This window comes from Capsicum annuum, chromosome 7, assembly GCF_002878395.1.
Source record: "Capsicum annuum cultivar UCD-10X-F1 chromosome 7, UCD10Xv1.1, whole genome shotgun sequence".
Classification (NCBI taxonomy): Eukaryota; Viridiplantae; Streptophyta; class Magnoliopsida; order Solanales; family Solanaceae; genus Capsicum; species Capsicum annuum.
Window position 1 is genome coordinate 217,340,351 of NC_061117.1, and position 72,089 is coordinate 217,412,439.

The 72,089-nt window shown below is 31.3% G+C and overlaps 3 protein-coding genes across 7 annotated transcripts; 2 read left to right on the forward strand and 1 right to left on the reverse strand.

The window, feature by feature from the left end:
- Nucleotides 1–7,702: 7,702 nt before the first annotated feature.
- On the forward strand, nucleotides 7,703–11,514 carry LOC107852022 (interactor of constitutive active ROPs 4). 5 transcript variants are annotated; one of them, XM_016697067.2, is made up of 3 exons: nucleotides 7,703–7,915; nucleotides 9,391–9,461; nucleotides 10,162–11,514. In XM_016697067.2, the coding sequence occupies exons 2-3, from the start codon at nucleotides 9,448–9,450 to the stop codon at nucleotides 11,261–11,263; spliced, it is 1,116 nt and encodes a 371-aa protein (XP_016552553.1). In that variant the 5' UTR covers nucleotides 7,703–7,915; nucleotides 9,391–9,447; the 3' UTR covers nucleotides 11,264–11,514. The 5 variants fall into 5 exon arrangements, with proteins under 5 accessions (XP_016552553.1, XP_016552554.1, XP_016552556.1 ...); XM_016697068.2 differs by lacking the exon at nucleotides 7,703–7,915 and adding an exon at nucleotides 7,923–8,066; XM_016697070.2 differs by lacking the exon at nucleotides 7,703–7,915 and adding an exon at nucleotides 8,081–8,323.
- Nucleotides 11,515–13,797: 2,283 nt separating this feature from the next.
- On the forward strand, nucleotides 13,798–26,950 carry LOC107852023 (vacuolar sorting protein 39). Its single transcript, XM_016697072.2, has 12 exons — nucleotides 13,798–14,399; nucleotides 16,320–16,531; nucleotides 17,509–17,640; nucleotides 17,754–17,897; nucleotides 20,446–20,558; nucleotides 21,269–21,695; nucleotides 22,343–22,660; nucleotides 23,257–23,478; nucleotides 23,805–24,047; nucleotides 24,487–24,936; nucleotides 25,775–25,873; nucleotides 26,166–26,950. The coding sequence occupies exons 1-12, from the start codon at nucleotides 13,958–13,960 to the stop codon at nucleotides 26,364–26,366; spliced, it is 3,003 nt and encodes a 1,000-aa protein (XP_016552558.2). The 5' UTR covers nucleotides 13,798–13,957; the 3' UTR covers nucleotides 26,367–26,950.
- A 23,050-nt stretch (nucleotides 26,951–50,000) lies between these two features.
- LOC107852040 (gibberellin 2-beta-dioxygenase 1) lies at nucleotides 50,001–51,966 on the reverse strand. The gene is made up of 3 exons (XM_016697092.2): nucleotides 51,532–51,966; nucleotides 51,098–51,446; nucleotides 50,001–50,439 (listed from the first exon to the last, which is right to left on the reverse strand). The coding sequence occupies exons 1-3, from the start codon at nucleotides 51,891–51,893 to the stop codon at nucleotides 50,188–50,190; spliced, it is 963 nt and encodes a 320-aa protein (XP_016552578.2). The 5' UTR covers nucleotides 51,894–51,966; the 3' UTR covers nucleotides 50,001–50,187.
- Between the last annotated feature and the right edge of the window lie 20,123 nt (nucleotides 51,967–72,089).

Below are 72,089 nucleotides of genomic sequence, written 5' to 3' on the forward strand. Positions count from 1 at the left end.
TATCTTATGTACATATGAGTCTTTGAATAAATTTTTTCCTTGACTATAGCCTGGCATGCCTAGCAGTAAGATCTGCTCTACTGGTCAAGCAAGGGTGACAAGATCAGCTGATATAACTGGTAACATTGGTTATACACCAACTTCTACCAGTAAAATGAAATGGAATGGCAACGCAACAATATCAACAAAAAAAACTACAAGAGATTAAAGAGAAGAAAAGAAAGAAGAATGTGGGAAGCAGTTCAAATAATCCAAGTAAAAAAAATACTTATTCAAAGTCCAAGATGCCCTGAAAATTGTAGTGATGTTGATTATTTTAAGCACTGTTTTAAGTTAGATCAGTTGACATGAAAATAATTTTATTTTGGTGTTGGAAAATAATTAAAGCGCTGTATATATATTTTGTTGATGAATGTTGCCTAATGGTTGGTATGAATGATGATGTTGTGTGAAGTTAGAATATTTTGTTGATGAATTAATGTTGTCATTACCCATTATTGTTGTGTTAAATGGTTGTAAAGTTGATATAATGGCAACACAACATTGTCATTACACAATTTCAGTGCAAACACATAGCAGCAGCACGGGGCTTTGCTTAATAACACACAAATTTGCACTTGTAAACAATAACATAGCAACAACACAAGACACTGCAAGTATAAACAATAACATAGCAACAATACATGACACAATTTTGTAAGTGTAAACAACAACGTAGCAGGAACACAACACAATTTTGAAAGTACAAACATTAACATACCAGCAGCACAAGTGCAAACAATAACATAGCAGCAGCACAACAAATATCTGAAGTAAGACTACGCAAAAGATACCATAATAGAACATAGTCTGATATATTTAGAGAGGTATAAAAAATTTACACCATAGTCGACCATATCTAGCAACTACTTTCAGTTCATTTGTTGCTGATGAACATAGCAGCAACACAAATCAAAATACATAAAAATATCTTCCTATCCAACCTACACCGTCTCCATCTTCCATTGCGCTTCTTCTCCTGCATCAAGTTATCAATTTGAGCCCCTTTAAGCCATAAGTCTTCTTCCAACTCATTGATTTTGTTCATCAATCTTGGAATGATAAAATTTGATCTTGGATCCACTTTTTCTTTGTCCCTCCATAGAAAAAAATTACATCTTTGAGACTGAAATTTTTTTTTTAGAAATCAGGACGTTATCATAATTTGAATATAAATTGATAGCAAAATACAATGTAAAATACATACACCATAGTAGGGGCAAGACCAAAATCTTCTTCCCGGATTTGACTTCGATCATGAGGTTTGCAAGTCAACCAAAATACCATGTTTGCATCTCACAACAGCATTGACCATTGGATTTGATTCATCCATACAAAGCTTATTCAATTTCGACTTTGTCATTTCATGAATTCCAACAAAATTGTTCATCAAATTAAAACCCTAAATTAATAGTTGAACCAAATTACAAAACAAAATTTAAGAATCGAAGTACAAATTAGGATTAAAAGCTAAAAAGTAAGTTAAAGAAAGAGAAAAGAAAGAAAAAAAATGTTGGAACATGAAGGAAAATGGTGGAGAAAGACATGAGTCATATAAAGAGGAAGAAGATGACCGTTGGAAGAGAGAGAGTAATTTTCCATATTTATTTCATTGAATAAATAATAAATGATGTGTATAATACACGTGGAAGGCTGAACTTTTAATTTTGAACGTGCTGGGACCAAACCAACGCGCCTAGAGGGGGTGTTTTCACCTTCCTTGCCAGCTCAGCATTTAGGGGGTAATAAATATAGGAAAAAATAGATCAGGGGGATAATAGGTCTAATTGAAAGGTTGAGTGTGTAGTTCGAATTTCGACTATAGGTTGGGAGGGTATTTGACCATTCTCGCTTTTTCTTTTTTTTCCTTTCTCATATTTTTCTTTTTCTTTTCCTATTTTCGTTTTTTTTTCTATTTTTCTATTTTTATTTTTTTTCCTTTTATTTTTACACTTCTATTTCTAGCTTCTATTTTTCTTTTCCTTTTTTTCCTTTTTACCCTCTTTTTTTTTAGATTTTCTTTTTTGTTTTTGTCTTTTTCTATTTTTTTTACTCTTCTATCTCTAACTTTTATCTTTAAAAGACAAATATCTATATCACATATACATATTTAAAAAATATACAAAATAAATAGGCATACAGATCTGCATATGTATTTACATTACAAAACATATATATATACCTGCATATATCTTTACAGAAATACATATCTGACTCATATGTATATATAAACATATGGAACACAAAATCTCTATAACAAAAATGACAATTATATACATATACATATAGGTAATATAAAAATATATGATACATATCTTAAACAGTAAAAAGATATAACTAAATACATATGTTACCTTTAGAATGACATAGAACAATTCAACGACAAATTCAACACCGTACAAAAATATATATGGATATGCATTCATATATACAAAGTACAAATACATGCACATGCCCCAGAAAATTTATAATACATTTACCTAATTGCGCTTGAACTACACATATATTCTTTTTCATGTAGACAACACAAATATTCTTATGATAAAAAATCTTATACTGTTCCTTTGATAACATATATTCTTTTTCATGTAGATACCACAAATATTCTTATGATAAAAAATCTTGTACTGCTCCTTTGATAACATCGTCTTAATACGTTCTTCAATATCATTGACTGTGTGACATTCAATAGATGGTGCAAATCTTGAAAGTACTCTTGCCATGAATATATGATTCGCGGCACCTATAAAATAAAATAATGACATAAATCTATATTACATGTACTTTTTACAAAAAAAAAAAAAGAAAAAATTTACAAAATACATAGTATGCATATGTTTTCTTTTACATAATACATATTACATAACAAAAAATTACATATAGATCTGTATATGTATTTACAGAATAGATGCCTGGTCCATATATATATTGTCATACGAAAAATACAAATATGACTCTGATATGTATTTACAAAATGCAAAATAGGCACACATAAACTAATAAAATACAAATTCATATCTTATACAATAACAAATACAACTCTACATATACATATAAATGAACAACAAATACATAATACATATCTTAAACATTAAAAAAAAAAACCAAAATACATATGTTACCAACTAAAAAAAATATAAATATAATCATATGTATATAAAAAATACATATACCTTCGGATGACCCATGAAGATAAGTTAGTAACATACAAATACAAATACCTCTTCCACTTTATCTTCTTCAGATTCATATTTATAAGAATTTGATCAACGTAACTTGATATTTTACTTGACTCTCCCCAATTTCGTTTGACTTTTCTTTTTCACAAATCTTTGCATTTTGGGAGGTTTTGGAGATCGATGAAAATTTTCTCAATCCTTTTCGTTTCATAATTTTTGTAATCTTCTCCGGATCATTACGATGCTTCAATTTTACCTCTTTTATGCTCACTTCTCTCTTCGATTGAATAGGCGCAGAAACCAATTAAGATCTTTATCTTGTGTTAAATCAAGACTAAATGATATATGACGGATTATCAGAAATTAAATTCTCAGGTGGTATATCTCTATTTGAACTTCTACAATATGTGTGTTTTGCCATTATAGCAGACTTCCATAATCTTTCAACAAAAAAGTTCACCATATTCCCCCAAAAAAATGCAAAAACAAGGTTGAACAAAAAAATACAAAATACATAAATTATATAGAAGAAATAACATGCAATAACTGTAAATTAATATTTACCTTATTTGATGAAGTACAATATTTATTTATAATTTGAGAAAAAATGCAAAAATTGAAAAAAGAAGAAGATACGAGTAGATTGGAGAGAAGTGAAATAATTGAGTGAAAATAGGAAAGAGGTAAAGTTAATAGAGTGAAACACGGTGAGGTGAAATTATTGGGTAAAATAATGTAACTTTTGCTATAAAATGTAATTTTGTAAAAGTGTTGTTATTTATTGTAATTATGATCTTAAATTTGTCACTTCCTGTATTTTTTCCTAAAATTATCCTTATCATTTACTGTTTCTTAATTTCTATGTCATTTGAAAAGTGGACAAGTAAAGATGGACATAAGGAGTAAAAGATGATAGATTGACATAAGAATGAGATTGATAGACAACCATAATTATACGAAAATCAGGACCTCTTATTAAGAATTCAAATAAGCACTGAATCTCTAGAAACATCCTCAAGAGGAATGATTTCCTTAAGCAAGCAATTTCATCAACGTTCAATAGCAACAAAAGTCACAGACTCAATTCTCACAAGAGTTTCTCTCTTCAAAGTATCAAGAATAAAAACTAGTCTACCTAAAAATGAGCTAATCCTCAACTAGCTTGAATTGAGGATCGTTTGGTTGAGAAAGAATTATTAGTTATTTCGAAATTAGTTATCCACCATGTGTATGAGATAACTTATCTCAACACTATGATGTAAATGGTGAGATAAATAATCCCGATACTAATCAATACCTCACATCAAACATAAGATAAAATAGTCCTTCATTTTATCTTGAAACTATTTATCCCTTATACCTCACACCAAATGACCCCTAAGGGTCTTCTAAGAGTGAGACTTGTATGTCAAAAATAATTACTTTACGTCCATACCTTCTTTATTCTGTTTCTTTCTTGTACTTTCACTTTAACATGTTCTCGAGCTTTAATTTTTTATTTTATGATATTAATGAAGCTCGACTTGCATCAGGTGAGGGAAGATTGATGTAACTATAACCTGGTTCCATGGAGTAGTTGGGATGCATTTAACCTCACATGCAATGTTCCTTCCTTTTCATATATTAAAGCCCAGAGCTACTTCTTTTGATCTAAATACATAATCATGGGCCACCCCTCTAAATTCTAAATTGTCCCAATCCATGCCCCTTAATTGATTATGAGACCCACTTAATTAAATCATGATTAATGACTTTTCAATGTCTTGATTTGAATTTTTTGTACTATTAATTAAATAATTCATGAAGATCCACAATGTCTAGAGACCCCCTTAATTCTCCTATATAATAAGTCACGGTGTGGAGGGTGAAGCACACACCACACCGTCCACATTCCTGCTTGCCGTCATTTGATGTGTTTGCTTTGTAATTTTATCATATCATCTCTAATTAATTATTATATGTCATTTACGTATTAAAAATATTAATTATATTTAACAAATAAAATAAAAGAGACATTTATTACATGTCTGCTTCAGCTACTTTAACGATAATTTTGCTATATCATCCCTAATTAATTATTATAAGCCATCTAAGTATTAAAAAATTGATAATATTTAATATTAAATTAACTTAACGTCTTATATGAAGTCTACTTAATTATTTTAACAAATATTTTTTATAGTAATTTTGCTATATTACTTCTAATTAGTTATTATAAGTCATTTAAGACATGTTTGTACTATATCATCCCTAATTGATTATTATGGTCATTTAAACATTGTGCTAATTAAATTAGAATAGAAAAAAATATTATAAATCACAATAATTAAAAAAATAAATTATTTTGAAAACGTAATTGACTATCAATGCTACAAAAGTTTGGACAAGGAGAGTAACATATATTATTTGAAAATTACATAAAAAGTATTATAAATTACAATAGTTAATAATTTAAAATATCTAAAAAAAATAATTAATCTGTTATATATTCAAGAAAAATACATAATAAATTACAACATTTAATAACATAAAACATCTAAAAATAATTAATCTGTTATATATAACAGAAAATACGTAAAAAAAAATTATTAATTACAATAATTAACAACTTAAAAAATTTAAAGAATGTAAAATATTTGGTTGACTCTCGAAATTATTGTCACTTAAATTGTAATAGAAAAAAAGTTATTATAAATCTCAATAATTAAAAACTTAAATTATTTTAAAAATATAATTGACTATTAATGTTACAAAAGTTTGAACTACTTAAAATATCATTATACAAATTTCATCAATCTAAATATAATATTATATGTCTAACTTAAAATTTTTCAACCAAACAAATAAAACTTTTAACTAAATAATAGAATTATACATAACTAAAATTTTTAAGGATCAACATTGGGCGGTGCGTATTGTAAACCAGCTAGCAATGAACTAAGTAGGAGTACTCATTTTGGATAAAATCAAGTGCTAAAGACAAAAGTTGCTTTGCTTCTTTTATTATTAAAAATAATACTATTGGTATGTGTTAATTATCTGGATTCTTGCTTAATGGCTGGATTATGTCTAAGTTGGATTCTAATTATGGATGATTAAACTGGACTAATAGAGTCAAACATCATTAAACTCCCTTATTAGCTTAATTGACCTTAAAGATTTGCCGTTTAATAAGAGGAGTGGGAACCATGCATAGTAAAAATAGATTAGCTTATACTATTAATCTTTTCCCAAATTTTATACATAGCGAAAGTTTAATGCACCGACGTGGTCATATATTGACCTTTTTCTGGGACCAAAAAATGATGAACGATTATGTCTCTTTTCCTTTTCAATTTTCACTTTAGGTCATTAGACAAGATCATTTCTACTACTAGAGCAAAAGATGCATTGAGACTAAAAGTGAAGAAAAAAGGTAATATTTTACTATTCCATCAAGTTTAATTTTTACTTGCTCATTATATTAATAGTATAAAATAAATTTTACTTTTATTATCTACTTTGGAATATTAAGAAATTTTTATTTTTATTTTTCTATTTTATTTTTGATATTAAATACTCATTTCAAATTACTTTTCAAGTGAATTTAGTAAGTATTATTTTAAGGGGCGTGCAAAATTTATTATCGATAAATAAAAATAAATAAAGGAATTAAAGGTAAAAATATGACACTTGCACTCGATTCAAGCCCAAATGCTAACTAACGAGAGAAATGTTTCTCAAGTCCTTGTAAACAGTATACATGTGACACTTTCATCCACTCTAATGTAACAGTAATATCATTTAAAAAAATGCCTAAAATAACATCAGTTTTCAATTACTTCTCAGTGGTGAAGAGCTAATTACCTAATGGGACTTTTTTCCATGGTTCAGAGTCCAATATTCATTTCTTGGCTCTAGTGTGAAAAATTCAAAGGTTAAATACTCTTTCACTGTTCTCCATAATTTTGATGCTGATACAGAGAAAAATGATTCAGTAATCAAGAAAGGTTAAGTGGTTTAAAAAGAAGCAAAAGGACAGTTAAAAACAAACAAACAAAAAAGGTCACCTTTCCCATTGTTACAGATAGGATCTTCAAAGTGATGGTGGCAGATACTCATTTATTTAACTAAATTAAAATTAAAGTAGAATTATATAAATATGTTTTTTAATTGACATATATATAATCAAACTTTAGATATTTAGATATGTACAAGTAGTTACTTAAACATATATAAAATTAAATAAGTAGATATATAAATTTTATGCGACAATTTACATCTCATGTGACATTCTACATATATTATGTCATAGGACGTGAATGATTATTTATTCAATTTTATATAAGTTTAAGCATTTATGTGATTCACACCTTTGACATATGTTTTAACGCAAAATTTTTTGATGTCAATCTGAATTTAATCGAACCCGAAAAGGATAGATATTTGGTCAGTGTGAAAAAAGCAAAAAATAAAAAGATGATTTTTCCAAGACTAGAGTGACATTACTTGGTGTCCCATTTACTTTTATCATTCAAATTTACCCTCTTGTCCTCTTCCCCCCACTTTCGCCCTACTACACCAACTTTAATTCAAACTTTAAAACATTTCAAAGTTCAAATCTTTATAATACTACCAGGAGTAGTATAAAATTCTATTACTCCACTAGAAATTCTACTGTTGTTCTTTTACAAAAAAGGGAAGTGCTTTTAATGCTGGTAAGCCTTCATTCACAGGCAATCAATCTTGCATCCAACAACTAACATTATTTTCACAAAAAGCTTAAAGCGAAAAGCCTTTTACTTGTTTCTGCTTTTTGGGTGTTTTTTATTTCCTCATTTTGCTTTCAACAACTAGCAATTCTTGCTGGTAAGAATTGAGGGACATTTTCTTGTTATTTCCATATATTTCTTTTCCTTTGTCATCTTGTGGTAATTTAATAAGTGGTGCACTTAGTGTTTTTAAAGGACTTATGTTTGTTTGGTCAAAGTGATATGTGATTTTTGGTAGTGTTTCAAGAACCTTAAAATAAAGCTATAGTCCTTAAAAGAATTCAAGATTATTACAACTCTTTGAAATGTTTAGTGCATTTTTAAAGATCCGACATGAATACATTAGTATTTTTGGTGAGTCTGAGTAACATAGATGATCATTGACTGAAGTGTTGGATAGATCTTCAGTTTGGTGAAACACTTGAGTGTATTCATGCAAACAGACATAATAAGATTATATGAAAATCTAATATTTGAATCCCATTATAGTCTGTTTTTGGTTAGAATATTATTTGCACATTTTTCAATGACATTGACATATGCATGGGGTTAAAGGTGTCTGAAAAAATTTCTTTTACTCTGTTCTAAACGCATGCTTCTCTCTTTTTTGTTTTGTAGTACTTACTTACTTTTGGATTTATTATTAGTTAATTACTATGGTGGATTACTTGTTATTATACTCCTAAAAAAAGTGTTCTTGGACATTTCTGGCTTTGCTGCAAAAGGTGTAATTCAAGTATTCACTCCATTGAAATTAATACTTAGAACTGATTGTTTCCTGCTTCTGTTGTTGTGGTTGTATGTTCTCTTTTCTTGAAATTATTTCAAATTTTCTAATGCAATGTGGTGAACTTGATGCATTTTGTTGATATACTTAAAACTGAGTGATTGTTTTTAATTCGTTTATTGTATTATTTTGTCGTAGTTACTACTTATTACTTGTTCAGTATGCCTTGTGTAGTATTTTGTCTTCACTCGTGTTATTTTCTTGAGTGTGTATCGGAATCAACCTCTCTAACTTCCAAAGTCGGGGTAAGGTCTGCGTACACCCTCCCTTCCTGCTTCTGTTGTTGTGGTTGTATGTTCTTTTCTTGAAATTATTTTAAACTTTCAATTCCAATGCAATGTGGTGAACTAGATGCATTTTGTTGATGTACTTGAAGCTGATTGATCGTTGTATCTCGTTTATCATACTATTTCGTTGTAGTTACTATTCCTTTTCCATATGTCTTGTGCAGTACTTTGTCTAGGTTTCTTCACTCCTGTTATTTTCTTGAATTGAGGGTGTAAACTGCCTCTCTACCTCCCAAGGTAGGGGTAAGATCTGCGTACACACTACCCTCCCCAAAGTCTAATTGTACAACTACACTAGGTATGTTGTTGTTGACTTAAAACTGATTATTGATCCTCCACATCCACAGATTAACACTTTTCAAGTGTAAGAAGCCTTGCATCATTTAACATTTCAAGAAGGTACAATGCCACGATCAAGGTGAGTTCTTGGATGATTTGTACTTCCTCTAAAATCCGTAGGTGTAAACGATTGCTTACAATATTGGTGTATTTTGGCATGTTATACGAGACTATGTGCTTCCCCTTTGTTATGGATTGCTATCATTCTCATATGTTACAATTTGTACCATGTTGGTGTATTTTAACATGTGGTAGCAGATTATCAGTTTCCCATTTGTTATGGACTATTATCATTCTCATATGTTATAATTTTTACAATGTCCATGTATTTTAACATGTTGTAGCAGATAATCTTCTTCCCATTTGTTATGAACTGCTATCATTCGGATATGTTACAATTTTTACAATGTCCGTGTATTTTAACATAAGCTTATAGCAGATTATCTGCTTCCCATATGTTATGGACTGTTTTCATTCTCATATGTTATTTTTGTCAATGTGTATTTTAACATGTTGTCCCATTAGTTCTGGACTGTTATCTTTCTCAGATGTTTCAATTTTTACAATATCGTTGTATTTTAACATGTAGTTGCAGATTATCTGTTTCCTGTTTGTTGTGGACTGTTAGTTATTCTCGGTGTATATTAACATGTTATAGCAGATTATCTGCTTCCCGTTTGTTATGACTGTTAGCACTCATATGTTACTTAGTTTACAATATCGGTGTATTTTAACATGTTGTAACAATGACTTTTGTTTCTTTCCATTTGAGAGAATAGGGGATCAGAAATGCCTCAAAGGCAATCTCCTCGAGCTCCTTCACAACTCAGAACATCAAGCTCTGATTCCGATGCTCTACACCATCGGTCAGTAACTGATCGGAGTCCAAAATTAGGTGGTCGCTCTCCACGAGGTGCTCAATCTGATCCACTGAATCAAAGGAAACTTGGAACAAGAATTGCGGATTTGGAATCTCAACTTGGGCAAGCACAGGATGAGCTTAAGTCCCTTAAAGGGCAGTTGGTTTCAGTTGAGGCTGCAAAAAACGCAGCTCAAGAACAGCTAGAGAAGAAAGCTAAGAAGCCAACTGTTGCTGAGCCTGACCAAATCCAAGAAACGAACAACAACAAAGACAACCCAACTCATGAAACTCCAGATGATGATGACCCGAAAGAAACTGATGTTTTTGAAGTTCCACTTGAGAAGGTAGTTTTGGAGCCTCCTCCAAATGTTGAAATCAGCCACCCCTCTACTGAAGATGACCTGAAAAGTGCGAGTCTTTCGTCCGCTGAACCGGTGAAATCATCGTTTGAGGAGCTGAATTTGAAGGATGAAGAAATAAGCTCATTGAAATCCAAGTTGGAGGAGAAAGAAAAAGAGCTCGAGGTTTTTCGCCAAGAAAATGAGAGTTTGAAAAAGGAGCTGACTGATAAGATGCTAGAGATATCATCTGCTAAGGCCAAGGGAGAGGAAATGAGCCTCAAGCTAAACCAAGTAACACAAGAGCTGGAAACAAGCAAGAATGATGGAGTTAATACAAAGGATAAACTCGAAGCCACTGAAAAGGTAAAGGAGGCATTAGAAAATGAGATGAAGAAACTAAGAGTCCAAACAGAACAGTGGAGGAAAGCTGCAGATGCTGCAGCAGCTGTATTAGCTGGAGGAGGCGTTGAGATGAACGGTAGAAGGCTACCAGAGAGGTGTGGATCAATGGACAAACACTATGGTAATGTATTTGAACCAGCTGTTGGAGGATATGGCAGTTACATGGGTTCACCAGGGTTGGGTGATGATTCCGATGATGTTTTTGGTCACGGGAAGAGAAAAGGTTCTGGCATTAGGATGTTTGGTGACCTCTGGAAGAAGAAGGGCCACAAATAAGCGTCCTCCGGATTGCCATGTTTTTCCAGCAAAATGGTTGCTCGCCATTTTAAGTTTATTTGGCTAATGTATGAATCTTTTTCTTGGCATCTGGCCAATACTACTATTATGCTGGGTTTAAATTTCTATCTTTGTAGTAGTCTTATTTCTTTCTAGTGTAGCTTGATGCCTTAACCTGTCATTCAGGGCCGTACCTTTGGATCCATAATATTGGGAATTTTGTGTGCAGTGGATGACAAAATTTTGGTGCATTACTTGACCTTAAATTTTTTAGTCAGGGTCTATTGGAAACAACCTCTCTATCCCACACAGTTAGGGGTAAGGTTTGTGTACAGTCTACCCTCCCCAGATCTCAGGAATTACACTGAGTATGTTGTCGTTGTTGCTTGAGATTGAGTGCAGCACCCATTGGATCTGCACATATAGGTTTATGCACAAAATACCCTAGATGTAAACTGGCCCTTATAAAGAGGACCTTATTATCTATGAAAAGTTGATTGAAATTTTGTATCAAGAATTAGCTACCTCAGCGAAGTCAGTCATGTGAAGTGGCGCTACTACTCATGTTCATGGTTGAGTTCTAGTAGAAATGTATAAAACTGCAATGCTCATCTCTGAATTTAGTAGAGGTCTTTTTCTATGAAGGCGAAAGTTCATCATTATGTACAATGTCAGTGTCCATATTTGGAAGCACATTACTTCTTGACTTTCTGTAACCTTGTTCTGTTGTTCACTGAAACTGTTGTTTTGGATCCTAATGTTGATATCTTCAGGAAACCCGTAGATTACGTCTAACTTAAGACAATTGATCCTAGAATGTACGACCAATGTTTCAACTGTAGAAAAGTGTCCTCTAAGGGGCTCATGGAAACTTTAATTTCCTTCAGCAACCTATCTTTTGCTGCTGCCTTACTACCACCATATGCAATTATGCATGTTCAATGTTATTCTTTGTGATAACATCATCATAGGAGAAAGAAGATATATTTCATATGAGATTGCAACCATGATTTCTACTGTTACATTTACACTTCTTGCAGCTTTCACTCTTTTGATGGTCTTGTAACTTGTAAGGTATATAACCTGTGGCCTGGGGGTTACGAATTTCTTAAGATAATAATGTTCTAAACTGAACTTATGCCCTACACACATAGTTTGTGCCCGGTGAATTTTGCCTTGTAATATTTTTTTGGAATGGAGGGAGCATTAGACAACCAGGGGCAGAACCTTACTAGAAGGTTGTTGAGGTAGTAGGTGCTCTTAACATGTATTGGCTCTTTGTTGGTTAATGGTAGTAATTTACAATATATTCTTGGGTGTGTAAATCAAAATCACATCTTCTTGGATGAAAGGACTTGAACTTACATATAAGGTGTACAGATGGTTTCATAGTTCTCTGCACCAATTTATTTAGGTATCCAATGTTGCAGGTTTTACCTTAGCCCCTACGCTGTTGAGTTTTCTGCTCTTCCTTCGTGTGTTAAAAACTTCACATTCATTTGAAAAAAAATAATTTGAAATTTGACCAATGCGATTTTAAAATTTCACCATGTACGTGTGTGTTTTACACGATTTTGGTCTTTGGATTACGAGGAGGTACGCGATGTATTGCAATAACAAGGTCCGGGGGGAGGGAACAGGCTTAAGATAACCAGTGGTTTAAGTGTTCACTAAATTAAACCTTATAAATTCAGGGGCTCTTTAAAACTTCTCTCTGAAAAATACTCCCTTCCTCCCATTTTACTCGTCCCAAATTTCTTAATTTGATGTCCCATTTTACTTGTCCTTTTTTACTTATCAAGACAAGACAAATTTTTTTCCCTATTATACCCTTAGTATAATTGATTAGTTATTGTTATTAACATTCTTGAAAAATGTTATTTAAGAGGATTATCATTAAGAGTACACCATTAAGAATATAAATGGTGTTTTGGTATTAGTCATCCGTCAATATTGGAACTAATAATAAGACACAATTAAGAGAAGTAAAATGATAAAGTTACATCACTAATCATTATTTTCTTAATAGCTGTGATATCTCAATTTGGAACGGGTAAAATAGGACGGAGGAAGTACAAAAAAAAAGAGTTATCTAATTTTTACAAGAAATATTTTAGAACTTTGAATTAAACAACTCAAATTTCATATTAATAATTAATGTTTTAGCAATAACATACAAGTTATTATATTGCAAACAAATGACCAACATCTTATTAACTAGAATGAATCTTTTATTAATAATCATATTATATGTGAAATTAAAGGTCATATATCTTTTAAAAATATTACACTAGAAACAATGAATATACAACAACAAAAAAACAACTCCAAATTATTATAATATCATTTTGTGTTTATATTTATATATTTAAGGCTTCTTGTTTAAGTTTGGCTTTAGGCCACTAATTTTATTGAGATGACGATAGGATTAGTCAAACTATTAATGAATAACTAAATAAATTTATATATGTTTGGAGGAATTCTGGCTACTATATATTTCCACATATTCCATCATTGGCTAATTTGGTTGGGAAAATAGGTAAGTTTAATACAAAATCCAACAAGAGCGGGACAAACATAACTGTTAAAACAAACACGACAACACGACGCCGTTACATATGCACGGTCCAAGCTTTAACATCTTAAACAAATCATCAATCAACGAAGAAAAATCCACCCAAAAAAAAATTTAAAATGGTGCACAGTGCATACGATTCATTCGAACTGATCAACAATTCCCCAAACAAAATCGACGCAATCGAATCATACGGTTCAAATTTACTCATCTCACATTCCGACGGATCACTCCGCGTCTACGTTCCAGAATCATCGTCAACGTCCGTTCAATCTCCACCGTCCGATATCACCCACAAAGGGGGGCTTTTACAAGAGAGATATGTACTTGAAAGAACTGTTAATGGGTTTTCTAGAAGACAAATGCTGGCTATGGAAGTGCTTTTATCAAGAGAGCTATTGCTTTCGCTTTCCGAATCGATTGCGTTTCATCGCTTGCCGAATTTGGAGACTTTAGCTGTGATTACCAAGGCCAAAGGAGCCAATGTGTATTCGTGGGATGATAAAAGAGGGGTTTTGGCATTTGGGAGACAGAGAAGGGTTTGTATCTTTAGACATGATGGTAAGAGGTTTAATTGCTTCGTTTACTTTTACTTGTCACTTTTCGCTCTCTCTTAGAGAGACAAAATGCAAACACTTTGACCAAGATGTATTTATTCTATCATATTAATATGAGAACAATTATAGCTATTACTAAAAAGGACAGTCTGGTGCACCAAAGCTCCTGCTGTGAGCAGAGGGGGAAGGGCCCCACCACAAGGCTGTAATGTATGCAGACTTATTTTGCATTTCTACCAGAATTGTTTCCAAAGCTTGAACCTGTAACCTCCTACCCACTTGGAAACAACTTTACTCATTACTCCAAGGCTCCTCTTCTAGAATTGTATCTATTACTATTTTTCATATAGTTTTTGAACGATTAAAGTTGAAATTTAATATTGAGATGATAAAAGAGGGTTTTTGTGCTTTGGGAGGCAAAAGAGGGCTTGCCTATTGTATCTTTAGACATGATGATAAGAGGTTGAATTGCTGTTTAATTACAATACTCCGTTTGTTTTTACTTGTCACTTTTTGCTTTTCAAGAGACGAACCGCAAGAACTTTGATCAAGATGGATTTTTTTGGTCATATTAGTATGAGAAGAATTGCAACTTGTAGTATTTTTTGTATTGTTTCGAACATTTAAAGTTTAAATTTAAAATTTTGAGTTGATTTAAATTAATTTAGGTTCAAAAGTTAGTTAAATTGACTCCGGTAAAGTGAAACATGACAAGTAAAAGTGAAGGAGGGAGTACCGTATTTATTAGTGTCATGACAATGCCATTTTTGATGATTTTAGAGGAGTGAATTTGTGCTTCAGTGTCTGCTATATGTGAAAGGAAGTGTTTTTCCATTGCCTGAATCATTTTGTGATGTTACAAACATAATTAGAAGAGCTAATGGTCAAAAACACACCTAAAGTATCCAAGTTTTTCGAGTTTCATATGTGATGTGTGAGTTTCCTGAATTATTTATCAAAAAACTTCTCCCTTTTCCTACTTAAAACATCACCATCATTTGGGTAGGAAAACACAATAATTGAAAGTTGAGGTGTGTTTTGATAAATAGCTGGTTATTCAGGTAAGAAATTCACAGACTCGGTAGTTCAAGTCTGAAACTTGAAAAAATAGGATACTTTAGGTGTGATTTTGACCCTTCATTCTAATTCGAACTATGCTTTCTCACTATAAAGGTAATGGTTAAATGTGTTAAAAGAATGAACCCATTTATTCTGTTTTTGCCTCCGGTAAGTGGAGACATAACCTTCAAATTATTGCTAACCTTTTGTGCATCTTCTGAGTGGGGGTTTGGATTAGCTGTGTTCCTTGTCCTTGATACTAAAGAATTCTATTGATTTTTCCTCTCCTATTTTATATGATGATATTTGAGCAGACGTTGAGATATTAATTTGATTTATATGCTATAATAACGCAAGTAGAAGAAAATATTAAAATAATGGTTGAAAAGATAGCTTAATATAGAAAACATGAGATAATGCTGTTTTCTAAAAACTAGTTTTATGATTTGAATTTTTGGAAGTTGTGAAAGATGTACAACAACAACAACAACAAACCCAGTGAATTCCCACCAAGTGGGGTCTGGGGAGGATAAAATGTACGCAGTCCATACCGCTACCTCTGAAGAAGTAGAGAGGCTGTTTCCGATAGACCCCCGGATCAAGATAAAGAATAGTTAGCAAGTAAGTTGTGAAAGATGTATAGAAATGAAATGCTTCAAACATTTTGTGACATCCGAAATGGGGGAGTACAGTTTTCAGTTCACTGCTTTTAGTTTTAACACAAATATCATAAAATCTTTCTTGCACTTGGTGACTTAACTTTCAGGTTTTTTGCTCATAGCACTTTGGATATTGATGATAATATTTTTCTCATGCTATAAGAGTTCTTTTAGTGTAATCTGATTCTTATTTGAAACTTCTATAGGGGGGAGGGGTTTTGTGGAGGTGAAAGAATTTGGAGTCCCCGACACAGTCAAGTCAATGTCTTGGTGTGGTGAGAATATTTGCTTGGGGATTAGAAGAGAGTACATGATATTGAATACCACCAATGGTGCATTGTCTGAGTTGTTCCCTTCGGGGAGGATCGCCGCACCTCTTGTGGTGTCTCTTCCCTCTGGAGAACTTCTTTTGGGAAAGGTAATGCAACACTATCATTTTTTTTCAGAAAGGTAATAATGTTATATATCATCAGCACAAAGGTTGTCAATAAACCACTTTGACATTTCAAAAGAAGCAAAATATCCTTGCTCTTCTAACAGGGATTCTGTAATTTCTATCAAAGATTCAGTATCATCTAGGAATTTCTCCTTACACCAAAAATGAAACAAGAGCGGGCGGCTCATCTTGCGAAAGCTGGTCAACTCCAAGTCTTCCCACACAAAACACATTTTGAACACAACTGCCCTGGTTCATCATATTGGCTTGAGGCAATCATGATATTTACAACTAGCCTAGATAAAATGCCACCTTATTGCGTTCTTCACTTTCCAGTAGGCCATTGAGCCCCTGCTGACCACTTGCATGAGTACTATACAGGCTGATTTTTGTAAATACCTATCTGGAATATGTCCAAAATTTCTGAAAATTCAGCTATTCTATTCACTTCCCAGTCTTTCCACAGTTTTCTAAAGATTATCACTGTCATTATTACATTGAGTTGATTGGCCTTTTAGTTCTTTTCCACACTCATGCACACAAGTTCACAACACTATTGTCTGATGGAACATCTTTCCAAAGTGTTGTTAACTTTTCAATTTCCACATACCGGAGCTTCAATGTATTCATAGAGCAGGGGAAACATGTTTTTACTTCAGAATTTAATTCATCTGTATGATGCACCCTCCATCCTTATTCCCTGGATGACTTTGATTCCATATAGTCTGTAGTCTACTCTCTATTACTTAGTTGATGAAGCCCTTGTGGACCATCTTTCATCTCTCAAGTAAAGTCCTAATCCTTGAAAACTATCTGTCCATTTTTTTTTGTGTGTGTGTATTGAACCAGTACCAGTTGGTTCGGGGTTGCTTTTTTCAGTAAAATTACCTTTACTTATTAAAAAAAAAGATCGTTGAAAATTACCTGTATGCTTAATCGTTGTTAAAGTGTTGTTTCAGGATAATATTGGTGTCTTAGTTGACCAAAACGGAAAGTTGATTCAAGATGGGAGGGTTTGTTGGTCAGAGGCTCCTGCAGTTGTTGTTATTCAGAAGCCCTACACTATAGGTCTCTTACCACGACATGTTGAGGTAGCTTGAGTGTTTAGTTTGCTAATCTGTACTTTTTGTTATTATTAAGGGAATAGCCTTAGATTTAATTAATCTGGAAAAATAATGCAGTTTGATGATTTGGAAAATTGCAGATACGCTCTCTTCGTGTTCCTTATCCTTTGATTCAAACAGTTGTCCTACGGAATGTTCGTCGTCTTGTTCGAAGTAACAACGCTGTTATTGTTGCTCTTGATAATTCTGTTTTTGGATTTTTTCCCGTTCCTCTTGGTGCACAGGTAAAGAAGGTTTAGTGTCATATTATGTTGAACTCTCTTGCTTATGCTTCTAATCCAATATTGTAATTGTAGCACATTTATGTCTCCGTATAACCAAACAACTCATTTTGGAGGGACTGAGGTTTGTCATGACTAAGCTGAGAATGCCTCAGGCATACAAGTGGATAGTCTTAGTCTTACAAAATAAATCTATTCGCAAGTTTTAACTGATCATGATTAGTTTTGTTTATGAGACCTGTATGAGCCATAACAATCCATTTTTACTTACTTATCAATGAAAGATAGTTTAGTTTAGAGTTTATGGAAAGAAATCTAGAAAATAAATATCGCTTTGGAGGATATTCTTCATTGTATTTAAAAGAGCAACATGTAGCACATAGTTCCCTTTGTATATAATGTAGTTTTAGTAGGAGTCTAAACTAAGAAGTTCTTTGACTTGTATATCATATTCATATGGTGAAAGAAAAGATCAAATTAAATGTTGAACACATGCATTTCTGGTTTGATTGAAAAAAACATCAGATCGATTTAATTTAGACTCAATGGTTTAATTTGGGTTATCCCCCTAAGTGAAAACTGTGTAATTTACCTCCAAGATGGGGTGCATTATTACCAGTTTATTTTATCCTTTTATGATTTACGATCACTGAAGTGCCCTAGTCAATTACTATTAGCGGTGATGGATTGGAGGATGTTAGTGCCCAACACAGTATGGATTTGAACCTTGAACATCATGGCTTGAAACTGAAGTCTTAAATACAGCCAAAAAAAATATTGCATATCAAAGCCTAGATGTCAAAATTACTAATTTTAAAACGCATCTTCTTGTCCCAGGGCTTTGTTTTAGTGGTAAAAGCGCAACAGGTGACATGTGGGTTAGATGACGACACATGTATACATATCTGGTTTTTAAGTGGAGAGAGGTAGAGGACAGACCCCAGACAAATTGATTGATAAATACCTTTCGAGTAATGAAATAGATCAAGTTTTGATTTGACTATAAAATTATCTAGTGAACTTAGAAACGAAACATACAATCATACATGTAGATTTCAGATGAATCATTTTATGAGATATGAGAGAGGGCCAAAATACTTTGATTTCTTATGTTTGCAAACAAGGTCATACCTTACATAGCAAACATGCTAATGCTAATCAATTTACCAGTATTAGAAATTTTATTGGTTGATAACTTGATATAAGTTGATTTTCTGTTATGGTAAATTGATGAAACAATATCTAGTCCAGTGATTGCTTCAGCGGCTGCAATAGCTATAACAGAAATTGAGAAAATGTCTCCTTTTAATTGATGACTATAAAAAAAAATAGAAAATGTTACAACATTTATAATAACTGTATTCAATATAAGTTCAAGACACGTAAGACCTCTAACCATATTTCGACTTGTGATCAATCCATAGATACGTAGAAAATAAATAGATACTCAAAAGAAGTTCATGTTCGAGGATCATTAAACAACTTCTTGACTCAGAGATATATCCCATCTATGTTCTAGGTGAGTAGAGTTCCTTAGATGAAGTACCTAAAATAATTGGACTCTATCTCCTATGTTTTTCTCCTCTCATTCAAACAAATATGAATACGTAATACACATTTGAAAGGTTAAATTGCTTAATTGTTCGAAGGCTCAAAAGTCGAATCCAGATCTAGAAGATAGATCATTGCAGGGAGATATGGTTGCCCTTTAAGGTATGCTCTTCCGGTCCATTATCTGTCTTTCCAATCCATTGAACCCATTGCATCAGAAAATTTTCATCTTCAATGTCTTTTTGCAACACATTATAAGGGCCAAGACTTCCTCTCGACGTAAGGTCCAAATTCGGAAGAAATAAGTGTTTCCACGACTCTACCACCCAGTCAATTTTGTTCACGTAATCCTCGTTCACGGCGTATATATTTTTGGCTTAGAAATGGAATTCTCCTATTAGATGAATTCGATGTTCATTTCATCCCGGAAAAGCCTTCTTCTATCTTAACATTGTCTTTGTCATTTGGTCCAATCACATTCCGTTAGATAGCAACAAATTTTATATTACTGATAACTCTTGGATATAGTATTAGAACGGAAAATTCCATAGATAATTTAGATGTCATTGTCTACCCAAAAAGCCGTATGCTTTAGAAGAAGCTTTGATAGTTTGAGTAGGGTTTTGATTGATCAAAAGTGCATTTTTGCATATTCGTAGGACTAGGTCAAAAGAAAGCATGACTTTCTTTTTTGTTTTTTTTCCCCTATGATGCTTCCGTTGATTGACAACCAACTTAAGTGCTCTATACTTCTTCACTACTCGTACATGCTTGACGGAGTTAAGTTGTATTGTAGGAATCATTTTGTCTCAATCAATCCTTGCCGAATCCATTTTTAATGTTTCATTGATCAAATGCCTTGTGGGCTTTCTCCCTTTTTCCCTAATTCAGGCAAACCACTTATACTTTTTCTCCCACAAAGACTTAAGATCAAGAGGTTCAGGAACAGACCCATTATCCACCGAGTTTGTTGTGATTCCAATGTATCTCTATGATGCAGATTGTACAACTAACAGCATCTGGAAACTTTGAGGAAGCCTTGGCTTTGTGCAAATTGCTGCCACCAGAAGATTCAAGTCTTAGATCTGCGAAGGAGCAATCAATCCATATAAGGTTCTCCCCTGGCAGCCCCTTCTGCGTTTAAATTTTGTTGGACAATGGTGCTAGTATCTGATTTAGATCATTTTCAGCACATTCTTGTTGTTTATATTAATGGAAGTTTTACTTTTTACCTGAACCAAACAAAAATAATGGACAGGATACTGTTAGCACAAAATTATGTGAGGTGTTATGTTTGCTAGAAAGTTTTACATCATCTAGTATAGTATACAAGAGTAGGAAGACTGGCAGCATACTGGCTTGACCAGGAAACTATACCGACTCAATTTTATAGTCAGTTCTCCCTTTTACCAAGGTTGAAATATGAACAACACTCAAGGTGTGGCCTAGTGGTCAATGAAATTGAAAAAGGCTTGTAGACCAGGGTTCAAATTCCAGCAAAGATAGAAATACTAGGTGATTTCTTCTCATTTGCTAAACCTTGGTAGATAGAATCACTCAATATGTGTAGAAGGTAGAAGATAACATGGATAAGTTGAGGTGTGCGAGCTGGCATGGACAGCACCCCCATGGGAAAAAAAGTTGAAATATGAACGTTGATTGACAAGAAGTTTTTCTGAATAGGGGACTTGCTTCTTATCTCTTTTATTTTTCTTTTCACTTTTGTAGTTTTAGATCATTAATTATTTTCTTTGAAAAGAAGGAAAGAAAAAGAAAGTGGTGAAACTAATATACATGACAACTGATAGCAAGTTTTGATTCAGATATGCACACTTTCTGTTTGAAAATGGGAACTATGAAGAAGCAATGGAACATTTTCTGGCATCTCAAGTTGAAATCACTTATGTGCTTGCATTATATCCATCCATTGTTGTTCCAAAATCATCTTTCATACCTGAACCACAGAAGTTTGTGGATGTTGGGGATGCACCTCATCTCTCCCGAGCTTCCTCTGGTCTGTCAGATGATCTGGATTCTACGCCTTCGCATGTCTTAGAATCTGATGAAATGGATATAGAATCCAAAAAAATGAGTCACAACACTTTGATGGCTCTGATTAAGTATTTACAGAAGAAGAGATACAGTGTTATTGAGAAAGCCACAGCTGAGGGAACTGAAGAGGTGGTTTCAGATGCTGTCGGAGATAATTTCATTTCTTATGGAACTAGCCGGTCCAAAAAACCAACCAAGGTAATCTTTGGGTTTTATGTTATGCCTCCTGTCGTGGGGAATTTTTTTTGGTTGAATAAGTTCCCAATTGAAAAGTAATGTTCAAAAAAAAAAAAGGTTCCCAATTGAAAGGCAAAGTTTTGACATTAAGCAGATCTGTTCTTGATAAATATGACTAGCAGTGTATTTCAGTATTTGTAAGCAAAGCTTTTTAGAAATTCCAAAGTCTCCAGTAGGGAAATTGTATCCAGTTGGTTATCTTGTTTAACAAGCAGTGCAGGTTTAACATGGACTTCTCTTTGCATCCAATGCAAATACCTTTCTGGCTGTTTCTGTTTAATGTACATTTAAATACCGAAAGCCTTATCAGAAAGGAAAAAAAATCAGTTAGTGCAAAATATTCTGATGGATTATTTAAGTTATAGATCATTCTTAGCCTTTCGGAAAATACTGTTTCATCTGTATCTTCCGAGAGTTTAAATGTGAGGGAGTTAAATTCTGCAAGTACTGGCTTATTTTTATGGGTCTACTGATACTGAAGGTAGAAACCACTTAAAAGGGAAAAATAACTTAATGTGCCTCAAAGAACCGTTTGTACAGGGGTAATTCTACCTAGCTGTATTACTTTCCTATCTACATCTAAAACGCTGCTTCTTTGACCCATTTAGGGCAGAATTCATGCTCCAGTCACTTCTATCGCTAGGGATATGGCTGCAATACTGGATACTGCTCTTCTTCAAGCTCTCCTTTTAACTGGACAGTCCTCAGCTGCTACAGATTTTCTGAAAGCCCTCAACTACTGTGATGTGAAAATATGTGAGGAGTTCCTGCAAAAAAGAAGCCAGTATGCTTGTCTGCTAGAGCTTTATAGGAGCAACTCAATGCATCGTGAAGCACTGAAACTTCTCCATCAATTGGTAGAAGAGTCCAAGTCAGAGCAAACTGTAGAGAAGTTCAAGCCTGATATGATCATTGAATATCTTAAAGTATGCTTCTTATCTACTTTTATTTTTTTCCTTTAAGGTTTTCATTTCTTGGGAGATGTGGAAGCTCGTAAAGTTTGGATCAGCTATGCTGAAAGTTGGAGTGCAGTATGAGCTATGGGTCCATGTCGAGGCAGATATCAAGCTTAATCATGGCCTGACAACTTGACCTTTGTGGAAAGGATTGTCAAGATTGCGTACTGTGATATGTCTAGGAGTCTGTTTATCCTTTAATTTTTTTTATATCTTTTATATATGTAAATTTCTGTATTAAGTATTTGTTTATTATTCCTTGTCTTGAGCCGAGGGTCTATCGGAAACAGCCTTTCTACTTCTCCTGAAGTAGTGGTATGGACTGCGTACAACTTACCCCCCAGACCCCACTATGTGGGAATACACTGGGTTTGTTATTGTTGTTGTTGTATATATGTAAATTTCTGGAAATTCCTGGGTTTGATTCCTTTTATACGCTGTATTTGTGCTCAGTTCAAGGTAAAGCGATCTCTTTAGGGAATTTTATGCAACGAAGCTTTGTCAATGCAGTTATTATATAATTTCATTAAATATAGACCTGATTATATCTTTCTTTTCTTTGGCAGCCCCTTTGTGCAACTGATCCCATGCTTGTCCTGGAGTTCTCATTACCTGTTCTTGAAAGCTGTCCTCCGCAAACCATTGATCTATTCTTGTCTGGCAACATTCCAGCAGACTTGGTGAATTCTTACCTAAAACAGCATGCTCCAAACATGCAGGCAACATATCTGGAACAAATGCTTGCCATGAATGAAAATAGCGTCTCCGGGAATCTGCAGAATGAAATGGTAGATGCACTTGTTCATCTGTCTGGTTTTTCTGTAGCTTCTCTCTTTCTTTCCCCTTTGTACATTTCCGTGGCAGAAAAGCTATGAAAGCAACATTCCTTCGAGTGAAGCGAGAAAGCTGAGGCTTATAGTTCTCCTCCTTGATATGGCAAAAGAAGCTGACATTCTTAGTCTCCTTTTAACTCAAACCTGGGTTGAGAAACCTTGAGTGAGAAACTTGGGGAACCGTTTATCAGGGGATAACTTTTGTGCTTCAATTCCATGCTTCTGACATAAAATGTTGAGTGTCTGTGACTATGATAAATGTGCGTAGTAACTTGTGGCAGGTGCAAATTTATCTCTCAGAAGTGCTTGATTTGTATGCTGAACTTAATTCCCAGCAAAAGTGGGATGAGAAAACCTGTTCTCCGACAAGGAAAAAGCTTTTGTCTGCTTTGGAGAGCATCTCCGGATATAATCCAGAGGTGTTGCTGAAGAGACTTCCACCAGATGCCCTGTATGAAGAACGTGCAATCCTGTTGGGGAAAATGAATCAACATGAACTTGCGCTGTCTATTTATGTGCACAAGGTATTTTTCCCAGTTTAACTGCTGTTTTTTAGGCGAGCCATTTATCTAATGTACTGGTGCTTTCAAGGGTACTTAAAGTATGGGGAAATTTTAACTGTACAAGTTCGGCATAAGCATTATTACAGAATAATTGTGTTGTGAACCTGATCATTTCACTCTTCTTTAGTTAGTTTACCTGTTGGTCAGACTTGTTAACCTTCTCATAGTCTTATTAGTTATTATATCATTGGATTTTGCATTTTCCCTTTCTTTCTCTGTATGTCGTTCGGCTAGTATGTATTCCCAACTGGCATTGGATATGTCATCTTTTTTGTCATTAATACATGTCTAATTTCATGAATGTGATGACTGACATTGAAGTCTTGTCAATTGTGTCTGTGTTGCATTTTGCCAGCTTGAATGCATTTTACTGAAGTGAATTAATCTCTTTGGTTTATAGCTTCATGTTCCCGAACTTGCACTGTCCTATTGTGATCGGGTGTACGATTCAGGACTTGAACAACATTCAGCAAAATCTTATGGAAACATTTACCTGACTCTACTGCAAATCTATCTAAATCCCACGAAGACAACAAAAAATTTTGAGAAGAAAATTACAAATCTGGTGTCATCTCAGAGTCCTGGTATTCCAAAAGTTGGTTCAGGAACTCCCGCCAAGGTTAAAGGAGGCCGCTTCAAGAAAATTGCTGAAATTGAGGGCGCTGAGGACACTCGATTCAGTCCAAGTGGCACTGACAGTGGTAGGAGTGATGGAGATACAGAAGATGCTGCTGAGGAAGGAGGTTCTACTATTATGCTAGATCAAGTGCTGGATCTTTTGAGCAAAAGGTGGGATCGGATCAATGGGGCCCAAGCACTGAAACTACTTCCAAGGGACACTAAACTACAGGTAAAAGAACTATCAAAACATGATGGTATACATGAGCTATATGAGGAAGTTGGCCATTGTTTAATCAAAGGGCTGAAGTAAACAAGCATCATTCCTTGCGTGCAGAAGTTATTCTCTCAGAAAAGAAACCAGAGAGAGGCTTCGCTACACCATCATGCCACAACCCCTACCTCTCCAGCTAAAAGCTACCAGACAAGAAAAAACTCACTAGAACACAAGCTAAGATCTGCATCTGAGCACTAATCAGTAATCACGTCAATGTCTTAAATTCCTAATATGTGGTTTTTATTATTAGTCACAGTCCTTAAACTGCATGTTAGATGTTTCCAGCTGTAGTATATTTAAATATTGACTTTGGGATAATACACATTAAGGAAGCTGCAGGTGAAGTTTGATCAATCTGTCTTTCAAATGGTCAAGTATGCAAAATCATCTGTTTGAAACAACTAGGCCAAGTAAAACTCTATATAATTACTCTCCATGCACTGGTACATATCATGTCAGAATCTTCTTGATTCTCTTTGAACAAAGAATTGTTTCTGCTTTTCTTTATGCTCTCCTCCCAGCATCAAGTTATAAGAAAATAAGGTAGTAGACCCTTTAGGGTTTCTGAAAATAGTCTTACACCACTCACTGTGCGATAGTGCATGCAATATTGTTCATGTATTTGAATAAACTTCCTTTCATGCCTTGACATGCTATAATTGCAACTGCAGAATCATTACCAGAGCTTTGCCCTTTGCATGGATGTGTGGGCATGCGCGAGAATATTTCACATCTTGCTGTTATAGTATTGTATATTTGTAATTTTGTATTGATTCATTTTGGTATCATGCAGAACTTGCTTCCATTTCTTGGACCTCTTCTGAGGAAATCCAGTGAAGCGTGTCGAAACTTTTCAGTGATAAAAAGCTTGAGAGAAAGTGAAAACCTACAGGTAAGTTTTACTGCGCTCATACCAAATACACACATACAGAGACACATACACAGTTTATATGTGGTCATTTTGGGTTTTATGGTTTCATTTTCACAGTTTATATGTAGAGTACATTGATTTTCTTGAGTGGCATGTGAATCATCTTTGCAATTCAATTGTTTTAGAGTTTATGTTAGATAATGTCTGGAAAATTGAAAAATAATCCTGAGAGTATTTAATTTCTAAAGCTAGACTTTTACCGAGGCTGTAGTTTAGCATGTGCTGTCTCATTGTAAACCTGTGTATGAAACAGGTTAAAGATGAACTGTATAGCCAAAGAAAAGCAGTCTTGAAGATCACAAGCGATAGCATGTGTTCTCTTTGCAACAAGAAGATTGGCACCAGTGTCTTTGCAGTCTATCCTAATGGTAAGACAATTGTGCACTTCGTTTGCTTTAGAGATTCCCAGAATATGAAGGCGGTTGGAAGAGGCTCTCAGTCGAGGAAACGATGATAACGAGAAGTTGTATTTGGATGAAATGAAATCTTTTGGGTTGCTATGTGTGGCATTGATCCCTTTTCTTCATGTTAGCGCCATTTAGCATGTTCTGCGGCTTTAAGTTTTTAAGTCGCCATTTAGTCCGGAAAGTAGGATATTTCTGCTTTCCGTGTTTCTGGAAGTGTTCTGGTGTGTGAGCATGATTAATGCCAAGAAATATGAGTCGTGCTGGTGAGTTTTTTTAATTACCCCTCCCTAGGAGCTCCCACCTTTTCTCTCCCTTGGTGACTCAAACTCACAACCTCAGGGTTGGAAGTGGAGGGTAATCGCGCTGGTGAGTGGTGATACAAGTGTGCAAGCAAAGAACGAAAGTGCTTCTTAGAAAGGAATGTGTAATACACATCTTGTTGTATATTATGTCAAATGTAGAAGTGAACGTAACCAATTCGAGGTTGTGTGATCTTTGTATTTAAAAGGATCAAAGCTTGTTTTCGAGGTGGTTATAACTTAATTGTGAAGACTGAACAGTGTTTGTATGCAGTCAAGTTTGTGATGTTCAATTAATATCCAGTAATACACAATTTTCTTTGTTGATTGTATTTCCTTCTTTGTTGGCAAACCCCTCTGTTGTTCCAAAACCTCCATCATTGAACTGTATACTCCCTCCGTCCCAAATTAAGATGACACAGTGATTAAGAAATTTTCGGGGGTCTATTGGAAACAACCTCTCTACTTCACCTAGGTAGTGGTATGGTTTGCATACACTCTACCCTCCCTAGACCCCGTGGAAATATACTGGGTATGTTGTTGTTGTTAATTAATAACATGCCTAGTTTATTATAGTACCCCTATTAAATGATGTTTACATTTTAATTTGAAGAAAAAGTAATTAATGCAAAGCGTAAAACATGAAAAAGAAAATTTGTCTCTTCTTAATTAATGAAAAATTAAATTAGAAAATTTGGGACGGATATTTTGAGACGGAGAGAGTACAGCACATTAATACAAGTTGAATTTTGTTTCTTTTGGTATTATTTCTAGTAAATGTAATTTTAATTAGAAGAGGTTTTATAATTTTACGCCTAAAACAAAAACTCGCTTAATGCCCAAGCGTACGACAGACGGATGGGGCTTACGCGTTACGATATCTTCGCTTCTACAGATCGCTCCGATATGTTCTTACTACATTCCGCCTCGGAGCTCGCCCCCAAACGTCTTTAATATGGTGTATAAGAATAATACAAAATATAATATATTAGTAATGCTAGTATTAGTTATACTTGCATTGGTTATGATGAGATTTTCTTTATGCAGTGTTTCGTTTAGTGCATTAGAAATAATAAGCATTGCCTAATTTCTTTTAAAAAAGCTATTTATTTACAAAATACCATTCCTAAATATTGCTCAAAGGGTGTAGAAAAGGTTATGAGGAACGATTGTATCTTTAATTATGCTAATACATGTATTAGCATTTATTGCATTACTAATACCTTAAATTTTCATTTTTTAGTTATATACACCTTAATACCAAATACTTCTGACGCACTCTACCAAATGACCCCTATGAGACCATTTGGTATTATCTATTGGTCATGTTTTAATTTAATTCTTTGTTTGATAGGATATTTAGTCTATGTATTACTGGCTACATGTATTAGTCATATATCCTATTTACCCTCTGTTTGGATGGTGATTTTTCATAGTATGGTATAGTTTTTAAGAGAATCATATTTGTTTTGATTATTTCTTAAAATATATGGCATAATATGGTTTAATTTCATAGTTTGATAACCATGAAAATCTCAATTTTATGTAATCATCGATTTGGTAGTATCCCATGATTTGCTTCTTTTTTTCTTCAGTTATACCCTTACTTAATATTAAGTAATTTTATTTTATCCTTTACCTTATATTATTTAACTCCACCTCGTACTCTGATCCCCAACCCCACCAACCTCCCCCCTCAACCCCCGCCCCCCCTCCCCCAAAAAAAAAACCCACCTAATTTTTTTTATTTAAAATATTTCAAAAACTTATTCGTACCTGACACTCATCCACAAACCACCCACCACCACCTACTAGCCCCTCCTCCATCAATTTCTTTTTTATTTTTAAAATTTATTTCTTAAAACTTTTAAGAAAAAATTCTTACACCACCTCTTCCCCCTACCAGCTCCCCCCTTCCTGCCCCCCCCCCCCCCCCCCCCCAAACACACACACACAAAAAAAAGAGATATAATTTTCTTTATTAATTTTCTTAAAAAAATTAGAACTTTTTTCTTACTCCTAACCCACCCAAAATATTTCTTTAAAAAAATTAATTTTTTAATCCCACCGCTATTTATCATATACGTTTTCATTATTTTGTGTTAAATATATACAAATGCTTTTAGAAAATTTTTTCTACTTATGTTACGAACACAAGAAAATAAGTAAGAAATAATTTATTTTCTTGAAAAATATTTTTTTGGGGATCCCATACCGAACGCACCCATAGCATACGCAAAAAATGCATTCAAACTTTGTACTTGTCGTCGGTGTCACGTCTTTAAATTAAAAAAAAATTGTTATTATAAAAATAAATTCGATTATATTTATTTGATCTGCTATTTTATTAACTTTGTTAGAATTTACATGAATTTAATAACTTAATATATCTGCATGACATAATTATGATAAATTAATAGAAAGAAGATTATTTTATTAACAATTATTGATAAATTTAACATTTATAATAATTAAGGACATTTTAGTAAACTTACCAGTTACAATACAGTACCATACTATTAAACTAAATAATTAAACTGTCATTGAACAACAGTGAACGATACAGTCTATTCAAACATTGTACTGTACTATACCATATCATATGATATCGTACATTATAAAACCATGGCAAACCACCATCCAAACAAAGTGTAGGGGTCATTTGGTAGGGTGTATAAGAATAGTGAAAAATATGATATATTAGTAATGCAAGTATTAGTAATGCTTACATGAGTTATGCTGAGATTATTTCTTATGCAGTGTTTGACTTAGTGTGTTAAAAATAACTTGCATGGCATATTTTTACATCAAAAATATATTTACAAAAGTACCCTCCACAAATATAAATTAAAATGATGTGGAAAAGGTTTTGAGGGGTTATTGTGCCTTGCATTAAATTCCATTGCATTGTTAGTACCAAAAATTTTCGTGGTTATGAATAGCATAATACTCCTTCCGCTCACTTTTACTTGTCACTAATTTTCTAATTTGATTTCTAGTTTTATTTATCATTTTTGACATATCAAGAGAAGACAACTTCTTTTTTCCTATTTTGCCATTAGCATTAATTATTTTTTTTCAAATTAATTTCAAGAAACAATATAAGCGTCATATAATAGGAATAATATGATAAAATAGTCATATTATTAAATTTTTTCTGAATAGATGTGTCAACTCAAAATATGACAAGTAAAATCAAACAGAGGGAGTACATAGTAAAATTGAAAAAGTGTAACAAACAGTGTATTACTAATACGCAGAGCTAATGCGTTCATTACTTTTCCTAATGTATCCTATCAAACCAGAACTAGTAATATCCGAATAAATATGATTACAGACTGAACTATTCTTAATACACCAACTAGCCAAACTATGACAATTTAAGATAAGGAGTCCCACATAGACAAAAATATAAGAAACGTTGGATATATAAGTAAGAAAGTCTTACTTCCTAGTGACGCGTTTTAAAGCTGTGCGGGCCTGGGCCCAGAGCGAAAAATATCACTAGTGAGTGGAGTAGGGGGTTTATCGGGCCTTTGTGGCTTGGGATGCCAGTCGCGACCAGGGTCCCTGATCGGATCGTGACAAGAATGGTATCAGAGCCGCTCCTGTGTCAGCCCCATCGATATAGGTCAGAGTTCAACTTGAGTTTAGGTAAATCCCGATAAGGCGGTGCATGTGACACCCCAACTTAGGATAAGGAGTCTCACAACGACATGGGTCAGAGTTCAAAGGGATGTTGGTATATAAGTAAGAAAGTCGAAAGTCTTACTCGACGTATTTTAAAGTCGTGCGGGCCTGAACCCAGAGCAGACAATATTACTATTGGGCGGGCTAAGGGGGGTTTCTCGGACCTTCGCGGCTCGGGATGCCTGTTGCGATCAGGACCCCGGGTCGGATCGGGTCGTGACACAAACGGTAGATAAGAAATAATCTCGATGCAACTAATCTCTCCATTCTCTATTTAGTAATACTATTGTTATACACCATACCAAACAAACGAGTCGACCCCTAAATGGAATCATGAGGCTTCATTTAATTACTGAATTTGCTGTGCGCTGCTAGTTTTCGAGGTATCCATCCCAGTCACTATAGGGGTACATTTGGCCAATTGCCACATCTAAAGATCATCCCACTATCCCAGTAACCTTAGCATCAACAATTGGAAGACAAGCAGCAGTTCAAGAACACCAAGGGGTAAATCCCCTTTTTATCTCAACTCTGTATTTTTTTTAATCAGGAAAGTCATTGATATGAGAGTTGCCAAAAATAACACTTAAATCACTTATAAACAAGATACTCTCTCCGTCTTAAATTATTCGTCCCAAATTTTTTAATTTGATGTCCCATTTTACTTGTCTTTTTTCATTAATCAAGATATGACAAATTTTTTTTTCATGTTTTATCCTTTGCATTAATTACTTTTTCTTCAAATTAAATTATAAACTTCATTTAACAGGGGTATTATGATAAATTAGGCATGTTATTAATTATTTTTCTTAATCAATATGTCATCTCAATTTGGGACAAGTAATTTGAGACGGAGGAAATATGTATTAAAAAAAAAAAAAAGGGTTGGCAAAAGACTAGAAAAATATTTCTTCCGAAGGAGGCACGGTAACTTTTAATCTTGGTTCGCTTGATTAACGAATAAACATATCTAGAGCCCGTATGGATAGAATTAAAATAATTTTTTAGGTTAAATGATTAACAGTTTAAAATAAGTTTTTATAAATTAAGTAAATAAGTGGTTGGATAGAAGTGTTCAAAAAGAAAAAAAATTATTGATGTGTTTGGTAAACAAGTCATGTTAAATATTTTTTTATTGTCAAAATAACTTAAATATCCTTAAAATTATTAACACCATAAATAAGGTTAATTATTTATAATTTTTAATTCTAATAACTCAAAAATAATTCTGTTTAAATGCAATTTCAACGTAAAGTGATTATGTGAGGTCGATTTATAAATATAAGTTACTTTTTTATTTTTAAATGTTAGAACATAAAAATTGTAAGATATTTTTTATATAAAAATCGCATTATATTGTAATATTGTAAACTTGTAACAATTTGACTATACTAAAAAATATGTAAACCTTCGACGTAATGATGGATTCGCTGAAAATAAAGGATAGAGATGAAGAGAAATTGGAGGGAAGAGACGAGAAGAAGCAGCAAAGAAAAAAAGAAAGAAAAATTATATATTTAAGGGCTACAAGTTCAGCGTATTGTTGGAATTGGAGAAAAATATAAGGATAAAAAGGTAAATGTTTTAGTCAAACCTAAAAAAATTTAATCTAAAAAGTGAAAAACTGGGGTATCCAACTTCTCACTTTTTTATTTTTTTAATCAGTTTTTAACTTTTTTTAATCACTTTTTAATTTTATCAAACACCCAAAAAAGCAAAAAATAAGACTAAAAGTTGAATTGATCAAATTTTAATCCTATTCAAACGGGTTCTTTATCTTCGATTAACTAGGTATACACTTTGATATTATAACATTAAAGCCTCATTTATTTTTATTAAGATTAGGTAATTGAAATTTTAATGTATATTTAAATAATTAAGATGTTGTCTTTGTATTTGAATAGTAAATGATTATGATGGTTTATTTTTCAATATCTGAATATGAATAATTCATTTATTTTTTAACATAATAAAATAGTACAATTCTACTAAAAGGTGATTGAATATTAAAAATAAAAATTTAATAGCATAATGTTATTATTTGAGAAAAAGTGAAATATTTTTGTTTGTTAATAATGTTAGAGATGATTTGTAGTGATGTTGGGGGTAATGGTCGGTGCTAGTAGTTAATAGTGATGGTGGTGACAGTGTGAGGGAAAATGTGTTGTCATAGAGATTGACACGGGGATGGTGATGGTGTTTGTGATAGTAAAATTGGTTAATGCTAGTAATTGATGGCTAAAGAATATCCGGCGGTTGATGATAGTATTGAATGGTAGTTGACGCTGATGCTAGTTGTGATGGTGGAAGTAGTTCGTAGTAAAGATTGATTGCTTGATAGTAGTGGCTGATAGTGGCGACAGAGATGGCAATAGTGATGGGTGACAATGGATATTATTATAATGATAGAAGTGATAAATATGAAAGCAACTCCAATATAGGTGACAACAGTGGTGGTTGTCAATGGTGTTGGTGATTGTGGTAACAGAAGTAGTTAGTGTTGATGGATGGTGATTGTGGAAAAAGTGGTTATTCTATATAAAAATACATCTTAATAATTTTAGACTTGGTTCAAGACTTTAATAATACCTACTAAGACCAAGTAAATGCTTAAATCATAGAACAAACAGATTTTCCTAATGACTTAAGAGCTGAACTTATTCAGATTCAAATTTCCATCAAGTACAAAGAAATAAAGATCGCACTTCCAACACTTCTCGTTTGGTTGATGATTAGAAAGTGAGGTATTCTTCTATTAAATTATCATAACTACTAATACAACATTTTGGTAGCATTTTTATATAGGATAATAAACAAAATAACTGATACATAAATTAATAATATCTTACACAACTAAGTCATAAATAATTGAACCCTACATTATTAATCTCTATATTATATACTATTACCTTGCTCAGCAACCAAAAAGATTCCTAATAGGTCTGCCCCTGGTTTCATTTCAGTGTCACAGTCAATTTATTTATGAGTTACTATATGTGTTTTGTGGATAGGATAGATTTGGTCCCTCCCAATCTGGCCTTTGTTACTCTGAAACATTGCTTCTGATAGATACATTTATGTATAGCTGAGCAAAAGAGGCTGTCACCTATTATTGTAATCTGTATTGTAAAGTTGAGTGTAGAATTAATCATACAGTCACAAAATAAGTACATGATTCGTGCATGTACGTATTAGTTTTCTTTCTTTCATGTGTAAGCTAAAAATTCCGAGGACCGAATGTCGTTCATGTCCGATCGTATTCGTATCCTTTTATTTTGCAGTGACCAGTAGGAGCCAGAATATACCTATGTTTTTCTTTTACGACTTTTGTATTTGTCTCAATTTATGTGATAGTATTTAATTGATATGAAGTTTGAAATATAAACGATGATTTTTGAAATTTATGATCTAAACTAAGTCACATATTTGCTTATTGATCAATTGTTACTGAATTAGTAATGTGTATCAGACTTTTCAAAATCCTGAGACTTCAACTTGTGTTACACTGATATTTCAGTTCGATCATTTTTTTCTCTTTCTCGATAGATAGATAGATAGATTGATAGATAGATAGATAAAAGAGTGCCAAAAAATATATGACCTAGTTGTCTTGCCAAATTTTAAAAGGCTTTCTGGTCATTTATCGTACATTTTACTTTCAATCTTCAATGACAGTCAAATCTGAGAGCTTCTAAAATTTTTTTTTCTTTTTGTTGAAAAATATTCTATATGTAAATTTTAAATTGTGTATTGCAAATTGTAACCAAACAGTTGTATAGTTATTGAACTATCGAATGCAAGTTGTAGCAATTTTGTTAAAATATACTATAATAATAATTTATTTTAAAATAAAAATAAAAAGATTTAAAGTATATATATTTACCTCTCTCTTAAATAGTTATTTAAATTTAAAGAAAATGGTCTACTACCCCCAAACCTTTAGTCGAAATCTCAACTACACACTTAACCTTTAAAGGTGACCTATTACCCCCTGAACTATTTTAAAATAAAATTATTACCCGCCGAACTATTTTAAAGTGGAATTATTACCCCTCGAAAATTGACAACCAGTCATTAGGAATGTGGGTGTGATGCACGCGCTGTCACGCAATTTCACGTCATATTCCTTTTTTTTTACTATAAAAATTTAATTCCACGTCATATGCCACGTCATATGTCTTCTTCTTCTTCTTCAATGGCATAATGAATCATATGGAATTCACACGATAGGTAATCTTATCAAAATCAAATCAACAATTAATATTCGAAAAAATATTTAATTTTCACAAAATGTCGCCGCCTTCAATGGTGCAGTTTCAATGGTGAAACACCATTGGACTGTGACGGCGCCGAAAAATTCAAAATTCTGGCAACTTTATTCTTTTTGATGAATTTCAACATTCTCAACGTCAATCAATTTTTGGGGAGCTAAGGAATGATTTTAACACAGAAATTAATTTGAATTTCTCGATCTAAATTGATTCAACAGTCTCATGTAATTCGAGTTCTTGGATGTCATTGAAGAAAAAATGACATTGGTGAGTTTTTGGATGCCATTGAAGAAGAAGAAAAAAAATTGAAGAAGAAGAATGGAAGAAGAAGAAATGTCATTAATGAGTTCTTGAAGAAGAAGAAGAAGAAGAAGAAGAAGAAGAAGAAGAAGAAGAATAAGAAGAAGAAGAAGAAGAAGAAGAAGAAGAATGGAAGAAGAAGAAATGTCATTGATGAGTTCTTGGATGCTATTGAAGAAGAAGAAAAAAAAAATTGAAGAAGAAGAATGGAAGAAAAAAAAATGTCATTGATGAATTCTTGGATGCCATTGAAGAAGAAGAAGAAAAATTGAAGAAGAAGAAGAAGAATGGAAGAAGAAGAAATGTCATTGATGAGTTCAAGGGGTAATAGGTCACCTTTAAAGGTTGAGTGTGTAGTTGAGATTCCGATTAAAGGTTGGGGGGTAATAGACTATTTTCTCTTTAAACCTATTTGCTCTCATTTTAATAAGTGTGTAGTAATAATTATTCCCCATTTATACTTTTTCTTTATCCGAAATTAATTTTTTCTTCGTTCAGCAAAATTAACATATTGAATCAACACCAATATCAATCATGACTAATACTGATTACTTTTTTTATTGAAATAAAAAATTATTTGATATCAAACAATTATCAATTAGTTTATTTTCAATATGTACGATGATAATTTTTCATTTAATATCCATTACATACACTAAAAAGTTTATGTAACATACAACATCAATTTTCTTAGCACTGTCACATTCATGAAATTTATTTTGGACAAATGTGACATATACAAAACTTCATTGATATCAATTTCATACATTAAGAACTCATAAAAAAAAAAATTAACAATGAAATAAGTATTTAAAATCGATTCAATGAAATTTATTAAACTAATTCATGGATATCGTATAATGTTCATACACTAAAAATAGTTATAATAATATATCATTTGTATGCAGAATTTTACATATCAATTTCATAAATTGATACCCCCAAAATTGAAAATCATTTAAAATATGACTTTATTATATATAAACTGATTGCAACTTAATCATTTAAAATAATACACTACATTGTATACGATTTTCACAAATTAAAACTAAATTATTAACATAATTTTTGTTGGCATCAATTTCCATGCGGTAATTCTACCACCAATTATAATTTAAAATTCATGAAGTAAAAATAAAAGATACTGTACTATATCCGTAATTATAGAGAGATTGGGTAGAAGAAACTATGGAAAGAGAAGAAAAATGTGTGTTTCCTTTTAAAAATTTAAATATAAATATATTGAAGAAATAAGAAAAAACATGCACATGTCATAAATTAATAAAAAATAAAAAAGAAGAGTAGAGAGAATAGAGAGAGTAATTCTTATTTCTCTTAAAAAATGAATTATAATGAAGCAAAACACCTTTATTTATAGGGAAAAACTAACCTTGGGATTTGTAACTTTTTCATAAATAGACATACATAATATATGGTAAAATAGGTACTCACTATATATGGTAAAGTAGACATTCACTATATATGGTATATTTATAACACTCTCCCTTGAATGTCTAATTGATAGATAATGTGTCTAGTTAAAACCTTACTAGAAAAAACCCAGTGAAAAAAAAAATCTAGTGAAGGAAATAGAGTACACATCTCTAACAATACGCATATAGGCTGCCTCATTAAAAACCTTACAAGGAAAAATCAATAGGACAAAACATCGTAAGAAAAAAAGAGTACATCGCGTATTAACTCCCCCTAATGAGAACATCCTTGAGTCTTTGCATCCCAATCTTATGCACCATCTTCTTGAAAGTTGAAGTTGGAAGAAACTTGGTGAATAAATCAACCATATTATCACGTGAATGAATTTGTTGCATGTTAATATCACCATTCCTTTTGTAGCTCATGTGTATAGAAAAACTTTGATGAAGTGTGCTTCATTCTATCTCTTTTGATGAATCCTCCATTAAGATATGCTATGTATGTTGCATTATCTATGTATCAAACTGTGGGTGCATTGTCACATTTCAAACCACATTTTTTCAAATGAGATGTATCATGGACCTCAACCATACACATTCTCGGCTAGCTTCATGAATAACTATTATCTCATCATGGTTCAATGAAGTGGCTAGATAGACTGCTATGTATATCTCTAAGATATAGCAGTATCTCCACATGTAAATATATAACTTATTTGAGATCAAGCTTTATACAGGTCAAATAAATACCCAACATCAGCATAACCAACAAGATTGGGACTACAATCTTTAGAGTAAAATAAGCTCATATGTTTGATCTTATTTCGATGTCTGCTAGTAAGAGCAAAACTATACCGTGCTAACAAATTGACCTAAAAAGATTATGTTATGCCTTGTAGTATTTGCAAGATATATTAGTGCACCAATTGCACTAAGATATGGTACTTCATAACAAAAGAGTTCCTCATTTTTTTCTTGAGATCGGAATGAATCCTTATTCAATTATGCATGTTTCTCATTTAAGCAAATATTCTATTGCTTTTGAAAACTCTCCAAGAGTTTCAATAAATTTCAAGCTATAAACTTATACAATATAAGGATTCTAAATAAGTTTTCTAGAAACTTTTATATGCTTCAAACATCTTGAATCCTTAGAAAGTTTTTATTTAAATTTTGTCAAGTGACAATATTCAACATTTCATATGTGATATCTTCAAGTGTCTGAACTGCAAATCAAATAAATTTTACATTTACCAAGATACATCCTTTCATGTCACTTGATAAATATTCTATGCCAGCATACTTAAATAAACGTAGAATTTAGATCCTCAATCTTTTACAATATTTCGTCAATATTGTATTTAAGATATCGTCGACGGTTTCTCATTTTGTATCAGTTCGCAATGTGACATAACATTTTGAAATCTCATCACTTCATTATTGTCAGGTACCTGAACCTTTCATAAGGTTTCATGAAGTGTTATGTCATAGGCTCTTCAAGAACACATTGTCTTCTTATTATGATTATTTGCTCCTTATCCTTTTCAAGGATTATTTCATTGGGAACCGATTAGTCTACCACACTTCATGCATGCGTAGACTTTGTCCTTTAAAAACGCAAAATAAGAGCAATTGTAGCTTAAATATGATACTAAATTTGAGTCAACAGATGCTTTCGGTATTTGATTTGAATTATCTTTTGAATGGGGATCTGAGATAATTCCTAACATATTTCCAGCTACTTATAATATCCCCTTATGTTAGAAAAACTAACATTTATCCTCCATCTTCATTGAGAAATCCATATTTGTGCATTATGGTATATTATTAATGTATACCGCACATCAAAACTATTTAGATGGAATAGTTGGTTCCTGATCTTGAACCAATTGAGAGAGAAGAAATAATCATAATTTATAAGTTTAATGCATACAAGTGTTATTGTATGCAACATATCATATTTCAGACCAACACATGAATCTTTGTTCTCATTAGCAATAGTTTAACTATTTATCGAAGGCATTCAATGTCAAACCATCATCATCAAGATTGTTTTGATTACACAATCTGAAAGTTATGCTCTTAACTCAATTTTATTGAGCAAGAAACTTTATGAATGTCAAACTGCAGGTTGACAATGAATGTACATGTGATCATCTTCTATCGATGCATTTTAATAGATCACATAACTGGTGAACGGACCCATATTCACCTTTTATACTTTTCAGATTTTGAGGGATCAAATTCCAACATTAGTTGGTCCAACTAACTTATCATGAGAACAAGCAACATGAATAATTCTTGAAGAATTTTTTATTTCTTCAACATATGTCTAATACTCAATATGCACATCTTCATTATGGCAAATCATTTATGTCAATAGATTAAATGATTTATATTTGTAACTCCAAGTTACCATAACATGTGCAAAAATTCTTTAGTAAACATTAGTTTTACTATTGCATGAATTTTGTATTAATAAATAATAACTCTTAGTTTATTATGGCATGTGATTTCATCATGCTTGGGTAAATTTTCACATTCGTGTTTCTTATCACAGTAACTTGAAGATATTCAATCTTCCAATTATTCTACCTCTTTTAGAGGTGGATTGTGATATCTTCACAACAAAGAATACGTTCGAGTGTATATACAGTCACATTCACCCCCAGAGTATAGATCTGTATTTATAATAATCGAAATTCTCAATCCCAGAAATGAAATATAATCATGCCTTAAGCATTCTTATTTTCAGGAAGAATGAAATATAATCATGCCTTAAGCGTATTAAATTATGATAGTTACTTCAAAAGCAAATTGAGGCATACATATAATTTATCGTTACCACATTCAATTCAAGGAATGGAGCATATTTAATGGGACATGTTTCATCACTTTTCACCAAATATTCATTATTTTGTCTTAACCATCATAATATCATCAATATGGTGCATTGAGATTCAAACTCAACATTTTATCCATATAAAGGCGTTTTAGGCATAAATCGATGGGACTTGAACCCAACATATTATCATGATCCCTTTTGATAATATTGTTCTTGAGGAATAAAGTTAAAACATAATGGTTCCAAATTAATTATTTTTTCTCAAATTCAACAATAATTATATTACTAGTAGTAAAAGACAAATAACATAAGGAATTACTAACCTTGAAATTCTTTAGATTTATAATCTCACCTATTTGGCAGAGTCTCGTGCTGATAACGTGTTATAAACTAATAAAGAATAAAAAAGAAGAGTAGAGAAAATAGAGAGAGTATTTTGTATTTCTTTTGAGGAATGAATTACAATGAAGCAAAATCCCTTTATTTATAGGGGAAAATTAACCTTGGGGTTTGTAACTTTTCCATAAATAAACTTACACAATATATGTGGTAAAGTAGGTATTCACTATATATGGTAAAGTAGACATTCACTATATATGATATATCTATAACAATTAATAGATTTCATGATTTCAGTCCACATAATAACTAAGTCTTATTAAAATGAAAGACTTTTTTTTTTTTAACATAAATATAGAAAAAAAAAATTTCTTAATTTTTTTGTTTTAAATCTGGCATTAATTTTTTTTTTTCCTAGTTACAATCTAAAAGGCATTGGTATGACTTGCAATGTATAATTTAGGAATGTATGTTTCGATTTTTTTGTTTTGTTTTTTATCATTTACCCTGCATTTGGCTTTCCCAAGTCCCATAGCAAATTCTTCATCGTGAAGTATACCTTTTTTAAATTAATAAATATTTGAAAATTGTGTAAAATATATTATAAAATATAATAATTAATAATTTAAAATATTTAAAAAATATAAAAAAATTAATTAATTATCAAAATTTTATTAGTATCATATTAATTAAAACAAAGAAAGTCACATATATTATTCAAAAATAATATAAAATATAAATTATAATAATTAACAACTTAAAATAATTAAAAAACATATTAATATTTGTATGACTCTCCAAATTCCATCTTGATAACCTAAATGCTAGAAAATCATAGGGAGTGTGAAAAGTGTCCATCCACATGTTAAATTATTGCAAATGTGACAAGTGTCTATCCACATGTTCACTGTTCAAGCAAAAACACAATAAAAATTTAAGTATTTCGTCTCCTCTATTGTATTCTGAGCCTCCCAAAGCTTATATATATCTATATGTCTCAATGTTGATTCTTAAAAAATTTATATTATGTATAATTTTATTATTTAATTAAATTTTTTATTTATTTGATTGATAAATTTTAAGTTAGATATATATTATTATATTCAGATTGATGAAATTTATATAACAATATTTTAAATTATTCAAACTTTTATGACATTGATAGTCAGTTATATTTTTAAAATAATGTCAATTTTTAAATATTATGATTTATAATATTTTTTCTTTTATTCTAGTAATTAGAAGTGATATAGTAAAATTATTAAAACTAAAACTTGTGAATTTTTTTAAGTGGTCCTATATAAGACGTCAAGTTAATTTAAAACATCAAAAAATTATTTATCATTTCGTGCCTATTTTATCTTTTTAGGAGTGATATAGTAAAATCACAATTGAAGCAGCTAAAGAAGTCATATTTACCATGAGCAACCTGCTTCAACTACTTATTGTGACTTATTATATAGGATATATATGTACTAGATATTGAAGCATCTGTGCTAGCACAGGCCCAATATATATTATTTTTTATTTTAATTTATGTGACGCAAATATAATTTAGATAATCTCTTATTAAAATAATTTAAATTTATAATTATTATGATTTATAATATTTTTTCTTCCATTTCAGTTTAAGTGATAAATATAATTTTGAGAGTCAATCGAATATTTTATATTCTTAAGTTGTTAATTATGTAATTTATAATGCTTTTAGCATAATTTTTTAATAAGATATTAATACTCTCTCAATCCCAGTTTACGTATCTTCTTATGTTTAGATAATATATATTACTTTATGTCTTCCTCTGTTCCATCGTAATTTCTATGACACTAATATAATTTTAATGGTCAACCAAATGTTTTATATTGACAAATCATTTTCTGTATATTTTTTTTATAAAATATTATTTATTTTTCAATACTTAGATGACCATAAAAATTAATAAGGGTGATAAAATAAAAATAGGATTGAAATAATGAAATAAAAATAGGATTGAAATAATGAAGCAGACATATCTTAAATAACTTATAACAATTAGTTAGAAGTGATATAATAAAATTACGATAAAAAATACTTGTGAAAAGAAAATTAAATAGACCCCATATAAGACATCAAGTTAATTTAAAATATCAAGAATTAATTTATCATTTTATGTTCAATTTTTTTTATTATATATTATTAATATTTTAATGCTGAAGTGACTTATAATAATTAATTAAGAGTGATACAATAAAATTATGATTGAACAGCTGAAGAAGGCATGTTGAAGACTGCCTGCGTATTGCCCTTTATTATTGGTTAGAAGTTAGAAGTTAGAAATTAGAAATATATCGCCGAGTTACGGATGGTTTAATGTTGATATTTGAGAATTTTTCTATTATTTAGTAAAAATGTTCGTTTGCTTAATTAATAAATATATTATTATATTTAAATTAATGAAATTTATATAAAAACATTTTAAGTTTTTTTTTTTATAATAAAATGTAAATATTACCATTATCAAGTAAATTTGCATACAACTAAAGAGCATATGATCCACCTATCCCAAACACAGATAGATAGAATCAAGCCTCAGGAGATTACCACACTGTATTTATAAAGCCTATACATTTCTTAGCAAATTTGATCTCTCTGTACATCCTAATCCTTTCTCGCACAACTTTCTGTATTTATTGTGTAATGAACTCTATGTTGACACGATGATTTCTAAAATTCTTCTCATTCCTAGTTAGCCATAGACCATGTACCATTGCTCTGAAGACAGCTGCAACAGTTTCCTTCTTAAACTTGTTCCACTGCTTCTTCCTTATCAACTGGATGGTTTGCTACACACTGTGATTAAGCACTTTGATCGCCAACCAACTTGTTAATTTGTCCTATACTGTAATTGCTATCTCACAATTGCAGAATAAATGTTTGGCATCCTCTACTGCTGTTGTGTTGGGTTCGAAATCGAGAGGGCGTCATGCGGAAGCTATTAGTTGCAAATCATTGTGGTGACAATTCAGAAGACACATAAACAATACTAAAAAACTTAATATTATTATATTATTTGGTCAATTGACCTACATATAAAATCTAATGTTAAAAACATAAAAACTAATGAGAGAGAAAATCTCCTCCAAAACAAAGACTCTTTAAAGACTACATTGTGGATGTTATTGTGTTATCGTATGAGAAGGGGGTCTTCTATTTATAGATTTTCAAAATCTTTCCTCCAAGAAAGAGGTTAGCCAAATATGGAAAAGAATTATATTTTTTTTTTTCAGGAAAAGTAAAAGTAATTATGGTAACTTTTATTTTCATTCAAAGAAAAAGTAAAACTTTAATATAGTAAGAAAATCAGAGCAAAAACCCTAACAAATCTCCCCTTTTTGACTTGATTTTCTTCAAAATATTCTTGATCCTCCTTCTTCTTGTGCATGATCTTCGTTCTTCACATAAATCCTTCATATATCACTATTGTTTGGCATGTTTAAAAATGGAGCTTTTGGGTTAAAAGTATATGAGCCCTTTTCGGATTAAAAATATTGAAGCCCTTTTGCAGGGTTAAAAGTGAGCTTTATTTTCAAATATGTCACAGCAGGATTGTTGAAAATATAATTGACAATTATCTCCACATGTAGCTTTGGACATATATTTTTATTATTATCAAATTGGTTGCAGCTTGATTTTGAAATCGTTTTGAACCTGTTTAATCTCGTCTCACCACATCATTGGACCATTGAACCGTAAGCTCTGATACCACTTGTTGGGTTCGAAATCGAGAGGTCATCATGCGGAAGCTATTAGTTGCAAACCATTGTGGTGACAATTTAGAAGACACATAAACAATACTAAAAAACTTAATATTATTATATTATTTGGCCAATTGGCCTACATATAAAATCTAATATTAAAAACATAAAAACTAATGAGAAAAAATCTCCCCCTAAACAAAGACTCTTTAAAGACTGCATTGTGGATGTTATTGTGTTATGGTATAAGAAGGGGGGTCTTCTATTTATAGAGGTCCAAAACCTTTTCTCTAAGAAAGAGGTTAGTCAAATATGAAAAAGAATTATATTTTTTTCTTTCAGGAAAAGTAAAAGTAATTATGATAACTTTTATTTTTCTTCTAAGAAAAAGTAAAACTTTAATATAGTAAAAAAATCAGGGCAAAAATCCTAACATGCTGTTCACAAAGCACACATTCTCTACTATCTATGTTGATACCAAGCCTTTGTAGTCTCACTTTAATGAGGAGTTTATCTTGTACTGCCAGCCACATGATGAAAATATTTTAAGTTGCTAATATGAAATCTATATAATTTTGAGAGCCAATATAAATTTTAAATATTGTTATAAAAATATTTAAAATTCTTAATTATTGTGATTTATATTACTTTTCGTATAATAATTATCAAATATATAGTAAAATATTTAAAGTTAATTATTTTTATTTATAATATTCTTAATATAATTGAGTAAGACAAATAAACTAAAATGAAAAAAAATTAAATTTTTTCTAAAGTGAACCCCTGCTAAAAAAACATGTCAACGGAGTGGAGTCTGTTTGATAAATTCCACTCACACATCTTATATACTCCCTTCCTCCGATTTAACTTGTCATATTTTGACTTGTCACATTCACTAAGAAAAATAATTACTAACATAATTATTTTATCTCAATATCCTATTAAATGATGTTTACATTGTGTTTTAATTTAATTTATAAAAAAGACAATTAATATTAAGGATAAAATAGAAAAAAAAATTATTTTTTCTTAATATGTCTAAAATGACAAATAAAAGTAGAAATACAATCAGAAAATTAATGACAAGTAAAAGCAAAGAAAGGGAGTAGATAATAAAAAGATGAATACATCTTCAAAGTAGAGAAAAAAAATAGCTAAAAGTTTAAAAAAAGTTATTAAGTCCTTGAGAAGAAAGAAAAAAGTATTATGAATTATTATAATTAACAATTAAAAATATTTAAAATTAATATAAAAAATTTAATTCACTCATCAACTTTTATTTATATCACACGAAAATGAAACAGAAAAAGGAGCATAGAAACTATGTGCTCTCCCCCTCTTCTATACCAGTTGCTTGCTACTAGCTAATTAAAACATGGGCTCGTATATGCTTTGTATACTTTTCATAAAGTTTCCACTAATGCATCAAAAATCAAATACCATGGGACCTTTTATCAAGTAATTGGGATTTCTAATATATACATGGTGTAAATACGTTTATAAAGTAGGAATAAGGTTGCGTACACACTATCCTTTCAGACTTCAGTTGTAAGATTATACTAGGTATAATATGTTGTTGTTGCTGTTGTATACACAGTATTGGGGTGGCAATTTCAGCTCATATTTGTAAAAAGAGTCCATTTAACCTATATTTAGTGAATTGGATCACTCATATTTCAAATGGGTAAATATGAATTTCAACTCATTTTAAAATTTCATACAAATATGGATAAAATGGATAAAATATGGGTACTTATTTAAACACAGAGATCACCCACTTATGCTTAAAGTTTCTATTTTTTTTCTTTTCTTCTTCTTCTTTTTCTTTCTTTTTTCCTTTAATTTACTTTTTTTCTTTTTCATTTTTTTTTTACCCATTCCTTATAATTTTTTTTTTCTTTCTCATTTTTTCATCTATTTTTTATTTTTTATTTTTATTTCTTTTTTCTGTTGATGATCAACATATCATCCACATATTAACAAACAATGACTTGGTGATTTGATGTGTCTTTAATATATACACATTTGTCACATTCATTTAGCTTGAATCCGTTTGCCAACATGGTTTGGTCAAACTTTGCATGTCATTGCTTAGATGCTTGTTTTAGTCCATAAAGTGACTTAACAAGTTTACACACCTTATTTTCTTTTCCTGAAACCACAAACCCCTCAAGTTGTTCCATGTATATTTCTTCCTCCAATTCTCCATTTAGCAAAGCGGTTTTCACATTCATTTGATGGATTTGAAGATCATATACCACCGTTAAGGCAATTAACATTCGAATGGATAACTAATTGGAGGAAAGCGGTTTTCACATTCATTTGATGGATTTGAAGATCATATACCACCGCTAAGGCAATTAACCTTCGAATCGATGTTATCCTTGTTACTAGCGAGTATGTATCAAAGTAATCAAGGCCTTCTTTTTGTTTGAAGCCTTTTACTACAAGTCTTGCCTTGAATCTATCTCACTATTGACTGCCTCTTTCCAAAAGGATGAGTCTGACGACGACATCACTTCTTTAAATGTTTGAGGCTCATTTTCTAAGAAAAATGTTACAAAATTCGATCCAAACGAAGTTGACGTTCTTTGACGTATTACGTCTTGGATTTTCTTCATTATGTACATTTTCACTTGGTTCATCTCAAGGTCATTTAGATCCCCCACTAGACTGTTCATGTCTAATTTTATACGGATAAATGTTTTCAAAGAATTCAGCATTGTCTGATTCAATTACCGTATTTTCATTAATATTTGGATGTTCGAATTTATGAACCAAAAATCGACATGCTTTACTACTCTTAGCATATTCTATGAACACGCAGTCCACCGTTTTAGGTCCTATCTTAACCCTTTTAGGTATAGGAACTTGACCCTTCGCTAGACATCCCCACACTTTAAAATATTTCAAGTTGGATTTTCTTCCTTTTCACTTTTCATAAGGAATTGATTGTGTCTTACTATGGGAAACTCTATTGAATATAAGGTTGGTCGTAAGGATAGCCTCCCCCCACAAGTTTTGTGGTAAACCATAACTTATAAGTAAGACATTCATCATTTCCTTCAAAGTTCGATTTTTTTTTCTATAATTTCATTAGATTGAGGTGAATGTGGGGCCGTAGTTTGATGGATTATTCCATTCTCTACACATATTTGGCAAAAGGAGATTTATATTCTCTGCCCCTATCACTTCTTATCATTTTGGTCTTTTTGTCTAACTGATTTTCAACTTCAGTTTTATATTGCCTAAACGTATCTATTACTTCATCCTTACTATTTAGCAAGTAGACATAACAATATCTAGTGCAATTGTCAATAAAAGATATGAAATACTTTTTCCCACCACGTGATGGTGTTGACTTCACATCATAAATGTCAGTGTGTATTAAGTCTAAGGGATTGAAATTTCTTTCAACGGACTTATAAGGATGCTTTGCATACTTCGATTCCACACACATTTGACACTTTGATTTATTGCACTCAAAGTTTGGCAAAACTTCTAAGTTAATCAGTTTTCGTAACGTTTTGTAATTAACATGGCCTAAACGTTCATGCCATAAATCATAAGACTCAAGCAAATAAGAAGAATTCAAACTTTTATTTATTTCAACAGTCATTTCATTCATCTTATAAAGACTTTCGGTCAGATAAACTTTTTCTACATACATTTCTCCTTTTCTAATTACAATTTTTTCAGAAACGATTACACATTTGAATCTGTTCTTACTTAGAAGTGAAACAAAAATTAAATTCCTACGTAACTCCGGAACATACAAGACATTGTTAAGTGTCAAGACCTTTTCAGAAGTCATCTTTAAGCAAATTTTTCCTGTTCCTTCTACCGTAGCCATAGCGGAGTTAGCCATGTAGATCATTTCTTCTACTTGAGCCGGAGCGAATGACGAAAATAATTCTTTGTTGGCGCAAACATGGCGGGTGGCACCAGAATCTATCCACCATTCGCGAGGATTGCCCACCAAGTTGCATTCTGAGAGCATAGCACACAGATCATCACAGTCTTTGTTGGACTCAATCATATTCGCTTGATCCTTTTTCTTGCCTTTCTTTGGGGTACGACAATCTGTGGACTTGTGGCCAATCTTGCCACAGTTGAAGCATTTTTCCTTGAACTTTCTCTTGGGTTGATTGTTTTCTTGCTCAGCTTTTTTCCTTTTCTTGGAATTGTTTTGGTCATCTTCTATAATATGTGCTCCATTAATTGTAGAATTCCCCTTTGACCTTCTTTCGGCAGCTTTATTATCCTCTTTAATACGAAGTCAGACAATAAGATCTTCAACAGTCATCTCCTTGTATTTATGCTTTAAGTAGTTTTTGAAGTCTTTCCACAAAGGTGGTAGCTTCTCAACTATCGCTGCTACTTGGAAAGCATCATTCACAATTAAACCTACAACACAATTTATGTGAGTATTAAGAACATTTTTAATTTGTTCAACTAAGGTATTTTTCAAAGATATACCTTCTGTTAGGAGATCATGTATGATGAGTTGCAACTCTTTTACATGACAAACAATAGCTTTGCTATCTATCATTTTGAAGTCAGGAGCCGTGTAACAAGGAATTTCTTAATTCCCGCATCCTTCGTCTTATATTTTCGTTCAAGTGCCCCCCACAGTTCCTTTGATATCTTGGTTCCACTATAAACATTGTAAAGGTTATCTTAGAGACCACTCAGAATATAATTCCTGCAAAGAAAGTCCGAATGTTTCCAAGATTCTACAATAACAAAGCGGTCTTCGTCCGAGGTTCCTTCGGGCACCTCAGGAGCGTCTTCGCTAGTGAACCATTGCAGACATAAAGTGGTGAGGTAAAAGAACATCTTTTGCTGCCACCGCTTAAAGTCAATGCCCGAAAACTTTTTGGGCTTCTGCGCCGGTGCCATATGTTGCGGAGCATTTGCACGGCTTGTTGTAGCAATGCCGCCGCCATAGTCGTAGCATCATCATGCATTTGACTTTCAGTTGCCATTTTTCTGTCACCACAAGATAAAAAATACTTAGTATTTTCATAATACTACTTATGAAAATTAAGCAACTTTAAATTTTTCTTCTTGTTTCTAGTTAACAATGAAGTTTTTATAATTTCTAATTGTCAACCGAATGATCTTTAACTTGTGACAAAGTTTTTATGACTTCAAATCACTAGTTAAGTTCAGGCGGAGTAGGAAGTTAAAACTTTTAATCTCTTTGTACTTCGGGTATACAGAATCTGTATATTACAACACCAACTTCAACTTGAGTTCAAGTATAAACAAGAACACAATAAAGTATATCAAATACCCTCAACACAAGATCAAATTGACCTTTCCAAGAGATGTATTTTATGTTGCAAAAATTAAGATGAAACAGAAAATAGCCAAGTCGTTTGAATTCACGGATTTTCCTTAAGGAAATAATCCCCCTCACTATACCCGAGGTTGTGAAATTTTTCCTCCCAGGATAAAATGGCTAACAGACCAACGGTAGCGGCACCTTAAACGGTTGTAATATCTTAGAACTCACAGAACATTTTGAGTGATCACACAGAATATTTTTGAGACAAGAAGAGAGTTTTTAATCTGAAAAATTTGTACTAAACCTGTGGAAGAAACCAGGTTTATATAGCCACAACACGCCTCTTCTGAAAAGAGGCAATGGTTCACTTCAAAGGTTACACCTTTGCTGTAAGTTCATGTCTGCTCATCAAAGATTGCATCTTTTCCTAAACAGTCATCTCATTTCATGAATCAGTGTGTCACTTCATTGAAGGATTACATCCTTCTGAAGCATCATTTCAAACCATTGCAACCTTCTGTAGCCTCAGTTCAGAACATGAATCATTTCTGAAGCACTAGTTCGAAAACAATGCATCAGTTCACTTGAAACAGTGCAACTGTTACTGCATGTATATATAAATGGAGGTTCGAAACTGCAGAAATAATTTTACCGCATTTTTTCTTGGCATTTTTCGAAATTCAAATAAAGTTTGTCCAAAAAGATAAATCTCATCAATCGATCATTTGCCAAATCCAAAGCTAAAGCCGAAGCCAAGCCGAGCGACGACGACAATGGCAGCGCAAGACATCTATTATTTCTTGCCTCACTTGCCATGTGGAGTAAATGTTCTTGATTATAAACACTTTCAACTTCTATTCGTCCACCAATGTGGGAGAAAGAGTAAACTTTCTAATTTGGGAGTATATTTTTCATTTTAGTGTCTCCTTCCCCTCCATCATTTTATTCTTCATTTTCCATTCACACTTCTTTCATATATTATGAACCCAACAGCCCGAAGTCGAAACGTATTTTGGACCGAAAATCGATCTGGGGCTCCCAGGCTGACTGAGGAGCGGGAGAGTGGGCTGGCGTGGTGGGAGGGGTGGAATTTGTAGATAACAACCATAAGGAAGCATTTCCTCATTGGATTTCTCATCTTTTTCCAAGTGTATATGTACCGTATATACAATTGGAATTAGTGCATTATAACAAAAAAAAAAATCACTTTTAATCGAAGCAAAGCAGACGGGACCGGGGCAGAGAGGTGCAAATATAAAATATATTATGTAAACATGGCAATATTTTTTTTAAAAAAATTTATTTAAGTTGTTGAATCTCTTTAGCGTACATTTTTTTGAATTCCTGGCTCCGCATCTGCTGACTTATTGAACGATATGTACATTTGAGCTACCCCACAAATAATTTGGTAGGTTGATCAGTACATGGATTCGAAAACTATGGACTAATTAATTAGATCATTAACAAGACCAGTAGTTACAAAACAGTATATATATTTAAGACAAAAAAGAAAATACAAAGTTTGCAACTACCGGATTCCAATCAACTATCCTTTTTAAGCTCACAATGAGCATCTTGACAACCCATAATTCCTAACATGGTGGGACTTTGTCACTTTTTATAGATAAGAAAAAAATATATGTAATTATTAGTATTATTATACTTATGAGGCTGCAATTTTCTCAAAAAGGATTAGTCTGTTATCAGCCAGTCTAGTTTTGTATGCTGATTTTTTGTATTCAAACCATGTAAATTCTTTGTACAAGCTGCTATCTTCTCCTTCCATTAGTGATGGCAATGGTGCTATTTTTTCACTCAATGGTGGTCCTCCAAAATATATCATTGATAGTCTTGATTTCACACTGTTTGCCAACACCCTATGCTTCACACTCTTAAACCTTCCATTAGTCATAACCTGCAATCGAAATTAAATCGAACAATTTAATCTTAGTAGTTAAAAATTAAAATGAGAATGCATATCGGAATTAAAACGAATAATTTAATCCTTTTATGAAGATTGTTTCCCATGTTCGTGAGTTACCAATTGATGTTTGTATTGTGTAAAAAACTATGTTATTAGTAGATTGAACTTATAAGTTACAGATTCGAGCCGTGAAATCAGCTATTAATGCTTGAGTTGAGTCTGAATAACCTTTTTTGTATTACACACTTAACATACAATATTTTCCGAACTCTGCATGCACTAGACTACCTTTAAATTAATACACTTTATCACTAAATCATAGTTAAGTGATAATATGTACCTATTACAAAGACATTTGTCTTACATATATTAGTTTTGAGTAAACGCGGAATGAAACAACTAATTCAAAGTCCTATTATTAATATTTTGTGCAAACACTTAATTATATACACTTACAAGTCTCTTGTGTGTAAAAATCGACCCAAAAAAGCAATCAAATCCAATTGATAAAAGACACTTGTTTTGACCTCAATTTTATGAGCCACTGGAAGTTGGTGCAAGAAGAAAGAAAGTTCCTCCCGACAACAACATAAAGTGGAAATAAACAAACTTAAATTTTGTTTAATGTGAAAAGAGGAGGATAGTGTACCTGCAATGAGTCACCAACATTGACGAAGAATGAATTTTCATCTGGTGGGACGGACATCCAATCCCCATCTTTCAGTAATATTTGTAGTCCCGATGTGTTGTTCGATCTCAATACCGATATGATTTGTGGGTCTGTATGCTCTCCGAAACCAATCACATTGTTGCCATTGAATTCGTCAATCTCTGAACACGACGCGTAGTGATTCACCCTGAATACTGAGTCGCTTTTTTCATCCATCAATAGCTTACTGAATACATTCCTCTGATGAATCTTTAATCCCTCCGCCAACATTTCAAGAACCTCACACGCCATTTTCTGCACCTCTGTCACATAATCATTTACCGCAGCCCTACAATAGAAATCACTGTTACAAAGAAATGATATAATATCATGAATCGAGAATTTCAGACATTTACTCTGTTTGAGTGTCTTACCGGATGTTTTCTGGATTGAGACTTGATATAGATGCAAATTTCTGGTAATTGAATTCGGAGTTTGTCGATACGAGGATGTATTCGACCCAACCGATATCGCCTTTTTTCCCAATCTGTTTGTTTCCATAGCCGAAAGGGTCAGCGGGACCGGCTTTAAGTTTCTCAGGGAGGGGAGAAGAGAAGAATTTGATGGCTTCTGATTCGAGTTTACTTATGAATTCCATAGGGACATCATGGTTTACGACTTTGAAGAATCCGAATTCTTCGCAAGCCTTAACAATGAGGTTCATGGAGTCGGGTTTAGAGAGGTCTATTAATGGAACGCCATTGAAGAATGAGGTTGCTTTGGACAAGATCACCATGGTTGCTCTTGGTGAATAACTAAGTTGACAAAGTAGGATTATTTTTGTTGTTGTATGAGCTTTTGTGTAGTTGCTATTTATAGGGAATTCTGAGGGGTCACTCGTACGGATAATGTTTAATTCTTATCCTTCAAATTCATAATCTTAAATATTTGTTCTTCACCATTTTAAGTTATAAAATACCCTTTATATTTTAAAAAAAAAAAAAATCGCAAGACAAACAAAATTCGCTTAGCACGGATTTTGTTTTGCAAGCTATAAACGTCTTAAAGCATAGTATTATAAAATTCAAATTAAGTCTTATAGGGGCGAAACACGTGTCTAGCAAATTTCTTTTGCCCTTGGACTTCTTCAAATGGTCTCTCCTTGCGAATTCGATAGGGCTGAACCCTCTCTAAAAACGATTGTCTAGCAAAATGAATTCGTTAAGAATATTTTAGACAATAAATTCTCATCAAATGAGCATTAGGAACAAAAATTAAAGACCATCTCAAAATAGAGGTAGTCACACTCTTGCACATATGCAATAGTACAAATACTTGAACTCAAATTCGAAACTCCGCGTCCATACTATTTATTGATCATACGTAGGATTTTACATAAGCGGGTATTAATGTATTAAATGAATTGGGCTTACGCATGCGTTTAGGTCGAAAGCTTTGGGATTTTATTGCTACCTTTTGAAATTGATGCTTAGTAGTAGTATATAGTATATATTATATATGTATGTATGTATATAATTAAATTTTTCTGCGGAACGGTTTCGGGTGACACCACTTTATTTAATGCACAATATATTTTGGCAAATACTTTTTGCATTCACTGTATTTTCGATATGAAATTTTATCGCCAATATATATTCTTTTAAAATTTATGACTTTTAATGTTAAATTAGTCTGTGACGCGAACACATGATAATAATTACATCAACCAATCACTATGTTTTTATAAATAGTCAGTCAATCGAAACTTCCTGAGTGCAACTTTCAAACTATTTAAGTTTACATAATGACTATGTGAGAGAATATGACTACTCTAAAAAAAAAAAAAAAAAAAACAGTCGACAATATATGGACAGCATGAACAATGTTCCAACTGGAAGATTAATGTAATCAGAGCCCGGATCTTATGCATAACTAGAGCTTTAGTGCATCGGATTACACGAAGCTGAATTCTTATTTAGGTGGTATATGAAATGGCTACATTTTCAATAGTCAGATCAAAAGCTTATCACAATGAATGCATTAAGGTCCCTTTCAGTAGCCTATTGGAATAGTTAGAGGGATGAACTTGGTCTAATCAACTGTAACAATTAACACGTCGTTATGATGGTTCACATCTATCAATATAGATAGTGATGTTTGTTGAACCAATTCATCAAAGAAATGGATCAAGAATCAATTATAATTTTGAATACTATACATTTAATACAACGGAATAGAGTAAGCTCAAAATAAATGAGTGTGTGGATGACAACATCATACTCGTATAGTCCCTCAAATGGAGTCTGCGAAGGGTAACACATACCCATGTAGATTTTACCCCTATCTTTGCAAAGATGAGAGATTGTTCTCAATAGATTCTCGGCTCAAAAAATTAAATATTTGAAGCAGGGTCATATTCGTATAAAAAAACAGTGTGCAAAATACTTTATTACCACTTGATACTTTAGAATCGTTTATTTTTTTATCAACTCAGAAAGATAGATTGCTGTATGATAGTGATGTTCCGTTGAAGGTTAATTTTGAGGCCCACACCAACGTTTTCATGTCAATTTTTCTAGTTGAATCACTGCTGAATATTCACTAAATTGTTCTCCTAATAAAAATATTTAGCAATTACGAATTAGGTACTCCAAATAAAACATTTACTATAACAATATTCATTACTACCCCTGTCCTAAAAAAAATGTGAATTTCGACATGTTATAATTTTTAAAGATTCGTACTTAGTATAAAATCAAAACTCTTATAATATGTTTGCTTCCCAAGAAAAATACACTATTTTCTTTTTAGGACGTTAATTCGGGTACACATTCAATTAATTAAGTACTCCTATTCACAGATTTAATTTATTTTATAATTTGAGGCCTCGTTATCGTGCTCATCGTTTTCTAAACTCTACTTATATGTTTGCACTATGCAATATTCTAGAACTCGTCGAAAAAGAAAGATGATAGACAAGAACCATTGGGGAATATTGAATGACTATTCTAGTACCAATTTGGTGATTATGACTTTTAAGTTAGGCTTGACTTTTAATTTTATTTACTACTCCCTTCGTTTCATATTAATTGGCCTCTATAGAATTGACATACCCATTAAGAAAAATTTTATTAGGATTTTTATTTTATAAAATTATCCTTATTAATTACATTTTGAAAATATAAATTTGAGTAAATATACTTTATTTAGTCATTTAATATTAAGGGTAATATTGGAAGAACGCAAGAAAATTCTCTAGACTCCATCAAATGAACAATTAAATTGAAACAAATATTTTTAGAAAAAAGGATAACTAAAACAAAATCGAGTGAGTATTTTTCTCTTTTCAACATTGGTAGGCCAATTAAAAATGACACCTTGTAAAATGGTGCATATATCAATGCATCAATAGTTTTCAACGTTCATTCACTTGGAAGAAATATCTTGACATGTACACATTAATTTTTTCTTACTAACAAATCTATCTAGCCATAATACATAAGTATTTAATTTAGACTCGGATCATATATATAATTTTTAATTTTGAATATATATAAATAGGTATTTAAATTTATACAAAGTTGAATAAGTTGATATATATATTCTGTGTGACATAATACACATAACACATCATATATGAGAAAAATAGGACATGTAGAAAGACAAATATGACACATGTGTTTATCTATTTACCTTTTTATAAGTTTAAGTATTTACTTGTGCATATACAAAGTTGGAGGGAATAGATACAAATTAAAGCCAAGTTAAAGGTCACATTTATATATTGTGCCATCTATCTATATATTATAACATCATTTATCTGGATATATTTTTATATTTTATAGCGAAATATTATTGTATAATATATATATATATATATATATATATATAATATGCAAAATTGATTCCAAATAAAATTTATTCATTATAGAAAAATATTATTACGAATGTTATAGAAACGTTCGACAACGTACATTTGATCATTTTCGGACTTCAGCTACAAATTATACCTAAATATGTTATTATTATTATTTTTTGGAACTTCGAAAAACTCATAACCTTTGCTGTATTTTCTACCCTTTGAATGAGTACTTTGTAGTAACCGGCTACCATATAATAGCTCGCAATCACACATAGGGGCGGAGCCACCTTATCGTTAGGGGGTTTCTTTCTCCAAAAAATTATATTATTTATATATGGTTAAAATTATTTTTCTGTATGTATAATTGATGTTCCTCTTCGGCTGGTTCGTGTGCTACTTCTTTTGATTTTGAACCCCCTTAATGAAAATTTCGGTTCTACCATTGACCATACATGAGATGTAAAGCGCACTAGATAAGTTTCATGTGACGAACTCATGACTGATCAACAGTCAGAGGCTGAATTCGATCTTAGATCTCCCACATGGAAAGACCCACTTCTCAACCACTCAACTATGCCCTTGCGGGTGTTATTATTACTGTTCTTCCTATTTAATTTGAATTTTCGATTTTTCGATTCGATATACACAACCTAATGGTGGGGTGGGGCGTGGAGGTGCGGGGTAGGGGGCTAAGCCATAGTGAGGTGGGAGGAGTCAACTTCAGCTGACTAGTCAGTCAATCCATTTTGATCATGTTTCCCCCTTCCCCATGTTTTTCTTCTCCTTTCTGGGCTATTCTTCTTCCCATATTCCCTTGTTTTCCTCCTATCTTTTTCCATTTTAATGCTCTGTCATCATCACAAGCAGCAATATTTTTCACTCCAATTCAACACTGTCTTTTCATTTTCAACAAATAAATGCTCCTATTCAATGTCACATTCTTACTCCACTTTTACTCTGAATTAAATTTCTTTTAATATCTTTAAATAATACTTATAATTTTGGTTTTCTTATTTTATAATACTTATTTGAGTTTGTTAACATTATTGATCCTAAATTTGAATTAAAGAAAAAAAAAAGGATGTAATGAGTTAGCAGCCACTATAAAATTTATTAGTTCAAACTTCAAATTAAAACTTGTTGAAGAAAAATGTATCACGGTAATTAGAGAAGAGATTTCCAAACTCTTTATATTTACTCCCTCCGTTTTGAAATAAGTGAATTATTTGGGTATTTATTGGTGTTTTAAAATAAGTGAATCATTGAAATTTCTTTTCAAATTTGACTTTATGATTTGACAACTAATTAACTTTTGAAAAGCTATTACAAGGTTAATTTTTTTTTTTTTTTTAGGATAAAAATAGAAAATTATGTTAAATTTATGATTTTAATACTTTTTTTTAATATGTGTATCAAAATCCAACACGGGGATTACATGTTAACAATTCTCATCCCTTTAACCTACTTTTTTGGCTTGAGTTATAGACCCACAATATAAGCTGACATGTCCATGTAAGATAGCTGTGAAACCAAATTGAGAAGAGTGAAAATATCTGTGGTCGAGAATCATTGAGGAGGTATAAATGTGCATGCTCTAGTCTAAGAAAAAGATGTAGGTGTAATGATGAGAGGGACTCTTTGAAGAGCACTACACTACATCACATCGAAGATGAGAATCTTGAACAGTTCTTATACGACTTTATTATACAATCCTCGTAGCTTGTGTGAATTAGGTTCAAGTTGTAATCTGATAAAACCCTCTTGTCACTTACACGGGTCTTAGTTACAAAACTTCCGCACATATTCATAATACATAAATATCATTCCAAACTTGACATTCAATTATAATTTTAATCTTAAACTTTAACAGTGTACAAATATAATCTTTAACTATTCAAAACTGCACAAATATGACCCCCGATTCTACGTGACAAAACGTGTATTCAACACGCAAAACTAGGCGAGTCCAGCTTAAAATCTAAGGGCATAATATATAAATATAACTCTAAACTTGACACCAAATTATAATTTTGACCTCAAACTTTGGCAGTGCACAAATTTGACTTTTAACTATTTAAAACTGCACAAATATGACCTTTAAATGACTTTTAACTATTATTTTCGGATCAAAGATGAAAATGTCATCTAATTTCTTTTGTCATTGCAAAAAAAGAACAATATTGAAGATTTATTAATTAGGTGGGTCAGTCTTATACTAAAAAATAGCGTGGATATGTATATATATTATAAATCAGGGGGCGAATTTATGTTATATAATATATCTAAATATAATTTATTTAAATATTAAATTAAGATGAAACTGTACTAATAAAACGTTATTAAGGATAGTAATAGTAGTATATTAAATTAAAGTTATCAAATTAACGTTATCAAAATGTTATTAAATTAACGCAGGGGCGAACCTACGTGGTTGCCATTGGGTTCACCTGAACCCCTTCGGTAAAAAAAATATGTTGTATATATAAGGTAGAAAATCTATATTTATGTACGTATATTAATGTCGAACCACATGAAACAAGACACTTAGATAGCGCAGTGGCGTTATTCGCTCTTCTTGGATGCTTTCTTCAGCTTACTGTGCCGGTTCGATCCCTGCTAGTGGCTTTTTTTTTAATAAAAAAAATTAGGTGTTGCTGTTATAGAAATAAATAAAATAATAATACTAATAAAAACGATGTCGTTTGGACACAAAAAATAAAACTTTGACAGTGTACAAATATGACCTTTAACTATTCAAAACTGCACAAATATGACATCTCTCCAAGTCAGCTCTTTTAATGATATGACACCGTGTGATTAGATGAGCTTTCCACATAGGCGCGAGTAAAACTCACGCAGGAGGTTGTAAAATCAGAGATCATATTTATTCAAATTTTAAATAATTAAAGGTCCTATTTATACACTATTAAAATTTAAGATTAAAGTTATAATTTAATTTCAAGTTTAGGGTCATTATATATATTATGCTTATTTCAAAAGTTGGTCTACTTGATTTGCCCTAAACTTTTATCTTAAATTAGACATCGTTACATAAATTGATGCGTGGATAAAAAGACACACGTGTTAAAAGTACAGCCTACCAACTCTTTTATATATTGTCGGGGACAGACCAATAGGTTTTATCAATGAATCGTGGCCTATTAATATTCGTGCAACTTTTTTCTCCACGTAGGTTACATTCACAGTATTGTATGATTAAAAAATAAAATAAATTAGTAGTAGTAGTGTTGGATGATTATAGTATACTATTTTTTTAGTTAGGACAATGAAAATCGAATAGACAATGTGGATCCCATAAGCCTACGTGGAACATCGTTATTCTCAAAATCCAACATTAGTCTTTCCACTTGTCTAAAGCCATCCTTCCATTTTCAAATTTTCTACTTTCCCCTCTCGTTTTATATGATAATGATAATGTTGGACTTCTTGATATTGTATTTTTTCAAAGAAAAAATGAAGAAGATATTTAAAATTTATGATCTAGATTAAATCAATAAATATTTATGTATCTGTAAATTATTTTACTGAGGGTAAAAGGTAAATTTTAAAGTTAAATCGGTTTTAGTTATAGTAAGATAATGTTCTTTTATAGATGAACTAAAAAAAAGGGAGAAGGGTGCCACATAAAATGAGACGTAAAATTTATTATGAATCACTTCAAAGAGAAGAAAAAGAAGTATATTATGTTGAATTGGATATTTTTTAATCACTTAACGAGAAGAAAAAGGAAGAATAAATATATAGGAGGATATTATGTTGAATTCGATATTTTCTAATCACTTAACGAGAAGAAATAGGAGGATATTATGTTGAATTGGATATTCTTAAAAAAAAAAAGAAGAATAAATAGGAGGATATGTTTTGTTGCATTGGATATTTTTCCCTTTAGATGAGAAATAATTGTGGACCACTTGAAACTGAAATTAGATTTCTCAGGGAAATGCAAAAAAATAATCTACAGTAAGAGAACATATCTAATGTAATCTTTCAAGTGGGGTCTAAAAGAGATGAAATATATGCATCTTTCTACTATATGGTGAATATGAAAAGACTATTTTCAATAAACTCTCAACTAACAATAAAATAATTTATATTACTAAAGATAAGAATAATTAAACTCTTCGTCTGCTTTCTGATAAAAGTAAAAATTATTCCAACTATTAGCTAGCTACATAGAGCAGATTCATAAATCCTTCAAGTATTGAAGATAATATTTTATGTTCGATGTGAAGTTCGTTGGTGGAGAATGGAGATGGACATATCTAATCCACCTTGACTACTAGGAATGATATTTTGTGCCAAAGAACAAATGAGGAGTATAATTGCTTTATTTTCTTAGGGGCATATATGCTCCACTTAGCTTATTAGATTCATTTTTAATTTATGATATCTAGTAATTCCTCAAATCACATATATGATTATTTTAGCCATAATACATAAAGTGTGAATAAGTAGACACTTAAAATTGTATAAAGTTGAATGAATAGACACACGTATCTTATGTGGTATAATACACGTAGGATGTCATGTACGATAAGAATGGATCATGTAGGATGTCATATAAGACGTATGTGCCTACTTGTTCAACTCTACATAAGTTTAAGTGCCTACATGTGCACGCCCAAAGTTGAAGGTCATAGATGTGATTTGAGATTAAGTAAAATGGTATGTTTATGTATTGTGTCATTATTTTATCATACTACCCCATTAATTGATGTGTTCGAATAATATGTCTTGAAAATAGTTTGGAGAATAAGTAATATTGCTAAGGGTAAAGTATGAAGAAAAAAAAATTATCTTTCTTAATATGTGAAAAATAATAAGTAAAAATAAGAATTCAAGTAGGAAAATAGTAACGAGTAAAAGTTAACGGAGTAACTATCAACCAAACAGAAGCCTAATTACAATAATTTAGCCCACCCCTCCCACACACCTCTTTCAATATAATTTAACCTTTTTGGGACTGATAATTAGGTTTTAATTTAGGTGCATTTCATTGTTCCCATATTTTTGGGGATGTATGCTCCATTTTTAGGTCTTCTTATGCCAATTGTCATCAACAAGCAAACAATTACATTCCCAAACTAATAAATTAAAATAGACACATTTTAATTTAGCGAATAAAACATCATTACGCTAACTTTAATATAGAAGTTTGGTAATTTAAATAAGTATTGAACTCACTAATTAAAAAACAATAAAATCCATAGGTTGATTTTTAAATAATTCATTTTAGCGCCAAAAATAGAAAAGATGCAAGCCGATCTTTCGAAGTCGGCCTCTTCGCCAAAAGAAAGAAAGAAAGAAAAACAAGTTTAAAGAGTATAAATAAAATACAGTCTTTGACCCAATAAACACTAATAATCTAGTGATAAAATGAGAATTTGATCCCAAATGGTACATTTTATGTATAATTACGTAAATTTCAATTGTTTGAAGCTGGAAAAATGTTACATAAAATATTGTATATATGACTTATGAGTAAGAATTGGCAAAAAAGAAAAAAAAAAAATGATCTAATTTTAAAAGGGTAATCGTTTTTATTAATGGCATTTGCCTGATTATGACCTATATCATATGACATGCAACAAATTATTTTTTCCTGATTCTTATGAATCATTTAATTTCTGGTAAAGGTACATTATCAAATGAAAATCAAACTTTTTGGTACAACATTATTAATGATGGAATTGGTCTTAAACAATTGATAATAACGTGCCTTTCTAACTAACAAGCTATCAACTTGTTCTAAAATTTCATTACAATTATTATTGTTTTAAAAGAAGTACTGAGATTGGGCCTTTGTGGGATATTTCACCTAGTGTCCTAGTGTGTGACAAGACTTGTGTGTTCGGTACGGCGGAAAATATATATATATATTTTTTTAAAAAAAAAAGTGAATTTCTTTTTTATTTTAAGTGTTCGGTATGTAAATTAAAAAATATTATTTCAAAAATAATTATATAAATCTAGCAAAATTTTATGGGGTGGACTAGGGTGGGGGGTGGAGTTTCCGGGGATGGAATGGTCGAGCGATGTTGGACTTTGTTATCCCTAACTTCATCAAAAAAGTCATTTAATTTTTCTTATTTTTGGGGGGGAACCATGTTAAGCCCTCCCATTTTTTCCATATTCTATTTGGAGTCGTTTGATGTGAGTTATAAGGGATAAATAATTTCTTGATAAATGAAGGATTGTTTTATCCCATGTTTAGTATCGAAATTATTTATTCCATCATTTACACTATAGCGATGAAATAAGTTATTCCATATACATGGTGACATAACTAATTCCAAGATTTATTGTTTCAGGATAACATTTTCCAACCAAACGACCCCTTAGTGTATCACTATACCTCGTATGTACTCCCTCAGTCCAACAATACTTGTTCACTATTGGCTTGACATATAAGATTAAAAATACCGTCTTTGTTCGCTTTTACTTGTCACATTTTAAGTTGACACACCCATAAGAAAAACAATTAATAACATAGCTATTTTTTCATAATTTCTCCATTAAATGATGTTTACATTGTGTCTTAAAAATAATTTGGAGAAAAATAATTAATTCTAAGGGTAAAATTGAAAAAAAAGGAAGTTGTCTTTTCTTGATATGTCAAAAATAACAAGCAAAATTAGAAATACAATTAGGAAATTAGTGACAAATAAAAGTGAACAAAGAAAATAATAAATAACAAAAGTAATTTTACTATATCACTTTTTGAATATAATAAATTTTATGTCTTGATAAATGCATTTGAGTGATAATAATATTTAACAACAAGGGTAAAATGTAAAGAAAAGGGTAATTCATCCATTGATTTTTTAATTTAGATAAATATTTTTGGACATCTATTTTTAGTACATTGGACAAATATTATTGGAAAGAGGGGTAACTTCTTTTTCTTTTCAATAATTAATATAGAGTCCCAAGCAAGTTTATAGAATTAATGCCTTGTAAAACTCTAGTTACACGTCGAAATCATGAATATCAATGTGAAATCATTAACCGGTGCTGTCCATAAATTCTATAGTTAGTTAATAGTGATGTTTTATTAGTTCAAAGTCTTGTAATATAGATCGATGTTGATTAAATTGAATGAAGAAAAGGACGTGTAACTTACAAGTGCTGTGCATATTTGAATTTGGAATTTGGATTGATTGTTACCATACCACTAATTACAATTATTAGGAAACCTTACTTAAATAAGTGGGATTGTTCTGGCGCATTTTCTTTATATATATATGAAGGCTAGGCAAAAAATAAAAAAATAAAGGAAACGATATGACAATTATTTAAAAAGACTAAAACAAATTTTCAGAAAAAAAAAAAATAGTCTGTTGCACTAAAGCTCCTGCCATGCGCAAAATTTGGGAAAAGGCTTTGCGGTAATATGTTGTCTTACCTTAAATATCTGTCAAAAGTCCAAAAAAATATTGAAAATATATGCAAAAAGATATGAAGGAAAGCTTGTATCAACAGAGATAGATTCAAAATTTAAAGTTGATGAATTTTTACAACGAACTCAAAAATTAATATATAAAGACAATTGAATTCACATTCAAAATTTATAGATATATAGAGTTTGGAAAAATTACTAAGATTTGAGCCCCACAAAAATTAAAAAATAGCTACAGACTCCATCGCTAATTTCTTACCCCTTTAGTAATACATAAACTCGTAGGCTATATTGTTAGCACGAAAGATGTATGAGGGACATTGTTGAATATATAAATATATATATATATATATATATATATTGCTTAGTCTCTTTCATAATCTTCAAATTTTGGTCAAAAAGGAAAATTCCACCTCCCCCACCCCGCACTGCACCTCCCTCGAACTGTCACATTTGTAACTGACTACTCCCAACTATTATTGTATATTTCTATTTTATGTTTTGAGCAGATCATAAAGTATGATGTTTCAGCTCAGCTAACTAGAAAGAAAATTGCAACTCAATGCACAAAGTTCCGTTACGAGCGGAATATAAGCAATGGTCGGACTATAAAGATTTAGTGTACGTAATGTTACATTACATTTTTACAAAAGGTTATTTTCACGAATTGAACCACATGGAGATAATAACAATGATTTTAAAAGGAAGGATTCTGTCAATTTTAGTATTCACACCAATGCATTCAAAATGTATGGCTAAATTTAGAACATAAAGAAATTATAAGAAAATGGATAAAAGTTTATTACGTATGTCACATGCAGTGAACAAAAAAGAGTCGTCGTAAGAATTAATATTGAATGACCAGAGAAATGGATTATAGTACGTTCTCTCTATATTAGTATTCCGACTTATTGCTCGTTTGGATGAGCTTATTTTTTTTTATTTATAAGTCAAAAGTTAAAAGTTAGAAATTCTAGCTTTTGACTTATTTATACCTTTTTAGTTTAAAATAAAATGCTTTTAAGCACTTTAAAAATTTACCGAAACACTCTTTTTGGCTTAAAAATTATTTTTATCTTAAAAACACTTAAAATATCTGATAATAAAAAATATCTGATAAATAATATTATTATGAAAAAATTTGACGGTATAGGTATTGCTTTGGGATCAAATTATGTAGTGCATGATGGAATATCAAATGGGGGTCCAAAAATAGGATGTTTAATGGATGACTAGGTCAATGGTTCATTGTCTATAAGACATTTCTAGATAAAATTTTGATAGGACCATACACATACAGACGTAACCTTTTTTTTAACTAGTAAAGTGTACGTATTTTTGTACGTGTGTCTCATGACAAATAAAATTATTAAAAAATAATTATTCATATTAAAATTTTATATCTATTTAAATAATACTTATAAACTAATATGTATCTCAAATACTTGGACATGAAATTATCTATCAAGAATAAATGATAATTTATTATTGTAAACTTCAAGTTTATACTAAAATTTGAGAAAATTTACCTCTAAGTCACAAATAATTCTATCTCTTTAATTGTAGATACTATAACAATTGTCTATTAAAAATTTATCATTGAAAACTTCAGCAATATATCAAAAAATTTAGAAAACTTACCTCAAATCATAAATAATTTACCTCAAATCATAAATAAATTTATCTCTTTAATCATAAATATTACCGTGACGAAATACAAATCTAAAATTAAAAGACTTTTTATATAGAAATAGCGGATTCATAAACCAAAAAGGACACTAATTAATGTTTTAGGAATATTTCATATATCCATATACTTTAATAATTATTTTCCATAAAAATAATTTTCGTACCTCAAAAAATTAACCTTTTCCATAGATTTAAAAAAATTTAGTAGTTTGCCTACATTAAAAAACCAATATTTTTCATAAATGTGGGAAAAAACGTACAGAACATTAAGAACACAAACCTTTTCTTATAAAAATAGGAAAAATCAACAAATTTTACACCTAACAAAATTCTTCTCTATTTATTTTTTAATATATTTATTATAGTCAATATTCAATATTATAAAAATATAAAAATATAATAATTGAAATAAAAAAGTGAAAAGACAATTTTGTTTATTATGAAAACTTTTAATGAAGGGCAAAAAGTCCAAATCACTTTTTTAAGGGTTTTCACACTTTTAATATATTATTATAGATATAGATATAGGTATAGATATAAATTATAGATTATAGATTATAGATTACACATATACACGTACATATTAACGTATTACGTATACAACCAACATAGTTTAATTAATAGGTCGTTGTTACGTTGGGATAAACTTTGGTCAGTTCTTATCTGGTTATTATAATTAGTATTATATATCATCAGCATTGAGCAAATTCAGTTGGTATAATTTTCTAGTTAGTTCATCATATACAAAATTGGTATAATATTGTGGGTGACATCAGATGAAAATTTGTGGTTGACTAGCTAGTGATATCAAAATAGTGATCAGAAAAATGTTTTGATTTTCGAGCAGAGATTTATCAGGTAAAAAAATAGATTCCTGATATTGCTAGTTGTTTCATGTCATAAATAAACTATGATATATACAAATTAATTACTAATAGATTGAATTTCTTGTTTCGTCTATATAATATTTACTATTATATTGATTTTATCTTTAGTTTCTCTTTAATCCAATACCTATGGAGAACTAAATAGAAGATTTTTCCAAGTATTTTTCTTTTAAGTTGAGTTTTCTTTCTTTTGATTTTATTGTTTCTAGTTCAAGTTTATATTTGAATGAATTTGTTGAATATTAAGAGATGCGTCTAATCATATCATCCAATATGCAATCAAACTGTCCGAATGGATATTGTGCGTGCACGCCTCAAGTTAAATCATATTCTCAGTATATATTTTTCTAATAGACGGCTATTCACTTGACACACCGATCGCACTCATACACAAAATCTATCTCTCCTCTTTTTTATACTCTTAAAAACTAATTATTAGCACTTGATGTTCATATCAAATCAATAAATGCATCATATATGTTTGCACATTAAGTTCTATCATTTAAGGAATGATTATCTAACACATACTTTACCTTATTAAATCAAATTAATCATGATAAGTTAATGTAATTTAACCTCTTTCTTTTCCTTGAAGATAAGAAGAATGTCCCATCTAAAATCCTAGCTAGTGGCAGGAAGATATGTAGCTTCCCTAATTTCTTTCATTAACTAAAGAGAGGTCCAAATTCTTCCCCAAAAATGGGAAGGAATTAAAGGCCAAATTTAGTGATCTAGTTGGTGAAATGTTGCCTATCCAATCTAATGTATATCTTACTATGACAAGAAAAGATCGAACATTGTACTTGTTCAAATAATATGCACGAAAATTTTAGTGTTTGGATAAGATTTTATCACATGGTTGGTACAATATGCCTTTCACAATCACTAGTGAGTATCTAAGTCTACATATCCTAGGTTAATAGTTATCCTCAAAAGTACTCCACCCCACTTTTATAATGGATTTACTTATTGCCATAAATTTTAGTTGAAACTTTTATAGTCCCTCCGTTTTGTTTTCATTGGTTTTTATTGATTTTGCATTCTCATTACAGGTTTATTTTATTAAAATAACCCTATTAGTTATACATTAAAAATATAAATTTAAATTTTTACATTTTATTTAGTCACTAATAATAGAAGTAGTATCAGAAAATAATAATAATGTTCTCTTGATGTTATAAAAGGGAACAATTAAATTAAAATTATTGGGTTCAAGGTGTATGTGTAAATGGAAAATGGAGGAAAAAATTGTGAACGAAAATTGAGTCCACACTAAAAATGAAAAGTGTGCTCAAATAGGAAAGCTTGCTAAAAAATTTTCCATATTAGTGGGAGAAAGGAGCTTTCATGTGTTTATATTGAGAAACACATCTCTACTTGAATAGTTCGGCAAGAACAAGGTGGTGCCTCACACCGCCATCGTCGCTCGATGAACAAGTGAAATCACCCTGGCGACCCGACCTGCGGGCGCAGTTCCAACATAGATTGGGCGTAGGTGATGTGACTTTCGGCTTCGAAAAATGATCGCCGAGATCTATTTTTTTGACAAAATTTATTTGAAACTTGATGAACAAGTGAAATCATCGTGGCGACCCGACCCGAGGGAGCAGTTCCTGCACAGATTGGGAGCAGGTGACGTGACTGTATTGAATAGGTGCCATTTTGCTGGACCAAAGCTTTCTTTCCGAAGGAACAGACATATTCCTCAGGTATTGACATAATTTTTGACAGCAAAACGCTCTTCTTCTCTACAAAAACTCATTGTGATCATTAGTCGTTAAGTGAATTCGACGAATCCAATAATTTGAGGTACTGCTATTGTTGGATTGAAAGTCATTTTATTTTGCCAGAAAAATTTCGTAACCTCGGGTACAGCGAGGGAAATTATTTCTTAAGGACACTACGTGAATTCGGAGGACTTGACTTTAAATTTCTGTTTCATCTTATTTCTGAAACTATAACACACTTATTGGATAGATTATTTATAATCTTGTGTTGAATGTATTGTGTAACTTCATAGGTGTTCTTATTTTTAGACTCGAACTTGTGTTGAAATTATTGTGTGCCTAAATACAGATTCTTGTACCCGAAAATATTGAAGATAACAGAAACAAATATTTTTAAAAAGAATGTCGACTAATACGAAATGGGAGAAGCATAAAAAAAAAGTACAAGTTTGTTAGAAATTGAAATTTGAGTTATGTTTGAATGTGTATTTAACGTTGAAAAAGAATTGAAGTTTTATACGGGAATGTGTAATTTCACCTAAAAGCTTTGTCTGATTCAGATTTTGAAATTTGAAAAAATTTTAAAATAGATTTTTAACACTGACCAAATTTCATGAACAATAATATTTTCTATTTTTAAAATTTATAATCAAACAAGAGCTTAATTTTTATTATAATTGATCGTTTGGTTGGTGAAAATTGGGATAAGAGATACTAATCTCGTGAAGGAAATAGGATTATTTTTTCTCGTATTTGATTAAGAGTTTTAATTAATATCAAAAATTATTTTATATTAAAATAGTAAAATTAGTTATCCCATATAAAAATTCAAATAAGCTAATCTCCTAGGATATCTAACTCATAAATCTTTATCTATCAAAATAATGGTATAAAAGATTTTTTACATTATTAGATTATTTAATTCCGGTGATCTTAATTGCGGCTTCCACTTAAAATACTTGTGTCAAAAGAATTGTCAATTTAGAAATTCATCACTAAAATTGACAACAAATTTTAACTAGACTCTCATATTAAAGAAATAATGATTTTTTTAATGCTTTTCAATTCTCTTATAAACATTTTCTTTCTACTTATATATAAGAGGCAGTTGGAAGGAGCTTCCCGTCGTATTCTTTGTCGGTCAATTCAATTGATTCGTGATTTTATTCTATCATTTTTAATTAATTATTATATATTATTTATTTATTTAAAATTAATAATATTTAATTAAAAATAAAATAGACATTTATGACGTGTCTACTTTAACTGTTCAACCGTAATTTTACTATGTTACTGCTAATTAATTATTAAAAGTCGTTTAACTATTAAAAAATAATAATATTTAGTAAAATAACTTAAAATAGACAAAAATGATAAATTAACTCTTGATGTTTTAAATTAACTTGACATCTTATATGATGCCACTTAAATTTTTTTCACAAGTATTTTTTATAACAATTTTGCTATATCACTTCTAATTTTGAGTCATTTAAGACATGTCTACTTCATCACTTCAATCATGATACTTGATTGACTGTCGAAATTATATCAGTGTCACTTAAAATTGAAATTAAAAAAACGTATTGTAAATCACAATAATTACAAATTTAAATTATTTTTAAAATACAATTGAGTATCAGCGTCACAAAGGTTTGGATAAGGAGAGAGTATTATAAATTACAATAGTTAACGGCTTAAAATAGCATATTAAAATACCAAAACAAATATTATAAATTTCAATAGCTAACAACTTAAAATATCTAAAAATATATTAAGAAAATAATTGATTATTTAAATTTTATTTGTTTCACATAAATTGAGACCACAAAAATACGTAAGAAATACTATCAATCATAATAATTAATAACTTAAAAAATTTAAAAGGTGTAAAATATTTGTCAGACTCTCAAAATTATATCAATCGTACTTAAATTGGAATAGAAGAAAAAATATTATAAATCACAATAATTAAAAATCTAAATTATTTTAAAAATATAATTAACTATCAATTCTTCAAAATTTTAAGCAAGGAGAGTAACATATATTAATTGAAAATTACATAAAAATATTATAAATTATAATAGTTAACAACTTAAAATTTCTAAAAAATAATTTGTTTTATATTTAAAAAAAATACTTAAAAAATACTATAAATTATAATAATTAATGATTTAAAAAAATTAAAATAACATATTTGGTTGATTCTCGAAATTATATTAGTGTTACTTAAATTGAAATAGAAGAAAAAGTATTATAAATCTCAATAATTAAAAGTTTATATTATTTTAAAAATATTATTGACTATCAATGCCGCAAAAGTTTGGACAAGAAAAGTAACATATATTATTTAAAAATTACATAAAAATCATTATAAATTACAATAATTAACAATTTAAAATATTTACAAATATATTAAAAGCTGAATGATTTTCTAAATTCTATTTGTGTGAAATTGAGACAAAAAATAACATAGGGGCCCTTAGGTAGCTAGTTTAAGAAATAAAGGTAACTTGCTAAACTATACTTCATTTTAATTAGGGAAAGGGGCTAAATTTATTCCTCTATTTTGAAAAATTGACTAAATATACTCTTTGTTATATTTTGAAGTCAAATTTACCCTTCTTGTCATACTTTAGGGTCATTACCCCCGTTCTTATGAAACTTTTCATCTATGTCCTCTTTTAGCAAAAAAGTACAGATCGATATTAAATGCCTTGTTTTTAAAAATAAAATACGCTCTGATTTGTCACGACCTGAGGCCATCCTCTAGTCGTAATACGATGCTTAGAGCCATAAGTAATTCCAAGCTAATCAATGGTCTGACACCTACTGTGAGCACTTTACAAAACAATAATATCACATGTAGAAACTAAACCGTAAATTTGGATAATGAGTTATACTAAAGGAAATACACATCTGTCTGAACATTCGATAAAACCTGAAAACAAATCTAATTATCTAAAAGCCTCTAAGATATGAAGAGTCGATGAGACAAACCCCAACTAACTTTGAGTGACTGACATAAAGGAAATACTGAGGGTAACTGTAAATAACTTGTCCTTGACGGATGAGGACTCACCACAAATACCGTTAAGTAGCACCTGAACTGATTAAGGGCGATCGAGAAACTGAGCATCCGAACCTATGTTATAAGACAACATAGCGCAAAAAAGAGTATGTGATCAGTACTTTAAATGTACTTGTACATGAGATACAGACTAACTTAAAATGAATATAAGTACTGAGCATGAATGTATGAACATGTAAAATGAATGCAAGACCAAGTACAACATGTGATGAAATAATCTGTAAAACTGAATAACTGGATAACTAATAAATTGGACACTTAGTCATGCAAATCTGAGATGACATGGTTTGAATACTGAATTGAAATCGTGGGAGCTAACGTTTAACTGACATATCCCAATCTGAGCTAATTGCGGTTCAACCTGTAACCCTAGTTGAAGGAGTACCAGTACCCTACCACGGTTACTGACACTGACTATGTGGATTTACTAAACTGGTGTCCCGATGGACTAGGGTGTCATCCTCGACTGGCAGGTACCTTTAAGAGAGTGTCAACCCTCTACTGGCAGAAAGACCTCCCATACCTACGCTGACAACGCAGTTCTGAAATTCAGGGACTGCTACTAAGAGTTTCACCCTTAACTAACAGGAAAGTTTTTATTCCTAAATTCGCTGGGTGCTAAGTTTTACTCCTAACTGAATGACACTAGAAGCATAGACTAGTACATGCACTGATAACTGATTTGCTCAAAGATTATATTCTAAAAATAATAGGGCATTTATAATTTTTAACATAATGACACAAATATGGTGTGAATGACTTGTAACTTGAAAAACTTTAACATGCATGATTTTCCTAGGTATTGAGTGTTCATAATCCACCAGCATTATCTAATGCAGCATTGAACAATCCATGGTAGAGGAACATCATATTGAATTTTTCTATTAAAGGAAGGGTACATGTGACAAGTTTTTTAACATCGAGGATAAATTTAGCCTCAAAGTATGACAATAAGAGTTTGAATCCCAAAATAAAATAATGAGGGTAAATTTGATCCCAAAATATGATGAAGGATTTATTTAGTTAATTTCTTAATGCAGATGAGTAAATTTGACTCTTTTTCCATTTATTTATGCGTTTTCTTAATGGACTCAAAAAGAATTAAAATGACAATTAAAATGAAAAGATGGGAATCAAATCAAATGAATTGAAACATTTTTTTTTAATTTCTCACCTACTGTTCGATATCCGTATCAAAGCTCTGAGTAATCCGAATTGTACACTACAGGACCCATTCTAGAGGTGGTCTTAATTTAAAAGAGATGCAACTAGGGGTGGGCATGGTATGGTATGATATGGTATTTGTGACTTTAGTACGATAATTTTGGTATGCGATTTTTAAAAATACTATACTACTACCATACCATATTAATTCGATATGGTTCGGTATTTTGATGTTCGATTTCAGTATTTTGCGGTATGTTTATCGGTAATCATAGTTTATTCAACTTCTACAATATATAATCGTATAATAGAGTATTATTACTTCGACTTATCAAAAGCACGTCTCAATTGTATCATAATTAAACATGTAAAAATATTCAAAAAGAAGTACAAACAACTCTTTTTGTTAGTCAATTGCAAAAAAAAAGACATCATAATCAAGATATAAATAGCCAAACTACCGATGTCTTAACACTTTTATACAAATACTAAGTTGTATATTTGTTAATATATATATATTTAACTATATACAGCGGTATGATACTTTATATTTCTGTACGCCATTTATAAATATTGAATACCATATCATATACCAAAAAAACTTAAAATGTATATCATATATTACGAAATATCATAATACTAAAGTCACGGTATTAAAATTTTACTTTAATATTTTACTTTAATATGATAATTCGATATATACTAAATGGAACAGCAGCAATGTACGAATAGTAGCATATTTCAAACATTATTAGCGTGGCGTTATGGAAACCGTGAACCTTTATGATGTGATGCTACACTATTGACCGGTGATATCAACCTTTTTAGTGGCTAGTGTAACAATTGTAGAGCCAATTAACAAGTGCTTGTGACATAATGTAACATAAAGAAGTGCGAAATCTAGAATTTATGCATTGTAAATTTTTGTTGTGATCAAGTGTTTATCATTATATGAGAAGATATAGCTGATCGCATAAGCATAACTTCATTTTTTGACAAAGCTCATCAAGCAAGTGTTTGTTCATAACTTAACCCCGACCACCCTAGCCAAGCAGCCCTATCGTGACCCTTGCCATAGACAAACGTTACAAAGCAGTTGCCCTCCTCCCAACACTTGCCTCATGCAGCATGATGCTTTGGGAATCCAATCCATGA

Excerpts from the sequence above, each read along its gene's own strand:
- LOC107852023 (XM_016697072.2), top strand. The coding sequence starts at position 13,958 with ATGGTGCACAGTGCATACGATTCATTCGAACTGATCAACAATTCCCCA. Across the intron at positions 14,400-16,319 it reads TTGTATCTTTAGACATGATG|GGGGGAGGGGTTTTGTGGAG; the intron begins GTAAGAGGTTTA and ends AAACTTCTATAG. Across the intron at positions 25,874-26,165 it reads GAGAAAGTGAAAACCTACAG|GTTAAAGATGAACTGTATAG; the intron begins GTAAGTTTTACT and ends TGTATGAAACAG.
- LOC107852040 (XM_016697092.2), bottom strand. The coding sequence starts at position 51,893 with ATGGTGATCTTGTCCAAAGCAACCTCATTCTTCAATGGCGTTCCATTA. Across the intron at positions 51,447-51,531 it reads CTCAATCCAGAAAACATCCG|GGCTGCGGTAAATGATTATG; the intron begins GTAAGACACTCA and ends TTTCTATTGTAG. Across the intron at positions 50,440-51,097 it reads ATGTTGGTGACTCATTGCAG|GTTATGACTAATGGAAGGTT; the intron begins GTACACTATCCT and ends TTTCGATTGCAG.